The sequence below is a fragment of the Castor canadensis genome, chromosome 4, assembly GCF_047511655.1.
Source record: "Castor canadensis chromosome 4, mCasCan1.hap1v2, whole genome shotgun sequence".
Classification (NCBI taxonomy): Eukaryota; Metazoa; Chordata; class Mammalia; order Rodentia; family Castoridae; genus Castor; species Castor canadensis.
In genome coordinates, this window is record NC_133389.1 from 140836414 (window position 1) to 140908502 (window position 72089).

The following is a 72089-nucleotide window of genomic DNA, read 5'->3' on the forward strand; positions in this document are numbered from 1 at the left end:
GCAAACATACTCTGTCACTAGTTGCTCTCTTCCTTGAACCTATTCTAATCAAGGTTTTTGTCCCCCAACATTCCAGGGTAACAGTCTTTTCCAAGAGCACCAATGATCTATACATTTCAAAATCCAATGGTCAGTTCAGTTCTCCATCTCATTTCACTTTTTACCCATATTTGGCACACTTGATTGCTACCTACTACTTAACATTTCTTTCACTTGACGTGCAACATGTCACACTGTCCAGTTTATCTCCTGCTTCATGGGACTCTTCTTCCTTATCGTCTTCTGCTGATTGTTTCTCAACTTCCTCACATTTCAATGCTCAGGTCGCCTTGACCCAATTCTCCTCTCTAATTCACTTATTCTCTGAGAAATCTCATCTAATCTTTCGGCTTTATGGGGCATTAATGTGCCAAAAGCCACAAATTCATGCCCATTGCCTAGACCTGGAATGTTCAGTCATCCCAGTTTGCCTGGACCCTTCTTGCTCCCAGGCAAACCAGAACAGACTACCTTAACTTTTCCTTAACCTACCCTAATGTCTCCTCCAAATTCCGGATTCACGAATCTAGCTATCTGTACTCTGACTCCACTTGGCATGTAACAGGCATAGCCAGACTGACCCCCAACTTTTTCTCCCAAATATGATTTTCTCAGAATGGACTTGCCTATATCAATAAATGGAGACTCCATTTCTCTCATTACTCACAGTCTGAACCTTGATGTGATCCTTGATTTTTTTCCTTTCTCTTGAAACACATACTCCATCTGTCAAAAAGGCATTCCTTCAAAAATAGCTAGAATCTGATCACTTCTACTGTTACCACTCTGATCAAACCACCACAATGTCTTGCCTAGATTAGTTCCTGCTATATCCACACGTAGTTAATTCTTCACTCAGCAGCTACCGTAATCCCTTAAAAACAAGATAAATCACATCCATTGCTTACATTGAACAACTATTTCCTACTTTTTTCTCTGACTGAAAAACCAAAGCTCGAACATTGACCAGGCCCCTCTTTCTGATCTCATCTCTTGTGATTTTCCTTACCATTTACTCTGTATCGACCATGCTGGCCTTCTGGTTGCTCTTCAAAGATAGGGAATACACTTCTATCTCAGGGCTTTTGCCCTTAGTCTTACCTCTGGGGCAGTCTTCCAACATGTATTTGCTTTGTTCACCCTCTGATCTAGTTCAAATGTTACCTTATCAGTTTTTCCCCTATTAAAAATAGCATGCATCAGCTGGGCATGATGGCTCACACCCGTAATTCTAACTACTTTGGAGGCTAAGAATGGTAAGATCATGGTTAGAGGTCAGCCTCAGTAAATAATTCACAAGACTCCATCTCTAAAGTAACCAGAGCAAAATGGACTGGAGGCATGGCTCAAGCAATAGAATGCCTGTTGTAACTGTGTGCTCTGAGTTCAATTTCAGTCCCATCAAAAAAAAAAAAAAAGCATATACTTACATACATACCCAGGCACTTCCTATCCTCTTCCCCAATATATTTTTCTCTGCAGCACTTATCACCAATGGGCTCAGTATATATTTTATTTGTTTGTTTGATTTTTATCTATTTCCTTCATTGTTGATCCTTAAAAAGAAACTTTTATGATTCAACTCAGCACTATATCCCCAGTACTTAAAAGAGAGCCTGGCACATAAATGTTCAGCAAATATTTGTTATTCAAAGCAGTAAAGGAATTAGAAATTGAGATGAGAGCACCAAAGGAAAGGGACAGAAACACTTAAGTGTCTGGTGAGTGAAGAAGGGCTGCCTCCGGAAGTGCCAATTTAATAGAGATCTGAAGTATGGGTGTACATTAACCAGATGAACAGGAGAAAAGAGCATTTCAGAAAGAAGGAACAACATAAGCAAAGGCTCTGTGTTGGGAAACTCCACAGTGTTCAAGGAACTGAAGGAAAGCCCATAGACTGGAGTACAGAGAAGAAGAGACAGATTGCTAAGAGACAAGGCTGGAAAAAAGTACTAAGACATCACTTTGATTTATATGTGAGGAGAACGGAAAGACATTGGAGAAATGTAATGTGGGGGTGGATGTGTGGTATAAGACAATCAAATTTGTGTTTTGAAAATAACACTCATTGAGATATTATGAACTTATGTATAAAAATGGGAAAATGAGATCTGTCGAAACTATTCCAGTAATGGGGGGAGAGGGAATAAAGGAGAATGATGGGATAAATTCAGCTATGATATATTGTAAGAACTTTTGTAAATGTCACAATGTACTCCCAGTGCAACAATTAAAAAATAAATAAAAATAAATTTTAAAAAATAAAATAACACTCAGGCTGGTATATTAAATGGGTTGGAGAGGGCCAAAATAGAAATATTGAGATAAGTTAGACCATGAAAATAATGCAGGTGAAAAATACTGTTCCCATTGGCTACTAAGATAGTAATGGAGATGAAAGAGTCACAAATTCTGAAATTCTAGGAGTCAGAATGGACAGGATGTGGAGAAGTTAGAGATGATGGTAGAGAGGAAAGGGATAAGGAGGTTTCAATAATGTGTCCTAAATTTACTAGCATAACAGATGGAATCAACTTGGAAGAGGTGATTTCCAAGTCTAATCTTGGGCATGTCAAGTTAAGGAAACTTTGAGACATCTTACTCTGAGAAGATGACTTGGTTGACCTGTCAGATTGAAGCTATGAATCAAGGTCTGGGCTGGAGACATATATTTGGAAGCTGTTATGGTAAAGGTGAAATGAAGCCCTGAGACTGATGCGACAGTCAGATTTTTGAATGAATTCCTGCTAAGCCATACCTTTGAAATTCTGTCATTGCACAGATAACTTTTCAGACAAAAGTATGTGATTATAATTTCATTCTTATTTACTTTCATCTTGTTAGTCAAGTGGTCATTGTCATCTGATGACTTTTTTTGAATTCCCATTCTCATCTACATTCATTCTCATCTTTCTAGCCTTGTAAATTCTGGGGGTGGAGTGTTGATCAGCTTGGCATCATCCTACTCTGACTGATCCATTAACAATGGCATGGAACTAACCAAGATAGAAAACGTGTCCTTAATAACCCACTTGGAATCACTGTCTAGAGTGGCATTGATAGAAGCTACCCATTTTAGGTTAGTTACAGCAACAGTTAAAAGTTCATCCAACTCTGGAGCTGGAGAACATCATCCCGAGCAAGGTTACCCAGGCTCAGAAGACCAAAAATCATATGTTCTCTCTATATGCGGACTTTAGATCTAGGGCAAACACAGCAATGTTGTTGGACTTGGGTCACATGCTAAGGGGAGAGCACATACAGGAGGAATAGGGATAGGCAGGAAACCCAAAACTTGAAAGTGTTTGATGTCCCCAGTGCAGAGGAGCTAATACAGTAATCTTAAAATGACAGAGGTCAATATGGGAAGGTGACTGGGAAGTAGTGAAGAGGTCAGGTAGAGATGAATCAATTCAGATTGTAATACACTCATGCATGGAAGCAACACTAGGAATCTCTCTGTATAGCTACCCTTATCTCAACTAGCAAAAACACTATGTCTTTCTTATTATGCTTATGTATACTCTTCAACAAAATTGAAGAAAAGGGCAGAATGGGTTCTGCCTGGAAGCGAGGCAGGTGGGGGGAGAAGAAAGGGGCAGGGGGCAGGGGGAAGAAATGGCCCAAACAGTGTATGCACATATGAATAAATGAATAAAAAAAAGTTCATCCAACTTTACCATTCAACAGTCCATCTTGTCTCCTAAGGATAGCATAAGAGAATCTGTAAAATTACTTATGTTAGGCAACCTCAGAATCATGGAAAGTGTACTTAAGCTTAGTGTTCAAATCACAGTTCTATTACTTCTCTGCTTTGTGGCCTTGGGCAAGTTGCTCAAACTTTCTGGGATATAGTTTCCATTTGTAAAATAGTGACCTCAATATCTGCCCCTTAAATTTGTAGAGGATTAAATGACACGAAGCATGCAAAACATCTAGCACATGGTAAGTGTGCAAAACAAGAGCTAGTTTATTTTCGGTTTTCCAAAATCTATGTGCACTTATTTGCTACCAAAGTTTATTTTTTTTGACAGTAGTGAACAGGGAAACATTTCCTCATTCCAGCAGAGAATAGCAATAGAAGTAACCACATGTATGTAAAATTGATATAAGACAGACCAAAATAGTTGTTCAGGGCCAAAATATGAGGAATATTTTTAATTGTAACATAAGACAATATGAAGAATATTGTTGGTTGAGAGTTAACATAATGAAACTTTATAAGGTTTACTTTCATTCCTATATTGGTAAATTAATAAACAAGTACCTTTACTATTAATTTGATGCTGAAATAGCTACAAAACCAAGCACCTAAAAACCTTAGGCACCTAGAAAAATTTGGAACTTACAGGAATTTGCAGCACAGAAAATATTGACAAGAAACTTCTAATGAAATTTTACTAAAATCTGATCTTTTTCTAAGAAAACATGCACTGAGAAAACCAAGGGATGAGGAAGAAAGACAGTTTTTAGAGTCAGAAAGACCTAAGTTGAAAATCTAGCTTTCCACTTAAAAACTAGGTTGCCTTTAGCAAGTTTCATCAAGTCTAATCTTCAATTTCCACAACTACCCAATGTGAAAATTAATGCCAGTTTCATAAGGTTGTTGAGCAGGTTAAGTGACCTACCATATGCAAAGTACTTTATAGAAAACAAGCTTTCACTAAATGTTAGCTCCACTTTCTAGACACTGCTGGCTAAGCACAGGTAAACAGTAGGGGAAACGGAAGCATTATTTTGCTCAATGCAAAAGGAAGTGCACTGAATCTGAAAACACACTCGACAAACTTCTTTCCATCTTTCACTTCTAGCATAGACTTTCACAAACATATTATTTTGATCTCACCATTTACTAGAGCAAAGAGAAGATACTGAAATGATACCCATTTTTTATACACTTACTAAAAGATGTAGAAAGGAAAATCCATTTCTAATGATTTCATGCCTTATAACACTTGGTAGATAAAAAATGAGTCTCATCTTTTGATTGTTACTGTTCTTAGAAGTGATTTAATTTAAAAAGATATGTATTAATCAATATGCACGTGGTAACAAAGCAAATGTACTTATCTGAAAAGCAAATGTGACACTCTCATCCTTCTCTTCTCACCTTCAGTCCTGCATCCCAGAGACAAACTCTTTCACTTGTTTCTGTTTTCACTCTTGGTGACTACCTCCCTAAATCTAGATGTTATGATTTTATGTGGATTTTGATTTACCATGTATAGACAATATCTAGTGAATTCCTTATGTTAGCCATTACAATTTAGGTCACTTATTCACCTCTACTCTTTTCAGTGCATATTGTTATTAGTTTTATTTGCTATTTTTATATCTTTAAGTAATATACTTAAACCTGTATTTCTTATTCCATCAGTTCTTGGAATAACTCTTGGTGCCTTACTTGCTAATGATATGACATAAGCTCCATGAAGTTAAGGAGTTTTGTCTGTTTTTCCTTCCTCTGACTGCCAAGAGTCTAGAACAACACCTATACCCAGTGGGTGCTCAATAAGTATTTGTTGAGTGCGTGAAAGAATGTCTACATTATTGGTATCAGAGTGTTAGCATTCCTACTCTTTCCTCTACATGTTCTGTTCCTCCTAACAGATATACTTATACTTTTTCACAATGTAAAGGTTTTCATAGTTGCATATTGTCCTGAAAACACAACAAATCTATGTCTGTCCATAGGTGATATGGGGCTAGAAGCCTTTGCTTTGCACAAACGTTCAGTTTTAAAAAGGAGCTAGTAGGTGTTTTGGCCTAACATACCTTGTTTGAGGAAGAGGGATCAAGGTACCAGCTGCAGCAGGTCATTACAGAACCCAAGAAAATCTTTGATTCTAACTCCAGTTTTCATCCACTTGCTATTGACTCTAAGATCAGAGACTTTTGGGATTGTGCAGAGCAGAACAGATCCCATTGTCTTGTATCTTCTTTCCCTCTATAAAACTATGACTTTCTTCACCTTCCTCATTCACCAAGATATTCTTGTTCATTTTCAGTCCCCCAGAAGTTTATGAAAATCATTTGTTTGTCAATTCACCCCTAATTTTGTTTTCTTTAATGTTATTTATTTCTCTTTACATTTCTTTACTTTTACTTTAGTAGATGTTTAAATAAGAACTTGTACCTCATCTGCCATATTAAACCAGAAGTAGAAGTAATTATTAAGTGCTATTTAATGTGTATGTTTGTGCTGGAAATCTGTAGAACACATGATTTGTTACAGACAACTTCTTTTTGCCCATCTTCTTGCTAAGAATCTGATTTCTCACATTACTATAATATATTCAATATGTTGTTATTTTCTTTTCTTTCTCGTTTCTAGCTTAATTCTGATATTTATGTTAATTCTGTGGTGCATCCTTTAAGCCATATTTCATTTTTTAAACCAAAATTCAGTTAAAAATAACAAAATACATTTAAAGTTTTTACTTTTATTTAAAAATACCCCTCTCCTATACACTATGTGCGCACACACATGGTGGATGAACACATGAACACAGGACCTATCTCATAGAAAATGAAGAGAGAGGGGGCAGGAGGGGTAAACAGGCAGCTGTGATTGAGCTTCCTCCTTATATGGACACAGAGCCAATGTAATGATCAAGCCAATATGTTTTATCAAGGATAAGTGTAGAGAATTCTAGAAAAAAAGATATCCAAAAACTACATGTACTTATCATCATACTTCTGAAAAGAAGCAATTCTTTTACCAATATACCTAATGAACATTATTCAGAAGAAAAAAATGTGATATTTAATGATTATGCCATGTCCTAACTCTTCCACCTATGTCACATTTGCTGATCGTTACAACAAACCTAAGAAGTTGGTATTACAATGGACTCTTATAATTTGAAGACTCAACATAGGAGATTATGACTATTTTCCCCTAACCCCAAAAGTACAGGACTTGTAATTTTCTAAAGCATTTTTCTGAAGCTTATGTCAATTTGGAAGCTTCAGTAATGGAGAAGGGCATTAACCAGTGAGCAAGATGGAATCTCTATTTCAACTTGTTTGCTCTTCTCACTTTCTTCTCTGTTGTAGCTCTCCAGAAGTGCTCCACTTACATTTAAGGATTACCATGATGAAGATTAACTTTTAAATATTTCAAGGGTCTAATATAACCAAGAGATAAAGAAATATAACAACATTCAACTGGAAAAAATGGCAAACTAGGATTCAAGATTATTTTTCTAGGCTCAAAAACTTATGCCTTCTTAGTTCACCTCCTGAGTTTCCTCTTACACTAGAGGTAGAACTGCAAAGAAAACTGTTGTCCACAATCTGAGATCATAAGGAAGGTTGTCTCTTCCAGCAGCAGACAGTGCTTCAGGGAATTGGTGATACCTCCAAATTTAGCCTGGCAACGAGACTTAATTACCAAGCCAAGTCCTCCTGATAACCAGTAGGATAAGATGAACAAATACAATCACTCAATTAAATCAATCAAATGACCAATTTAATAACAGGACCAGAAGAGAATATGCATTACTTGTGAAAAACTGACAAAGAAGCCAGGTTGTGATGGCTCATGCCTGTAATCCTAGCCAATCAGGAGACAGCGATCAGGAGGAGCACGGTTTGAAGCTAGCCCAGGCAAATAGGTCACAAGACCCTATCTCAAAACAATCCATCACGAAAAAAGGGCTGGTAGAGTGGCTCAAGGTGTAGGCCCTTTTCAAGCCCCAGTACCATGGAAAAAAAGAAAAAAAAAACTGACAAAGAAACCAAAATTGAGTTAAGAAACAATGACCTATAGCTACTCTGGAGGCTGAGGCAGAACGATCATGAGTTCAAGTTGAGCCCAAACCAATTTAGCAAAATTCATTCAGAAAAAACAAAACTCAAAACACTGGCTAGAGGAGTGGCTCAATCCTGGGTTCAATCCAAGGTATGGAAAAAAAACAAAAACAAAAGAACAACCAAACCAACTAAACAAACAAAACATCCAGTTATCTAAGTTTTGCCAAACTCAAAGAAGCCAAGTTCACCAGAGTTCATAAACTAGAGGAGTTTTCCACACTCTATTGTCCTGATTCTTATTAGGTAAAACTTGAAATGTTCCAATTGTTTTCAGCACTCAGTGAACCATACCTTTTTCCATGAACAGCATTTGCTCTATGACCAAGTCTGCTTTTCCCTACAAGGTGTCTCAGAAACCTATTTCCAACAAAGCCAATTAATTCTGCTTTAATATGGGAGTTTCTTCATATTTTTTTAAACCACCAACGTACTTTTTAAAAACTGCTGGTTGAAACTCCAGCAGACACTTTTGAGCTTTTTCCATTCTGATCAGCAAGGGAGTTTTGACCTGTTCTGTTTCCCACTTGGGCTGGTTCACCCCTCCTTAGGCATCCTGGTGGTCCCAGGAGGTCCCCATATTGATGCTCAACTTAGTGAGGACAGCCGATCAGCATAGCACACTGCAGCCCAGAACTCCTGGACCCAAGTGATCCTCCTGCCTCAGCCTCCCAAGTAGCTAGGACTACAGGTGTGCACCACCATGCTGGGAGGAGCTTCCTCCATCCTGTATCACATACTCTGTATGATATGAATGTAGATTTAGTTCTGTTCTTTGTTCCAGGAAAAATTCAAAACAATTTTTTAAAAACTTCTGCTGGGCCCTATGCACCTTAGCCCTCAATAAAAATTATAATCATTTAGAAGGCACCTAGACCAGAGAATTAATGAGATGATATGTTAGTGTTTTCTTCTAAAGAAAACTGTACACAGAAAAAAGAAAAATCTAATTCAAGTCATATATAATAAAAGCTCATTACATTTACATGACACTTCAAAGTTACAGAATTCCCTCACCCATTACTTTATTTGGTCCTTTGAAAGATAGACATTATACTCTTATTTAACAAATTGAGTAACTTGCCTGAGGTAGACCCAGATGTGGTATGACTAAAACCATGTATGAACAAACTCTATTTATTTTTCCTTCACTGAGGCTAACCAGGTGCCCACACTAAGTGAGGTGCTAGGGTTACAATTAAAATAAGACAATGTCTTTCTCCCACTGTGTTTGCAATGCATGTACACATACTCTCAGTAGAATGTCTAACATTTGTTGGAAACAAACTAGAAAACAGTCTTCTTTCCAGCAGACAAGAAAACTCCATCCAGGCATGACTTCAGTTCAACCTACCTGAACTGCTTCAGCTTTGACCTGGACAGATTATCAATCATGGTAAAAAGATTGCTTGGTCATTGTACCAATTATCTCTTTGCCAGATCCACAAAACTTGCCAACAAAGCTGAAACGCAACCTGATCCATCAGCTTGTTGTTATGAGGGCACCTAAGGTCACATTTATTGTGCCAGGTTGCAACGTGCCCAAGCTCCTCTTGGGAAAAAGCAAGGACTGCCCTTGAAGTCACAATAACTAAGAGGAAACTATGACCCAAAAGAGATCACATACAACCACAAATCAGTTAGACATGAATGAAAAATCATTTTCCTGAAATATGAAATGGAGCATAAGAACATGAATTAGTATTTATTTTATGTCCCTAAATACTGTTAAAAAATGTAAAACATTCAAAATATTTGGCCAAAGGCAAAAGCAAGTGGTCTGATTAGCAGGAGAGTTTTCCCTGTAGTCATGTACAACATTACAAATAACCTGGCAGCTTTGTCTCCCTACCCCTTCTACCTGCCTATCTATCTGCTTGAGAAACCTCCCTCTTGTACATATAGGAACTTTGTGCCTTATGTGCTCCTCCCACACCTTTGAAATCCCACGTGGCTCACCTTGTAACTGGGAATTTTCTAGAACATGTAGTCATAGTCCTCTTTGATGGAGGTTGGGAGGCTATACTGTTTTACTCAGGTGGGCTTAATGTAATCACAGAAGTCTTCCTATAGAGAAGAAGGAAGCAGGAAAGTCACAAAAGCAGATGTGAATGAGGAAGCAGAGGGTCAGAGAAATTGGAAAATGCTATGCTGCTATCTTTGAAGGTAGAGGTAGAGGTCACAATGCAGGCAGCCTCTAGAAAGAAGAAAAGGAAAGGAGTTGATTCTCCTCTAGAGCTTCTGAAGGCAGCTCAGCCCTGTCAACACCCTGATTTCAACTCAGTTCAAATCCAGCACAAATTTCTGACCTCTGGAACCAGAATATCTTAGATTTGCATTGCCTAAACCATTGTCTGATAATTTGTAATAGCAGCAATATAAAACTGATAGTTCCCAACATTGAAAAGTCTGAATATTTGACTTAAAAATAAAACTAATTTTCTGGCCTCTCTTGGAAAGTTGGGGAATGTGTCCATGATGACCCATTTTCGATGGCAGAAATTGACTGATTAATAGCTGCCTCTTTTAGAAGAACAGGTCTACAGTTTCCCAGAATTCCTTCCTTCCTTCCCTGTGGTCTCAAATTCTCAGGGCTGAGAGCCGGATATGAATTATTAGCAATAGGGCTATTGTGATTTATGGCTGGCCGGCTTCACTCAATACTCTCCCATCACCAGTGGTCATGCCATTTTCCCCTACCCTCTGACAAACTTGAACAACTGCCTAAATGGACAGCCATTTGATGTCAAAAGCCCTGGCAGTCAAAGGCTACTGCTTTTTACTACACCTCCAAAAAGTACTGAACTGAGAACTGGAATGAACCAGGGAGAAACGGTAAGTGGGAAGAATGGACAGGACCGTGTATCACCACTGCAGCCCTTGCACTCGGACAATTTACTTTGGCAGTATTATTTCATAGGCTATTTGTAGTAATCACTACTACACACATGAGAATTCTGAAGATTGTGATCAGTTGAGAGTACTGATTTTTGGTTTTTGTTCTGTTTTACTTTGAGGGAAGAGGAGCCTAAATCTATTTGGTTAGTAATAAATCCTTATTATGTTTCACAAAATTATGTTTTAAATTCCGTGGATGTTAGGCAGGATCTGGGTTGTTTTGCCTGGGAAGAAAAGCTTTGGCCATGGAAAAGCTCTTAAATGTCTATTTACATAATGCTAAATACACTTAAAGGGTGTCCAAAGTAAAGAATTTCTGCCATGGAACCCACCCACTCACCAACCTGACTATTGGAAAAATGTTTCCACTGTATAGACAGATTATTTGCCAAGCCAGGAACACCAATGCTGAGCTGTAAATGTCAGTTATACAAAAAGCCACTTTATAAAATGGTGGCTGGTATTTTTCCAATAACACTAAATATCAAAGACAGCACTAAGTACATTTCCAGAAATTGTCATCATTTCCACAGTTAAATATACATATTCAGAGTCTTCTCTTGTTAACAGGCAGCTTCACCCGGCTTTATTTTTTATAAAACCCCTTGATGATTCAGCTGTGCAACTGACTGATCATTGTGGATGGGCCAGTTCTATAATTAGATTGGTTTAGAAAAGTAAGCAGTCCAGGATAGTGGCAGATTTATCCTGACACACCATCTCAATGTATGCTCTAGTCAAAGTACTGGTTTCTCCAGGAAATGAAGTAGATTTGAAAAAATGAGTCAGTTTTAAACTGCTTATTATATATTTTTTAAAGAGTGACTCTTTAAGTCACTATTCTTTCTGTGGTATGTGAGTTTCCATTTGTATCACCTGGGGAAACACATTGGGAAACTACCCATTTTGGGATATTAATTTATGAGGGTGCCATAACAAAGTACCACAAGCTGGTTGGCTTAGAAAACAGAAATTTATTGTCTCTCAGTTCTGGGGACTAGTTGTCCAGGATTGAGCTGTCAGCAGGTTTGGTTTCTTCTGAGGTCTGTTAGAGAAAATGTATTTACATGTTTCTTTTAGCTACTTTGCAGGCAATCTTGGGCATTCCCTGACTTCACCCCAGTCTCTGCCTCCATCTTCATATGTTGGCCTCCTTGTGTATATCTAGTCTAAGTGTCCCATTTCTATAGGGAGACAGTTGTATTGCACTAGAAGTCCACTGTACTCCTGTATCCTCATATTAACTAATTGTATCTGTAACAACTTTTTCCAAATTAGATTACATCTAAGGGGTTAGAACCACAACATATGAATAGGGGTGCACAATTCAGCTCATAATATGACCAAATCTATATTTGGTACCAATTGGACTAATTTTCTAGAAAAAACAGATTATAAGAAAAAGAAAAGCTGAAAATTAATGTTTCTATTTATTTTTATTTATTTATTTATTTCTGCAGTACTGGGGCTTGAACTCAGAGCCTACTTGAGCCACTCCACAAGCTCCCCCCTTTTTAATGGATTTTTTTGAGATAGGGTCTCACCAACTATTTGTCCGAGTTGGCTTTGAACCAGGATCCTTCTGATCTCTGCCTCTTGAGAAGCTAGGATTGCAGGAGTGAGCCACTGGCACCCAGCTAATGTTTCTCTTTAATCAATGCATATTTTGTCCTTTCTCTTCTTGGAATTTGGAGGAAGGATGCATATGAATAATTGGTCTTTATCAGGGTAAAAACTATGGAAATTTTTTGTGCAATCTTAGATTTTACAATATAGATTTTAATAGCAACAATTTTCCAAGAATTTGAAATGGGTAATGAAATATTGTAGGGCTTTAGTTTAAGAGCTAAAATAAAAGAATGGGAATACATACAGGTAACATAGTTAATATTTCTTAAAATGAAGAAAATTTGACTTGGGCATGGTGTTTTGTACGACAGCTGGTGAGATCTCCCCATCACCTGGTAATCTTTGCTGGTTACCTCCTTCAAATGATCAGTTTTCTTCCTTCAAATGCTTTGATTCCCATGCCTAATTCTCTATTTGTTATTCTTCTACAGCCTTAGTCTCACTTTTTGTCCTCTTCAGAGTATGGCACTTCTCTTTCCAGCCACTAAATGTCAAGCTTCCTGCAACTTACACTCCAGTCATACCCTCTTTTCCTTCTCTGTTCCAGGGACAGCTGATTCTAAGTTGCTATTTCTAGCTTTGACTTATCTACCTAGTTACAAACTGATGTCTTCAATTGTTTGTCCTGAGCTTCAATAAAACTGAAAGTATTTCATTCCTTCCCAAGCCATTTTTTCTGTCTTACACTGTTTCTGTTAACTTCTTATTTTTCACTCAACCAGGCTTGGAGCCTTATTGTCATCACATGTGTCTTTTATCTTGTTCACTTAACCTCCAGTCTTTCTACAGATCCCATTGTCTCTACTTCTGATAGTAAAATTGTCTTTCTCTGATTTCTCCTAATGTAAACCTCTCATTTGTTTTCACCTGGGTAGTTTAAATTGCTTTCTGTTATCTCAATTTCTCTCTACTCCATTCTGAACGACACCTACACTTTAACCTTCCAAAACTTAAGCTGAAAAACAGCTGGATCCCCCACTCTCTGTAAATGTTAGGCTGAAACATACATTTAAAACTGGTGTTGTGACCTTTATATCATGGATAGAATAGAGTCTTAGCTCTCCTTATTTCCTGCCAATGCTGTACTGGTATCCTCTTCTTTGACCAACCTAGACTGCTTGTTTCCCTCCCTCCCTCAAAGGATTTAACAGAAATGAATTCTTCCAAACTATGCATTTAAAAAAATTTTTATTAGTATATTTTAGTTATATAGGAGTGTCTCATGGTGACATTTCCATGTATGCTTCCAATGTACCTTGGTTAGCTTCATCTCACCCATCATTTCCCCTCATCCTCCACCCCTCTACTTAACACAATTCCAATAGAATTCATGGTTCTATTTTCATACAAGTATATAAAGTACATTGACCGTATTCTTTCTCCTTCAACTTCTCTGCTCACCCTTCCCCTTCCACTATTATTCACTCTCTAATAGGACCTGTTTTACATTCCTGTCCTTTATTTTTTAAGTGTATAGTCATTGCTCAAAGGGCTTTCACCATGGTATTTCACCCACAAATATACTGAACTTTAATAAGATTAACCCTCTCTGTTATTCTCCTTACCCTTTCCCCGTACATTCTATTGTTCAACAGATTTCAGTGCATTTCATTATGCCATCTTCCTGTACAGTCACAATATATTCAATATTCATTCTCTATCATTCTCGTTTCCTCTCTCTTCCTCCCTAGTCCCCTCAAACAATCCCACTAATACAGACATGTGTGTATACATGCACACACATATATGAATATATATATATATAATTATGTTTGTATTTGTTTATCTTTAGGGTCTATTTTTCACATATGAGAGAAAACATACAACCTTTGTCTTCCTGAACCTGGAATACTTTACTTAACATGATGAGCTCCAGTTCCATCCATTTACCTACAAACAATATAATTTCATTCTTCTTTGTGGCTGAATAATACTCCATTATATATATATATACCACATTTGCTTAATCCATTAATCAGTTGTAAGGCATCTGGGCTGTTTCCAAAGTCTGGCTACTGAGAACAGTGCTGCAATAAACATGGGTGTGCCGGTGTCTCTATTGTCTCCTGACTTACATTCCTTCAGATATATGCCCAGGAGTGGCATCACTGATTGTACAGTAGGTCTATTTTTAGTTTTTGCAGGACCTTCATGTTGCTTTCCATGGTGGTTGTGCTAATTTGCATTTCCACCTACAGGGTATAAGGATTCATTTTCCAGGCATGTAGGCCAATGTTTGTTGTTGTTTGTATTATTCATGATGGCCATTCTGACTGGAGTGAGGTGAAATCAATGTTATTTTGATTTGCATTTTCTTTATGGCCAATGATATTAAGCATTTCATCATGTATTTATTGTCCATTTGGACTTCTTCCTTTGAAAATTGACCTATTCACTTCATTTGCCTATTTATTCACTGCGTTGTTGATCCTTTGGGAGTTTAATTTTTGAACTCCCTGTATATTTTGGTTATTAATCTCTTGCCAGATGCAAAGATTTTTCTCCCATTCTGTAGGCTTTCTAGTCAGTCTAGTGACTGTTCAAACTATGCATTCTTTAAGAACAAAGACTCATCTATTTCCTACTCTCCATACAGCCACTTTCTGATGAACCAACAGGATCTGTGACAATTAGCATTTTATTAGCTCTACTTTTATTCCACGTTAACACAAACTCTAATTAAGTGACAGGCTCATAGTATACGCTCAAGAAATGTGTTGACTGCCTTTCTAGTAAGATTGTTTTAGAGTTATTTGGCATATTTTGTTTTGTTTTGTTTTTCAAATTGAAAGCTCCTAAAAAGTGACATATCGAGCTGGAATTAGTGGCAAATGCTTGTAATACCAGCACTTCGGGGTCAAAGGCAGGAGGTTTGTGAGCTCAAGGCCTCCTGGGCTACATAGCAAGTACTGTAGTTTCTATTTTACTCATTTCTCTATACCCTTCCAATGTTTTGTTTGGTGCCCTGAGTAGACAACTAAGCAAAGACAATTAATTTAAGCTAACAATGATACTGGAAAATCTACTTGACACACCAAGAAATTGTGCGATAAACTTTCAAGATAACATATGAGCAGAAAGTTAGAATGATTAGTTGATCTTAAATATATATTGTTAAGTTTATATTAATCACTAGATTACATAACCTTGCTCTTACAATATTCCAAGGGGTGAGGATTTGGAGGAGAGGGACAGAAAACAGTAGAAGGAAACTTCATGCACCATGAGCTTTCATGAAAATGAAGGGGAATAAATAATCTCAAATTTTAATCTCAAGAACATTCTCATAAACAAAATTTGCTTATTTCTATTGCTCATTAGTACACAATTTCGTGCCAGAGACAAAGTCTTAGTTCTGCCTCCTAATTATTTTAACTGAACAGTCAATAATACTTGGTCCTCTTAGACTTCCTCACAAACTGACAATGAGTCCTCCCAGTAGTCCCCCCCTCCTCTGTGGGTCCCCCATCTCCTCCAGCATATCTTTGACTTTCCCTCAGTTGGCAGGTTGCATTTTCAGTGATAATGATGCTGCAATTTCAAAAAACCCACAAAAACTTGCCACTAGCAGTTTTCAGAGCATCTTGCTTTTAACAAGTGCAATTTAGATAGGTTTATGGATATGAAAATATTCACCTTTTTATGTAGGGGCCATATGCTTCCACAGTAAGCTTCTTTATCCCTGGATACTTTAAAATGTAGTTCAAATAGCAAAATATGATAGATATTATTTTCAGAAAATGTCTATTATAGATTATTGAGAATCTATTATTTGTAAATAACTATTTTGTGAATCCTGTTGTATAAAATTAAGCCACAACTAGTTGAAAGAACTTGCCTGACTCTTTGGAGATGATGCTGACCCTCAGATAATTGCTGATTTTAATGAAGAGCACTCAAAACCAAGCCAGTTCTGGGTGCTTAGACAAGCTCAGCGTCTCAGAGGTTGAAGTCTGGAGGCAGATAGCCAGACTCAAACCCCAACTACATCCCCTACCAACTGAATAGCTTATCAAAGGTGTTTAACCTCTTTTAGACTCACATTTTCATCTGTGAAACAAAGATAGTACCATTTCCTTCCTCATAAATTTACTGAGAACATCAAATAAGACTATACATAAAATTCCCACCCCAAAGGCACCACGCAGGCTACCTTAACTGCTATTCAGAGCAGTTACTTCGTCAAATTTAGCTTATCATTGTGCTTTTTTTTCCAGTAGGTTATTTGGATTTCTATGGCTAAAAACACTTTTATTGTGATATAATTCATATACCATATATTTCACCCATTTAAAAGTATAAGGTTTCATGGCTTTTAGCATTTTCAAGAGCCCTACACCATCATCACAGTGTAATCCTAGAACAATTTAATTTTGCATAACAAGCTTGTCTTTTAAAAAATTGTATATTCTACTTGCCTTTTAGAGTTCTTCCTACAGGCCCTGGAAGGCTATGCTGAACAATATAACTTTCATTACTAGAACTGCTGTCTTTGTGAAGTTGGAGAAGTGCATAAAATTTAGTTAACATGAGGACAATATTAGATGACCTTTGTCTTCCTGGCTCACAGAATGTCTGATATCAAGCAGGCTAGCAGAACAGATGAAAAAACAATGGCCTAATTATTGTTTTATATATATATATATATATATATATATATTTAGAGGGCTTAGGGGAGGAGTAGGTACAACTCTGTATTTCTAGGTAGGCCAGAAAAAAGTAGTAATAAAAATGACAGTTATCACAAATGTCTTTAAAATCCCGAGATCTGAAGGAGAGCTCCGGATAAAAAGTACATTAAAGTACATTCGGTGAGAAGGAGTATATGCATGTTTGTTTGTTTCTTTTTAACCACTGGTAAGCACAGATCACCTAAAATCAGCTATTCATGACATGACATTTGAGGGAGAGGGCTCTGTTTAGTGTTAGCTTAGACAGGGCACAGAGTGTGAACACCTGGGCAGGAAATTAAACCCTATCAGTGGAATTCCAAGGCCACACAGTCCTGAGTTGAAATGGGATGGGTTGCAAGTAAGACCAAATGACAAAGGAAAGAAATTAGAATTACTCCACAAACTTGCTAACGTTCAAAATCCCCACAAACGTGTCTATACAAATTGAGCTGCTTTGGTTTATATATGCAAATTGAGAAGATATCAGACTTTGGATTTTTCTTAAGTGAATAGGTTCATAACAAACTAAACAAGCATGTTGTAAACAGTCACCAGAAGTTTCTTTGGACTAGTGTAAGCAACAGCTGCATAAATATTTCTAACATTGGCTGCCTGCCCCACTCTACTTTGCAGGAAAGGCTACGTTATTTTTTTTCCAATTTAGTTCACTCCTTATATCTCATGTGGATTGGCTGAAAAACATGACTTCTAAAACTAGGAATGTTCCAACTATAACTATGACTACTGGCAACTAAACAGACACTGCTAAACTATTTTTCTCCTGTCTGGCTTATTTCTGTTCACCTTTCAAGATTTAACTCAGAATATTAAATATCCACTTCATACTCATTAGGACGGCTACTATTAAAAAAAAAACAGAAAACAGAAAATGTTGGCAAGGATATGGAAAATTGGAACCCTTCTGTACTGCTTTTGATGTAAAATGGTGTGGTTGCTGTGCAAAACAGTGTGTTGATTCCTCAAAAAAAAAAAAAGTAACAGTTACCATATGACTCAGCAATTCCACTTCTGGTATGTACACAAAAGAATTAAACATCAGTTCAAACATAATTGCATGCTGTGTTCAAAGCATCATTATTCGTATTAGCCAAAAAGTGAAAACAACACAAGTGTTCCTTGATTGATGATTGGATAAACAAAATGGTTGTGGTGTGTTCATACAATGGAATATTATTCACCCTTAAAAGAGAAAGAAATTCTGACCTATGCTAAACACGGGTGAACCTTGAAGACATGCTAAGTAAAAGAAGCAAGTTATAAAATGACAAATATTGCATAATTCCACTTCTCTGAGGTGCTTCTAGTAGTCAATTCATAGAGACAGAAACTAATATGGTAATTACCAGGGTCTAGGAGTTGGAGGAAAATAGAGTGTTAGTATTAAATGAATACAAAGTTTCAATTTGGGAAAATGAAAACTTTTGGAGATGGATGATAGTGATAGTTGGATTACACAGGCCACTGAACTGTGTACTTAAAACATGGTAATTTTATGTCATATATATTTTTTGCTACAACAAAAATATTTCTTAGATTAAAAAGAATATTCAGTATTAAGAAATGAGGACCTATTAACAGTAAAACCCTAAGCTAATGAGTAACACAAAGAAGACTTGAATAAATGGAAAAACATTTTATGTAATAGAAAGGAGAAATTTCAAAGCCAATTTTTCCTAATAGGATCTATTCTGGATGATGCCAATAAAAATCTCAATGAGCGTGTTAGAAATTGACAAAGTGGCAAAAGAAGGGAACATCTAGAAAAATTAAAATGCTAGAAGCATAAGTATTTCTTATGTTCCACGTGTGTTACAAAGCTAGAACTCTTACTGACCTATGGATTTCTAGACTTTGGTGAGTGCAACAGAATGATATCTAGAAGCAAATTCTAGATGTGAATTTCACACATGAATTTGGTATCCAATTACGGCTACTACTTATCAAGCTGTTATTCTAAGCCCTATATGTACATTAACCTACAAGTCCTGAAAACAAGTCCAAGAGGTAGATACTAATTATCCCTATTTTACATATGGAAAAACAGCTTTATCTAGTTGGTAAGCAATGGAGCCAGAATTTGGACCCAGGAAGCCTAACTGCAAGACCTAGTCTCTTAATCATTTATAGTATTTTAAATTAGCAAAGGAACAAGTGTGACTTAACAGAAACCCTACCTTACTTTATATAGCATAGCTAATTCTAGATAGCTTAAGTAATATGAATAAAATATAAAAGTACCCGAGGAAAATATGGACCTCAAAAACACCTTGATGTGGTAAAGACTCATTACAACCCCACAAAAGTCAAAAATCAAAATCAAAAGACTGACAGACCTGACTCATAAGCATTTTAAAACTAAAATTAAACTCAAATAAGCAAAGAGATAAAATAATAATGATAGTGCATATGACAGACCTTATTATTCCCAGTTTACAAAGACATAAATCAGCCAGATGATAAACACGCAAATGAAAAGCATGCACAAGTTATTCATAAAAATGAGAAATATAGGCAAAATTTTTAAAAAGATGTTTAAACTTGTTATGAATTAAAGAAATGCATACTTGAATGAAAAATAAATTTCTGTCTTGGAATTTGACAAAATTCCAAAAGCAGTTTGGCATTTATTAATCAAAATTTCAAATGTGTGCAATATGATCCAGAAATGCGTACTTGAATGAAAAATAAATTTCTGTCTTGGAATTTGACAAAATTCCAAAAGCAGTTTGGCATTTATTAATCAAAATTTCAAATGTGTGCAATATGATCCAGAAATTCTTCCAGGACTTATCTTTGAAATCATTGCAAAGTACTCAAATCTATCTATATAATGATGTCAGTCACAGCATTATTTAAAATGATAAAATAATTGTAAACAACCTATCTTTTGATAAGGACTAAGAAAGGTCCAAAATATAGTACAATGTTATGTGACCATGAAAAATTGTGATATAATTTTAAATTCATTGACTTGGAATGATATCTAGTTTATGTTGTCCAATGAAAAATAATCAAAATATCGAATAGCATGCAGAGTATTGGTCATGTTTGTATAAAATTGTATAAACAAACAGGGATAGTTTCCACGATGTCCACTTATGCCTTCCATAAATGCCTGGCTTAGAATTTCTTAATGAGCAAGTAAGTTCTACTAAACATACACACACACACACACACACACACACACACACACACACACACACACACACAGAACGGACACAACTGGAGCACTGTCTTTTCTGGGAAGTCTTTCCTAATTCCAGGTTGGCGTAAGTGTTGCCATTTGATGTCCCATAATACTCTCTGTACAACTCAACCACAGCAAATCTGCATGACAATGTCAAGAAATTTCCTAGTATGTTTTGCCTCTTCCCATTAAATATGAGCGAACATCCCTGACACCTGTTTGTTTTCCTTTTCCAAGCTCAGTGACTGGTATATGACAGGCACCCAGTGGCTCAAACCATGTGGGAGTGCCACATAAACTCATCTACCGTGGCGTACTGCTTTGCAGGGGGCAGTACATGTGAGTTTTATAAGGTTAAGATGTATTTGTTTCCAAGGTTTTAATGAGGTAAATTGTGGAGAAAAGCAAAGTAATGACCTTTTTACATATCTATCTACCTTCAAGCATGATACAGGATCTCAATAAACTGATAGCCATTAGACAGTAGTGAGTACTGTGTAAATCTAGTCTTGACTGTTACAGGTAACCTATAACCTACTTTTCTGAAACTCTTACTTCCTACATGTATAAACTAGCAGTGAGAATATTAGCCTTGCAGTAGGATCTACCTCCACTGACTGGTGATGAAGAACAGTTTAAACTAATGTCTACCAAAGGGCTCTCTTCTAGGCGTATTTCAGTTCCACTCCAAATTTCCCAGTGAAGTCTATATTTTCACATTGGAAAACAAAGTTTCATACTGAGCTATACTTAAGAGTATTTCACAATTGGCTCCTCTTATCAGTTCATTAACTTTAACATATGATGTTTTCCTCTATTTAGCCAGTTCACAAATTGCCTTTTGAACCATAGTAACAGATATGAATTACATGTAGAAATCGTCTATAGTTAGTAACTGCTAACACAAAATACATGAAAAAGGAATTCCATAACATGTCAGGTACTCAGAAGCTAGAAAGGATCCCTGAAAGGAAATTATTAAAAAGCTGAAAGACCTAACCTCCATACCCAAATTGTTACTATACTAAGGAACATTTGAGGAGACAGTACTAGTGTGTGGTGTTGATGGTTCTGTCACTTTTTAAAAAATTCAAATAGGACACAATGCTATTAAATGTTATAGCTTTGCCCCTCCTTCTAGCAAATAGAGAAAATTACTTGGCATCGGATCTGTTCCAGGCTTTCCAGTCATTGCCTCATCTTTATTTAGCTTGTCTCGGTGTTCAGTTGGGTGTGGTTTTCACATGCTCCTCTAGCCAAGGAAAGCACCAGCTCTTAATGATCACGTGGAATCTGTGATTCTTATTCCATAAGTGCTGTCTCTGACAGGTCACTTTGTGTCTTTCTGAGTGTTTATTTAGTTAATCTCTTGGAAATGAAGCTTAAAATTTCTACAGTGTGTTTTATTCAACACGTCACTATTTCAAACTTAACATATTTCATAAAATTGTTCTAATGCTAAATACTAGTGGTTCACACCTGTAATCCTAATTATTTGGGAGGCTGAGAACAGGAAAATTGCTGCTTGAGGCCAGTCCAAGCAAAAAGTTTTCAAGACCTCATGTCAACAAAGTTAGGACTGGTGGCCTGTGCCTATCATCCCAGTTACTGCAGGAAGCATAAGTAGGATTGCAATCCAGACCAGCCCAGGCAAAAAGTGAGATTCTATCTCAAAAAAATTTTTAAAAAACAGAGCAAAAAGGGCTGGAGGTGTGGATCAAGTGATACAGTGCTTGTCTAGAAAGCACAAAGCTTTGAGTTCAAATTCCAGTACTGCCACAAAAAAAGACCCAAAACAAATTAAGAGAAACTGTTTCTAAGACTTGTGACCATTGCCAAGCATTTATTTGCTAAAAAAAAAAAAAAAAAGCACCCAAGGCTGATGAAATGGCTTAAGTGATAGCGTGCCTGCCTAACAAGCATTAGGCTCTGAGTTCAAGAGCCCCACTACTGCCAAACACAAGGAAAGAAAGAAAACACATAAAGGCCCAAAAGTTTTAAGAAATGTAAAACACCAGAGAATATGAATGAAATAAATGCTGCCAATACAGAAAGAAAATGAAGAATGATTAGAATTGAGAAGAGCATAGAAGATGCACCAGATGCAAATAGCCTACAAATTATAGTCAACACATTTGCATATGATGAAAATAGTGTAACGTAATTTATAATATCTCATGAGACATTACACATTTATATTATGTTTCAACTTGCATGTAATTCTAAAATCATACAATCTTTTCCTTCCTCTTTATGCAAATGCCTTTCACTTATCCTAAGAATAGACTTTGCAAAAGACTGCTCATACCTTCCTAAATCTCTGTTGTTCCAAATGGAAAATATAGGTTGTTCTCTCAATAATTGAATGGTTGAGTTTATTAACAATCATACTTGAGATGAGCTTGTTAATAAATGGATAGAAAAAAACAGGTAAGTGTTAGTAGCCACTATTGTTGCTGATGGTCAACCCACTACATCTAATTCTCTGTTCTGCTGATGTATTTCTATTTCTTGATTTAGCCGTTTAAGACGCTCTCTCTCAATGGCCCAGTGAAACAAGTCAGTAATTCATCACAACTACTTCCCTATACCTTTTTCCAGGTTTCATTGGTTACTTTTTAGTCTCTTTATCATCTTTCATAATTTTAAATAATAAACCTAAATTCTCTTTTTCATTAATTTTAGACAATGCCTCAATTTTCTGTCCATAAATGAGGAAATAAGAACTCTACCTTACCCTTCACCTCCAACTCTCAGGTTTTGTCAATTATACCGTGACTTTTACTAGTTTTAACTGTTATTGTTGTACTGGGGGTACAATGTGACATTTACAAAAGTTTTTACATTATATCATAGTTGAATTCACCCTCTCCATCATTCTTTATCCTCCCTCCCTCCATTTCTGGAATAGTTTCAACAGGTTTCATTTTTCCATTTATGTACATGTGTACACAGTATTACCACTATATTCACCCTCCCCTCCCTTGCCCTTTCCCTACCTCCTCCCCCATTCCACTCATACAACTACCCACAGCACCCATTTTGCCTTCCTGTTCTCCATTTTTGTAAAAAGAAAAAAAATGACATTTTTGTTTATTTAAGATAGCTACACAGGGTTTTTTCATTGTGACATTCATATATATATGTTATAACCCAAATTGGTTCATCCCTTCTACTTTTCTCCGTTCTACCTTAGGCCCCTTCTTACAGTGATTTCAACAGGTTTAAAAATTTTGTAAACATTCTTATAAGGAAGTAAATCAACTGTATTCGCCTTCTTAACTTCCTTCTTTTACCCTCCTTCTCTCATATGTGACCTCCTCTTTTTTTCATAATATTGCTGTATTTGTATTAGGTCTTATTGGAAGAGGGACTCATATTTTAATTTCTAATAATTTCCTGTTGTCTTTTTACATAAACCCTTTTACTTAATGTATAGATGCTGTTCCTTCAGTCTCTGACTATAGTAGCCAGAACTTTTTAAAATTAATTGTCCTCTGTGAATTACTTGTATTCTTTGGCCCCTCACTTTATCTTAGTCCTACTCTCTGGTGCTATTGTTTTTCCCCAGATAGCTGACCGTCATTGGTTCATATTCATGGAAGAAAGGCTAGGTTGATGACTTCAAGTAGCCCAGGTAAATTTCCACTGCAGTTGAGAAGATTGTCTTTTCTAAAAAAACAAATACCATGGGGTGGCGGGGAGGGGTGCTGTGTAAGTGAGCAAGTTATCTCCATGGGTACTTTAAGGTAGTGAGCAGAAAGCACACTAGTATCAGAACAGGTCCTCCTCCAGAGGAGCACAGCCTCACTAGGAGTATTAGCTACTTCCAGAATAACTATTCACTTTCTTTAGTCATCTGTTTGCAAATGTCGCCATGTCAGTTGCATTGCACACATGCTCTGAGTGTGTGGATAGGAGCACTGTTTTGTGTGTAATACTTCTGCCTACTTCTTGCCAATCCAAGCTACTTCAGGAAGGGTGGTTTACACCTGTGCTGCAGACTCTTGTACTAGGGTTTGTAAGTAAATATCCTCTCATCCTTTTTCAAATATGGCACACTTGCATAAGAATAAATCAGGAAACAACAAATTACACTGGAACAAAGAATATTCTAAATTCTACATCATGAATTTAAGAAATACTGTCAGAGCTATATATCAGGTACTGGGCTAGAAATGCTAATCCCCATTAAAATAGATGTAGATATTCCCATTTTGTACATGAAGAACAGAAATTTAGGGATGTTAAACAAGTTGCCTAAAAGCACAACAGCTAATAATTGTCAAGGACAAAATTTGAACTCAGTTTTCTCTGCCATTGCTAACCATTTCCCTACACTACCTCATATAGGTATTAGGAAAGCCCCAAAATAGATTAAGTGTTGCACAGGAACCAAATGAGACATTTAAAACAGATATAGCAGTCATAAATATTGGAAAAACTTTAGTTCCATGGAAACACAATGAATCCTCATGTTCAGAGCCAGTTAACAAAGTTAAACCCATTTTACAGTGTAAATACATTTACCAGAAACTAATAGGCAACTCAAGAACAGTAAGGATTTTCACATAAGAAGGGACAAAGGCAGAAAGGAGAAAAATAGAGGGGATGACCAATACAGGTTATAATACATACATACATGAAAATGTCACAATGAAACTCCCTGCATAGCTGTCTTAAACAAAAATGTCTTTTTTCAACAACAGAGGACAGAAAGGTAAAACGGGTCCTGTCTTGAGGGGGAGGGTTGGTACCAGTGGGAGGGGGAAATACATAAGAAAAGGGCATAGGAGGTTGAATATAGTGGAAATATTATGCACTCATGTATGAAAATGGAAAAATAAGACCTGTTGATTCTATTCCAGGAATGGGGCAGGAACTATAAAGGACAATGATGGAGGGGGTGAATTCAACTATGCTATAGTGTAAGAACTTTTATAAATGTCACAATGTATCCCCAGTACAATAATAAATAAATAAATAGAATACTAAGGATTTTATGACACTTACCGTTAGAAAAAAACTCATGGGGGCTGATGGAATGGCTCAAGCAGTGGAGCACCTGTCTAGTAAGTGTGAATCCCTGAGTTCTAAGCCCAGTACCACAAAAAAGAAAGAAACAAAAGGAAAAGAAAGAAAGAAAAGAAATAGAAAAAAGCTCATGGTAGTTTTTTGTGGTATGAAGGAAAGAAGGCTTTGGAGACAGATGGAAATTTACATTCTACCCTGGCTCTTGCTAGCTGTACAATTGGAGGACATTCATTCTGAGTCAGGTTCTCCTCTATAAAGCACAGGTAATATGTTCTTCTCTGAGTTATGATAAGGAATAAATGAATAAAATGCTAGCCAGGTATGGTGGTGCATGCCTGTAATCCTAGCTATGAGGGAGGCAGAGATCAAGGCCTAAGGTCAGTCCAGGTAAAAAAAAGTTAACAAGATCCAATCTCAAAAACCAAGCTGGGCATGGTAGTACAGGCCTGCAATCCCAGGTATACAGGAGATGGAGACCGAATGATCACAATCCAAGGCTGACCCCAGGCAAAAGCACAACACCCTATTGAGCTGAGGGTGTAGCCTAAGCGTAGAGTGTTGCCTAGCAAGTGCAAGGCCCTGAATTCAAACCCTATTGCTGGCCACCCCTCCCCACCCAAAAATACTGAAAAATAATTGTTCAAATATTAATTCCTTCTACTGTAATATCTTTTACTTTAATACCTTAGAATTAACAAATAAGAAAATGTCTCCCAGACATGGTGGCAAGTCCCTGGGATTCCAGCTACTAGCAAGGTAGAAATTGGGAGAGTTGTGATTTGAGCCAGCCCTGGCAAAAAAGTTAGTGAGATCCATCTAAACAATTAAAGTGGGCTGGTGATTCATGTCTGTAATCCCAGAGATGAGTGAGAGGCCATAAGTAGGAAGATCCTGGGACAAGGCCAACCCCAGGCAAAAACATGAGATCGTATCCAAAAAAAGTAACTAAAGCAAAAAGGGCTGGAGTGTTGCTCCACTGGTTGACTATCTGCTTAGCAAGCACAATGACCTGAGTTTGAATCCCAGAAATGCAAAAAACCAAAAAAAAGTATATCTATTTGGTAAACACATAATACTAAATAAAACATTAAATCTGTTATTGTACAGTCATTCTATCTAGAATATGTACATATTCAACTATTCCCTTAGGTATGAATTAAGTGCAACATCACTATTAGGGATGACTTATTATAGGGGCTTTAACAATTAGTTCTCCAAAATATGGATTTCTCCAAGTATTTTAGTAACTATAAAACTTTCATTCTTTCACATCTTCAGTCTACAAATTAATCAACTTTGGTATCATCACTACAACTGCATATGTGAATGCATGACAACCACATTTTGAACATAATTACTTTGAGAACTTTGCAGTGCACTTTTCCACTTTCCTCCTAGCAAAACTCAGTAAGGAAATTGTTCAAATAGAAAAAGATATGCTAACTCACATGGAGGCCTGGTGAAGAATGTGAACAAAGCACTCAGCTGTACTTTGCTCTCCCATTTCTCCATTCTTTAGATAAAATACTTGCTCCCTTTTTGGACCTGGAAAATGTAAGCAAGTCTCCACATAAGGAAAAAGATCATTTAACTTTTAAAGTGTGACTAAATGTAGCCAGTTCAGACTTGCGATGAATGTCTGTGTTGTCACAAGATTCTAACATTTCAACTCTATTCTTGAATTGCTATCTTGTAAAACCAAAATGTTCTGATAGCAAAGATTATTCTGAGAGGTGGATCAAGAAGAAGAAAGAAGACATTACGAATGTTTAACTGATGCTATTATGAATGTTTAACTGAAGGAAGGATCATTTGAAGGGGAAGGTAAAACTTTTTGTCTCGGCTGGGAAGAATCTTAGGCTAAATTTCTTTCTTTTGTGAGGATGGGCTTTACTGGGGTCTGAACTTAGAACCCTGCACTTATAGGCAGGCATTCTACCACTTAAGCCATACTGCTATCCCTCTAAATGTATTTCTTAATCACGGTAAACATATTAGACAATTTGTATACCTACTTTCCTCTATTACATATCTTTAAACTTTTTGATGAATATACAAATGTACTAGACGTAAACATGACCAATATTCTTCCTTAGAATTTTGTATATAGATAGATCAATAGAGATATAATCTTGAACAAACAAAATGATATAAAAAAAGTATTCTTAAAAACCTCATAAAAAGGAATTATATCAATAAGCCCAAAGTGTTCTTGGAAATCGGGGAGTGAGATGTGAAGATGGCACTTTGACTCTTTAAAATGCTACAACACTTTTCTTTTCTAAAACAGAGAGCACTATCTTTATAATTCAGGCAAACTCTGAAAGTTTTTAAATCATCATTATTCTATAACCCAACAGTGCTAACAACACATGGAATAAAGGAATGATGGGAAACCTCCTGGCACGAATATGGCAGGTAATAAATGCATAGATTATCTGACCTTAAGTGATCTCCAAAACGGATACCTAATAGTTTGAAATGTTTCATCGCAAAAGTTTGCCCAGTTCTTTCTTGAACTCCTGGCTTTGCAATTCTTGTGGATATATATATATATATATCCTCTCTTCCTAAATTTACTAGCTTTATCCAGACACCATCCTCTTGCTTACTACCCCATTAGAGAAAATCTAAAAAAAAAAAAAAAAAAAAAAACCCACGGGTGGCTCATAGGTAGTTCACAGATGTAGTTTGTTTGACTAGCAAATTATTTTTATCATCAAGAAATCAGAGATTTCCCACAAAATTCCAGATTCCCAGCTTCTCTCGAAAGATCAGTCTGGCAATACAAGCCTTACATTCATCTATGACAACGCAGGTCACACACAACTGAGAGCACCATCTGCAGTTCACCAGAGCCCTGACCACACCTTTTACCTTCCCGACAAGACTTCCACCGCCAGGTACCATCAGTATTCCTCCTGCACTGTTTTTGCTTTAAGTATACAGAAAAGTAACTTCTTAACTTATACGCAGGGTGGTGGACAATGAAATGAATACTGAGCAAGTCAGATGTTTCGGGAAAAAGTTAAGGTAGGCATATTTCTTTGAAAAAAAGCAAAATAAGCCAGACCCAGAAAGATGAGTATCACATGTTCTTTCATTTGTGGAATCTAGGAGTGAAATAAAAGGCACAAAAGTAGTAGGGGAGAGGAAGAGGATGGGGGTGGGGTGCGGTGGTTAAGAGGGCAGTGAGGAGTGGATATGATCAAAATATATGTATGAAATGTCACAGTGCAACTCATTTTTTGCAGTTAATATGCACTAATATAGAGAATGAAGATTATTTCCCTATGCTTAATCTGCAAATAAAAACAGTCTATGCTGAAAGAACCAACTTAAAAACCACAATAAGAAGCCTGCACAGAAAAGAATATTAAAGAAGTAATTAATTTGTTTTTAAGTGGAACAAAATAAATGATACTTTTGAAAATGCAATTACATACTAAGTAAAAGAATATTTTCCTATTTCTAATCCACTTCATTCATTTATATTGCACTTCATTGAACCTGTAGGGTTGTCTCCCTATCTAGAAGCACACCAGAGACTGTCCCCCACCCCCATGCACAGTCATCGATCCCTGCCCTATTTGTAAAGCTTGGGGCAGTAAACAGTAAAGGCTGTCCAGGCCTGCAGTGATTCCCCTCCACTTCCCTCTTCCTGCTTTGAGCAGTAGTCTGCAAAGATAAGGACAGCCACAGTAAAAATTCCTATTCATTTGCCAACTCCATGCTCTTTCCTCCCACAGGGCCTCTCCCTGTAGGCCCATAGTCAGGCAAAATGCCCATATTCAGAACAGGGATCTTTCCTTGCTAATCTTGCTAATATAGTTCTCTTCATTTACAAGGTCATGACCTTCAGTTACAGCTGCAAACACTCAGGACAGATCTGTAACCTCAGCTCAACCCTCCTGGGATGGAGCAAGGGGCCTACTTAAGACCACAGCCAGACCTAACAGAGGTATCTGCCACCTGGGCAAGTAACTGGCACAAATCAGTAGCTGCATGGTGATGCCAACCCAAATTTCCAATTTTAGGGGCGAGGAAAATTACCGATCACATCTGAGTCAAATCTGCATTGCCAGGATGTCTGGGGCATAGATCAAGTCTTCAAGAAATGTCTGCTGAATACAGCCTGTGGTTGAACTCTTTCTGGAGTATCAGTCTCCTCCTTATTACTTAGGACCACCTCTGGTAATAATACCACCTTGACCCACAGCTCACAAAGTACTCCAGGTGGCCTCTCTTATTAGATTCAATCCAGGAAGTTGTGAGATAGGTAAGACTCTTTTTGTAGTCATCTCCAATTTACAGAAGGAAAAACAGAATTTGAGAGCTTAGTGTGACTTATTCAAGGTCAAAGAATGCCTGCACGGCTCAATGTTTACTGCATTTTTACCCGGCCCACCATAAAATAGAAATATGAATTACGAAACTGTAGACCTCTATGAAGAAAAACAATTCATCCAAAACAGATGTTTTGCAACAAAAACAACATTAAATAATTGGAGAACACAATCCAGTAAAAAATTAAGATTTAAAAAACATTTTTATGTAGAAATATTTTACAAAGATTTTACATCACAAATCATTCTGTCATACTGTAGAAAGATGAAGAAAAAGATTAAACCTCAAGAATAAAGAAAGTGCAAATAGCAACATATTGCAGTCTCCGTGAAAGTGCATAAAAGTTAGGGCAAAGTACCATGTTGGTACTAGCATGTTGCAAAATGGCTTGTAAAACAGTTTTGAAAAACATATACAAACATTTTTTCTTTGTTTTTTCAAAGATATTTGAAAATGAAACTTTTATGAACATCCTTGTTCTAAACAATGTAGGGAATCCTTAGGCAAAACAGTAAAAGTGTTCTACCTGAGTGTGTTAAAAGTAACTCAAATGATTTATAAAACAAAACCTTTCCAATACTTTCCAAGTGTGGCTATCTTTCTACATGTAACCTACCAAAGTGAAGGCTTACTCTCTCATACTCCAAGATAGATGACATTAATGATAGAGGCATGAGTTAAATGAGGACCTCTCACCGGTGTCTAGCTTTCACCTTCTAGTTCTACAGCCAAACCACTGACATACTTAAGTCCTTATATGCTCACGCCTTATAAATCTACTTTGTGGCTTTGTTTCTACCTGCAGCTTACATGACAGCCATTTTATGAAGAGCAACATATACTTAATACAATATTTTTCCCTATCAGATAATAAAAATGCAAAAGTGGTCACTAAGGTTAAGCCACAAGCCTTATTAGAAAATTCTACTTAAGTATTTCATTTTTTCCATACATGTTAAATCCCTTAAGATCAATAGCATCGATAAGAATAATACTGGTTATCAAACTGTAATCTTCATATTTGGAGAACTTGTTTTTTAATATAACTGAGAATTCAGATACAAAAAAAATAAATTAGTCAGACTTGAGTGAGAGTGAGTTTGAGGGAAAGTGATTTATCTAAATTCTAGTACAGATAATAAATACCTGTGAAGGAATAACTTAATTCACACGATTAACCACTCTTATATGAAATTTTATCAACTCATAAGAGTAGAGAGATTTAGTTTTATCATTATAGTCTCCCTATTCTCAAACTGACTTTTTCTTCTCCTATTTTTTTTCCATGCCCAAATATAAGGGAAAATAACCAGCTCATTTCTGCTGACTTAGGTTTGCTAAATAGCTCATAGCCCTCAAGGCACAGCTGTGGAAAAACCAGAGAAACACCCAGGCATTTATTGGAATTCCGGAGTATAAAATAAGCACATGTACTCTACACAATTTAGTAACAGGGACAGAAACAGTTAAACTGTCTTAAACAACAGATGTATTAGCTTGATTTTCATCCGTAACTTCTTTCTCAACAGGACCACAAACAAACAGCTGGTTGCCCAGGGTTTTCTGGGCAAATCGGAAATACATAATGTGACCCATTGCCACAAAGGAGACTGAAATCAATACAAGCAAGCCAAAAGCTTCAGGATTCGGAGCCAGGATGACCATGATGAAATGCAGCAGATCAAGAAGATAGTTCATGGAGTTCTGTACACCGTTTATAATGCCTCTTTCAGATTCAATTACATTTTCTTGCAGCAGTTGTGTCACAGTTAAATCAAAGGACCAAAGACCTAGACAATAAAAGGTATTTTTAAAGATTAAATTTTAATTTTTAATCACTTATTTCAGATTATTCAGGTATCTGTTGACATATGCAAAATCCACATTTTAGCCCAGCTGCCTTTAAATCAACCTTGCCTTCAAGAATTTCTTTTCATTAATAAATATTGAGTTATTCATGGCTTTAAGAAATTTGTTTCAGACACTAGACAAAAACAAATCTAATCTACAACTGCCTTAGTTCTGTTTTTCTGTGATTATTTATATTATAAAAGCAAAACTCTGAAATCAGAGACATAGATCCCATAAGGTCCAGTATTTTTTAAATTTTAAATGTCCTAACACACTATTGTGACTAAAGCATAAGGAAACTTTTGAAGTCTGGGAGGTGTGGCTCAAGAGGCCTTGAGTTCAAACCCCATACCGCCTAAAAAAAAAAAAGAATAAAGAAACTTTAAATCACAGTTACCTTTACTGCTTGAGTTCTATAGCCCTTACAATAAAGCTGTCTTGCTTGAATATTAATGTCTTTGATAAACTAATGAATTGCTTTGTATCAAAGATAAATATGGTTTCATTTCAAGAATGAATTCAGAGATTATTCATCAGTAGTCTATTAATGATTACTTGGATTTGCTTTGTAAGAAGTCTTTGTTTCCTTCCAGAGCTATGAAATCCATTTGTGTGGCAAAGTATGAAATAAACACACATCAGCGAGAGGGGATGCTGGCAGGGTCGTTTACAACTACCATGTTTTAAAAAAAAAAACAAAAAACAAAAAACCCAACCTCTTTAATGCTATCCCATAGAAGCTTTCTCTAAATTACAGTTCCTTTGATAGAGTTACTAGATGGCAATATAAGTATCATAGCTAATATCTTTTAAAAATGAAATTACATTAAAAGAGTAAAATTCAAGGGCTGAGGATGAATCTTAGTGATAGAGCACTTGCTTAGCATGCAGAAGGCCCTGGGTTCAACCCCACTACCACCAAAAAAAAATAAAAAGAGTAATACTTAAGATATTCCTTTAAAGGGCTAGGGATCACATACATAAATATAAGTTTTAAAAATAAAGCAATCATGTTTAAAGACTGAATTATATACATACATAGTGGATTTTGCTTATATTATCATCCAAGAAATAGTTCAGATCATTTATTGATGAATACTCTATACAACTTTTCAAAAAGATACTTCAAATCATTGATATACAAAAAGGAAATTCTTACCGATTCTAGCAGCAATGACGCCTGCAAACAGCAGACTGACGGAGATGATGGGCACAGATTTAGTGCTCATCTCTAGGACAGTGTTAGCAGTATCAGACCCGTTTGACATGTGCATTTCAGTTGTAAAGATGGTTTCAGGTATTTTGGTAGTTGTAGACACTGGTTCTACTTGCATGAACCTAGAACGTATGTCTTCAAAAGGAGAAACAGACAAGTCCAAGGGGCTTCCAGGCATAAACACGGAGATCACACACAAGATCAAACAGGAGAGCTGTGCCAATCCTGAGATTAGACCAGTCCGAACCAGGCCACATTTTCGGCGTAGCCAAGTAAAAGCCACAGTTCCCATTATTCCAGTTATAGCTGATGCTCCCATCAAAATACTGAGGATGGAACCACTCAGCCCCTGGGTGTATGCGTACCCTGTGGTGATGCAGTCAAAGCCCAGGACAGTCATATAAAGGAAAGCAAGACCCATGCCAGCCAGAAACACCGGCTGGTTGTAGTATGAGACCCATCCATCTCGGAAGGTGCGAAAGGGCTCCGCTAACTGGGAGGCACAGGTGGGCTCTTGCTCACATTCAAGCTCATGAATCTTTGGCTCTTTTTCACCCATTAGATGAGTTCCCTCTGTGGATTTTGGCTCAGTATCTGTTAAGAAGAGGTATTGTTATTTTTAAGTGAGGCACAGGGAGGAAAAGCCAATTATTTTTTCATATTCTCCTCCATTATGAGTTCCCTTGGTTGGTTGCTACAATATATATTTTTCCTTTTATTAATAATCTAAGAATCTAATAATTCCAGCCACAGAACAATTTCCAAGTTGTTGAAAAACTATAAATTTCTTTCTTAGAAATTATATTCCCATTGAGGCATAGCAGGAAAACTCATCAGATAAAATATAAAAATTGGGAAAATGCAGTGTCTTATTTTTTAGAGCCCTGTTAAGACACCATTTACCAGAAGCCCAATTTCTTCTTCTCTTGGGAAATTCTTTTTTGTGTGTGTGCTACTGGGGTTTGAACTCAGGGCCTAAACCTTGAGTAACTCCACCAGCCCTTTTTGTGATGGGTTTTTTTGAGATAGGGTCTCAAGAACTATTTGCCAAGGCTGGCTTTGAACCAGGAACCTCCTGATCTCTGCCTCCTGAGTAGCTAGGATTATAGACGTGAGTCACTGGCACCCAGCTAGGAAATCCTTTCTTCATGTCCTTACTTTAATTCACTATTCTACAATGGCCATGCAACTCCCTTCTTCAGAAACTCCAAGGAATTCTCATTTTCTTTCTCCCACTGTCTTCCCATTTCTTTCTTTTTTTTTTTTTTAGTTTTTATTTTTTGTGGTACTAGGGCTTGAACTCAGGGCCTACACCTTGAGCAACTCCCCCAAGCCCTTTTTTGTGATGGGTTTTTCCCAGATAAGGTTTCACGAACTATTTACCCTATTCACCCAGGGTAAATCCTTCTGATCTCTGCCTCCTAAGTAGCTAGGATTATAGGCGTGAGCCATCAGGTGCCCAGCTGTCTTCCCAGCTCTGACTCCGTTTTCCCTTCTGTGCAACTCTGCACTAACTGTTCATGCCAAGAAAAAGAACCAAGGGTCCCATTCCAACCCCTTCAGGTTCAATCCAGAGTTGTTCCCCAGACCTCTGGTTTTGCCTCAACTACTTCACTGGAAATAAAACCTGGTATAAATCCAAACTAGTTTAGATCTTTACCAACATTTAAGGTCTGAACATCAGAATAAAGAAATGACCATTTTGTTCAGTTTACCTTTGTGTACATTCAGTTGTTTCAGTTCAGCTTCCTCTACTTTGAGAATGGCTTTCACAGCTAGAGCAGGGGTTTTCTGGTAAACCTTCCACAGTAGGAAGTATTCCACACACATAGACACTAAATTCCATCCGGAAATAAAACCACAGCCGATGACTGGGGAGCCAAATGTCATAATCTGGCCAACAGCCATGGGGGCCAAGATGTTGGTTAGCTGGTCAATCCTTCGAATGGTGGCATTCATATCTATGGCAGGAGGTGGAAGAGTCAGGTGAGAGTTCAAACCCATCAAAGAGAAACTCCCATGTACGAAAGAAACACAAAGGGGTAGACCACATCTCTAAATGCAATCTTTGAACAAACCATTTGCTAGAAAAACTGTTGTTTGGATTGAGTCACACTAAATTTGCCTCAAAAATTGTGATTACTTTGGAATTATAGAAATTAGTCTACCATGAGCTTTAAAATGAACAAAATGATGACTATACATTTTTTCAGCAAGTACTTATTAAATGCCTGTTACAAGATGAGCACCATTCTCAACATTCCCTGTCTTCATGAAGTTTACATTCTCTTAGGAAATGAAAGACAATAAATCAGCAAGCAAATACATAAAACAATTACATTTATATATAAAAGTGTATATATATATATATATATATAACAAGCAAATATATAAAAATATGAACATATATATAACATGTTCATTAAATACTATGGTTAGAAATTAGACAGAAAAGGGCATAGATGTCAGGGGACTCGGGGAAAAAAAAAAGGGTGATCACAGCAAAGAACTGAAATAGGAGGTACAAGAATGAGCATGTACCTCATTCATGTATCAGTAAAAAGAGAATTTCAGACTAAGGGAAATGCAAACATCCTAGGACAGAAGGGACAGGCCCAGACTGTTAGAGAACCATCAGGGCTGGAGCAGAAGAGATGAAGTCAGAGAGTGAGAGAAGACTGGCCCGGTCACGTAAGGTCTTGTGAACATTATATGGACTTCGACTTTTACTCTGAGTCAGGAATGCTTTGGAAGGTTTTGAAACACAAAGGTGGCATAATCTGGTATATTTTTAAAGGTTCATTTTGACTACTATATTACAAAATGACAGTAGAAGGGGGGTTAGGGAGGTGGTGGACAAGACCAGAGACAAAGAAGTAAGTAGCGGATGATAGTTCAGACAGAAAAGTAACAGTGAAAACGTGGAGAAACAGATACTGTTCATACTTTAAAGGTAGAATCAGGAGAACTTGCAACAGATTAGATATGGATGTGAAAGAGAAGAGGAATCAAGGATGACTCTAAATTTTTTGTTTTTGCTTTTGTGTTGTTTTTCCTGAGTTGCCATTTACTGACAAGCAGAAGACTTCAGAACAATCAGGTTTGACAGAAAAGAACAAGTGTTTGGTTTTGGAGATGTTGATTTTGATAGACCTATTGACATTTAGGAAGCTTCATCTAGAGGCAGATGATGAAATATATGAGGCTATAGTTTAGGAAAGCAGTATGAGCCAGATGGAAGTCATCAGTTGGTTACTTTTCAAAGCAATGAGACTAGATGGAATCACAAGGGAGTGTGTATAGATGTAGAAGAGACTGTGTCTGAGGACTTAGTGCTGGACACACCCACCATAATTAGAGGTTAGAAAAGTGAGTAATATCTATCAAAAAAGGATAACAATCAGGAGAGTGAAGTGTCTTAGAAATCAAGGTGACACTGTTCCAAAGGGGAGGGTAAAATCAACTGTGTCAAGTGCTGCTGACAGGTCAAGAAAAATGAGTACTCAGAAGAAACTCTTGTTTGGTCATATAAAAGATACTAGGGTTCTCAAATAGAGTAGAGCAGGAAGGGCAAATGCTTGATTAAAGTCGATTCAAGAGACTGGTGCTAACTCAAGGAGACACCATTTGTGTTATCATAAACTCTAAGTGACAGCACCAAGCAAGGTCATGTGGTTTTCTCCAGTCATGTCCTACTGTGGACAGTTGGGGTTAACCAGGGTCTTCGTGAATGGAAGTCACAAAAGGAGAAGGAGCCAATTGAGCAGAGCGAATGCCCTAGGATGTAAGCATATCAACATGACTAACATTGCAATCTAAACTGGGAAACTAGAGAGAAATCATGAGCAGTGAAAAGACAGTGGAATTAGTGATTTATAAGATGCCAACCAAGTGAAAGTGGAATCTGGAAAGACAGAAGGTGGTAATTCAAGATATGGATGACAAAGATTGATTGAGGTTACACAAGGGGAGTATTGAATGGTGGTCTAGAGTTTCACCATAAGATTGAATAGTTGTGTCAAAGTTGAGGACAAGATAAATAAAGCGGAGGAAGCTAAGAAAATGACCTACTTCCTCATTCCCTATCTCAAGAGCAGAATGAAAATTAATGAGATTAAGTCTTTAACAATCACTTGGGTCACTAAGGAAAAGCAGTATGTGACTAATAAATACATTAATGGAAAATTGCCTTTATTCCTTCTCTAATTCTTTCTGGTCTTTAATTATTTTCTGATTAGACCTATGAGTGTACAATGCTTACATGATAACGGGAGAACTTTGATATATTTCACCTTTCACTTGAAAGGCAAAGGCAGCATTCATTAATCTTCCATGTGACCATCTATGCAGAGGTTTCCCTAACTCCCATGTGCCCCACTGATAAGTTTCCAAAATATATGACAACAGAGAAGTGTGGAATTTATCCTAATAACTCAGCAATTTTAATCCAAAAAGCTAGTAACTAAAGAAATAGGTAGACCTGAAAGCCTCATTACAACAAAAAAATTAAAATTCTTTGTTATTCTTTTGCTACCTAAGTTTTCCGTGTTCACAGAGCTTCCCAAGATCACCAATTTCTATCTCTTATGTGATACTTAGGAAGTTAACAATGTTTTAACAATACAATATAGGGTCAATATAGGGTCAGAAAACAGCTTTCTGAAGCAGAGTGAATTAAGTTATTTTTTTACAAGACCTATCATTTTACTGGTAACAAACTAGAAAAGAATCAGTTTTCTGAGTGTGTAAGCATATGTTCTTTATAAGTTTAGTCTTATATAAACACACAAGTGTGTACTTATTTGGTTCCAATTTAACTATCTTTAGCTATAATTGTGGCAAAACATGATATTAAATAACTTCTTTTATTACAAAGGATATATTACATCTTATAGAGGAATAATTTTAAAAGTATTTGCTGAAAAAATAGTAGCTAGGTTTGTCTACCTCAAACATGAAATCAATTTTATTTTATTTTATTTTTTTAATTGTTTTATTATTCATATGTGCATACAAGGCTTGGGTCATTTCTCCCCCCTGCCCCCACCCCTTCCCTTACCACCCACTCTGCCCCCTTCCTCTGCCCCCCACCCCCTTGAAATCAATTTTAAATCAAGAGTTCAAACATGAAATTTATCTGTCATACTTGATCAAAGCTAGCCAGCAGATTTTTCTTTAGAATGGTTAACAAGTAAAACCTAGAAGATTGTAATAAAAAGCCATCAACTAAGGAAATAAAGCAATTGATGGATTAAAAAGTCTGGGCACAAGAAGTGAATTTCAAACAGGAAGGATAGGCACAAGAGAATGATTTCATAAGATACTAAATGAAGTACCTGAAAAGTACCTAACTTAGTTAACAGACAACTATCTATGTGAAAAAAATCCCTTTTCTAGAGATTTCTAAACTAGATGCTTTCTCCTGTTCTTTACCCTCAATGATAGAGCTTCCAATTTTAAAAGTGCCTTTGAAATCAAGAAATGCTTGGATAAAGGAATGGGAGCAATTAGCATCTACCTCACAATCTTTACTCTATTTGCACATCTGTTTATCTTACACACACACACACACACAAAACGAAGCCTTCTCAGCCTAGTTTTCTACCTGGTATTCGAACAGTCTTAGCCAACAACCTCAAAAATCAGCCTATATGTGACTCAAGTGGTATAGTGACTCCCTAGCAAGTATAAAGCCCAGAGTTAACCCCCAGTACTGCCAAAACAGCAACACCACCAAAATCAGCCTGCAAAAACATAAGTTATTCCTAACTGGAGTAGGTATGTCTGTATACAGATACAAACTCACAGGAACCCAAAGCAGCCCCTACAGTTCACTAAAAACTCTACCTCTTTCCCTTCTCTCTCCCATTTTTCCTTCATCTACCTCCTTTTTTCTCTGTTCTCCTTTAACTCTGCATTATAGCAGAAATAACACCCAAAATACACAGTTGGACATCTGCTGACCCTCTGAACTAAAGAAGTGCCTGTATCCTATTTTGAAACATGGTTTTTAATTAACACAAATGTTGAGCTTAAAGCTCCAAGAAAGAAAACATGCAGGTTTTTCTTCATTAGTCTACTAATCTTCACCGTTGTCTGGATGTGAAAGAGCACCACTTACTAAAAGTTAACTTAGAGCAGATAAGAAAGAGCTCAACAGCTTATTTCCCTTCTTAATCTTGAGAAACTCCAGAAGGTTAGAAAATAAACTGCTTGGCCTAGATTCTTCTACTCTCAATAATTCATAATATAAAGAGGAACAGCTGAGGAATGAAGTAGCATTTGTTGTTGTTGTTGTTCTAAGACTTCATTCCATAGTCAGAAAAACCCACATGGTTAGGTAAGATCTTTGTGTTTTTATTTATGTGTATGTATTAGGACCAGCAAAAGATTCTGAGTAACTTTCTCTTTAGCAAAGCTATTTTATGGAATAAAATAACCTTTTCATTTAATAGACTTTGTAGAATCTTCACTTAAGAAATGCAGATAAGTGAAAGAAAATTTCTTATAAGCCACTTTCCCCCTCAAATATATCTCAAGAAATACATTTGTGACCTATTTTCAAAATATATCCTTCAGTACCCTTTGAATTTTAAATCGTGGATGTTTAAAATAGTATGTTAAAAAGAGAAAGTAAACAAAAAAGAACAAAGCCTTATCTTCTCATTCAACATGACAAAAAAAAAAGCTGTGGAATCATTCCTTATCATGCATAATCACAGAAAAAGTCAATGAGAACTTCTTGCAGTGCAGTCACCCACCATACTCATCCTGCACATACACCCCCTCTAAACACCACTGTGGGTCTCTATCTAGATTGTAACACTGTTACCACAAGATAAGGATTCAAGCAAACTCTTCTTCTAGATCTTCCTTAGACTTTGTTCTCTTTCAATCCTCATCTCCTTTCTATCTTTTTTTTTTTCTGTTAACCACAAGGTCCAGTCAAACAAAGCTGCTTGCTAATTCCAGCACGTACTCTTGCCTTTTGTGTCCTAGGGTAAGCCACTTAAGTCATCAAGAATGGTGTTTGTGTCTGTCAGTATGGTTGGGCAATGTGTTTGTGATACTCATTATCTTAATGATGAGTAGAGTCAATTCAGCTGCTCTGACCAGTAGTTAGGTGTAACCTTCTTCCTTTATCCTGTGCAACTATCAATCCAATTCATATTTGTGTGTTATGGAAGGAGGGGAGAATATCAAGTGAGAGAGGGTATTCTGAGCCCAAGCAATATTGATGTAATAGGATATGTTGCTTTGTAATTCTATTACCTCTTATACGTGTAATAAAAGTTGTACATTCTAATTTTAAGGTAGAAGAAACTAACTACAAATATATTGTTTCCATTTGGAGAGGAAAATAAATAATATCCATAGTATGATCCGTAAGTACAAGTAATAATGTCCATAGGTATTACTGGTAAAATGCCATATCAGATTTTCACTGTTATAAACATTAAATAAGTATTTAGAAACAATTAATAGAATCTAAAAGTAAAAAAGAAAAGGAAAACTTCAAAAGAGCTGTTCTTCCATTTGCCAGAATAAAAGAATAGTTAGCTAACCTATAAATTAACTTCATAACCATTAGATAAGTCCTTGCACTAAGACTAACAACAATAAGGTAAAAAAAAAAAACTATGCTTTCAATTTATTGTTTTTAAAACATATCCAGAACAACAAAAAGCCTCCTTTAGTCCAATGATTTAAAATGACACCTAACATACCCAAATAGTTGAAAAAGTAAACCAAATTACCTGCTAATTTGCTTCTGTCTTCTCCTGCCACAACGACAATCCAGTCCCTTTGGATTGTGATTGCAGTAGCAGTACTGGCCAGATTTGCAATGTTTGCAATAGTGATGATCAGGATATAGCAGGAAGTCTAAAGAAAAATTTGAGTCAACACGTCTCAATTAAATTAAATTACCTCGCTATACAAGGTAATTTAAGATAGTCATGGGTGACAAAATTGTAAAAAAAAAAAAATTTACTTTTATTTATAAGAAATCATTTTACTTTGTACTCATAACACAACTGAGTACCACTGGTCAAGTTAAAGGGCATACTATTGACCTAATCTGTATCATCTGTAGCATATACAATGCAGACATTACAATAGTCATATGAACATTAATGTGACATAGTTATTAGAAAATGGTAATAAATATAGTGGTGGTTTTTAACATTTCTCCCACAAAACATGTCCATCGAAAAGATATCAAAGGAGAATCAAGAAGACCCGTCTTTAAGTTTCTGGTTGCATGATAATGAATAATCAGTCAACCATATTTTGTCTTAATATTGTTATTAACAAAATGAAGGGAACAGACATGAAGATTTCTAATATTCTATCTAGCTTTGAAATGCTACAACATGACTCCCAATAAACACGAAGATTCAAAAGTAACCCCAGATCCATTGTTTTCCATTGCATCCATCCCTCTCCTCTTTCCCATCAAACTATCTTGAAACCATACTGTAGAAACTTATACAACTGATATCCCCAAAGAGAAATAATAATTATTATTGGAGAAACACATTATTACTAATTAACACATAAATATGGAAAATAATTCTTATATAGTGTGAATAACTTACAGGACAAAAATAGAAAAAAGCTGAAAACCAACAACTGAATTTTTTCTTTTTTCAGTACTGGTGTTTGAACTCAGGGCCTTCACCTTGAGCTCTCCACCAGCCCTTTTTTGTGATGGGTTTTTTTGAGATAGGATCTCATGAAGTATTTGCCCGGCTAGCTTTGAACCGTGATTCTTCCTGATCTCTGTCTCTTGAATAGCTAGGATAATAGGCATGGGGCATCAGCACCTAGCAACAACTGAATTTTTAATAAACTCTCAGAAATAGCATTAAAAACCAATAGGATAAATTTAAATTAAAAAAACACTTAATGGTTGTCTATTATGGACAAAACAATACCAAAGTATAGAGGATATTGTAGACGTGGAAATCAATATCAAAAAGTCACATTTTAAAAAAAAAACAAAAAGACACTTTCTAGTTTTAAAGCGTCTTCATCTTTACCACTACCATCAAGAATCTTGTGGAGAACTTACAAGGACCCATCCATGGTACATGGTCAGCAGCTCTTTTTTATGTAAGAAAACCATCATCAGAATGATGCCACACAGGATGACCGAAACATTCTGGACCACCAGTGAAGTCTGGGCCACTGTACAGAGGAAAAAACATAAAGTTCTCTACTCCAACATGTGTAGTCACATCATTGGTCTACATTGATATATATATAATTACTAGAAGAAAAAACAACCTTCCCAAAGTAAATTTGCCTCAACTCTCCCCAGGATAACCTAGCAGGTCACAATAACCCAGTAAAATCTGCAAACAAAATGAAGTACCCACAATTTTTTTTCTGTTAGTTGAAGTCTTTCATAATAACTACATTTTCAAACTTGATCTCTTGAAAATTCTGTCACAAACAGAACTGTTACATAAATAAGATCCATCTCTCAGTCTTTTGTTGCTTAAGCTAAAGCAAGAACATGTAGGAGGTTAAGGAGCAAGTTGTAGAATCCATAACCTCCTACGTAGAAGGTTTAATCTGATAAAAGGGTGTGGATAAGTAGAGAAAACATGCAAAACTTTGTTAAAAAATAAAGCAGCAATGAACTCCTTTTGACATAGTAATGCTATTGGTCACTGCTACACCTTCCATCACAGAAAATGCCAAATCTCTTAGAGTGCGACTCTCCTACAGATAAAGTGCTAGAGGAAGGCCAGATAAGGTCACCTGGTAGTTTTTTCTCTGACACTCACTAGGTACATGATCTAGGGCAGGGTATGTAATGTCTCTTATGCCTGTGTCTAGAAAATGAGGATAGTAACATCTGCATTCCTTGCTTTATGGAATCATAATGATACTCAAATAAAATACTTATGAAAGCACTTTGAAAAAAGTAAGGTATAATTATACCTCTTGTCAGGTAGAATAGTAAAGCTCATTCTGACTTGGAAGGTCGTATCAAAGACTCAACACAAAACAAACTGCTCTCTGAAAGCAGTCTGAAATTAAATCCCAACATATAATTCACTTATTCATCCATTCTTTCATTGCACAATGATTAAATATCAATTAAATAAGGTTCTTAGCTTTCAGGACCCCAAAGACCAAAAAAAGGAAAGATATGTGAAGAGATAACAATACATGAAAAGCAAAGGTATAACAAAGCCTAGTGGAAGCACGGAGGAAGAAATGAACTCAGCCTACAGACAATGGGAAAGACTTTTCATGAAGGGTGACATATGAGTTGAGTATATAAGAGCGAGATTTGTACCCCACCACACTCTTCTTCTTCCAACTCAACATGCTCTCTTAACTTGTGCTTGCACTGTTCAACAATTATAAGCTTCAAAGGGTTCTGTGTATAATATTCCTATTTCCTAGGTAAAATGATATAAATAAGGATTTTTTTTTCTAGGATACAGAACTTTTCTTATATATGTGTTCTGGTCTATCCATTCTCAAAACAGAAAAATATTTATCTGGATCATCTTACGAGGAGGTTCAACTCCTGTAATTTGATAATTCTATTCCTCTATATCTAGGAGCACTGATTCTAAATTGAAAGAGACCATCCATACCTAATTTTTCCCCATCTAAGATGGACATGACCAGCTCTTGCGTTATCAACTGTGCTCAGTTGAGCCGCTGCTCAAGACATTTTTTACCCCAAATGATTATCCACGTTGCCCTTATATCTTAAAAACCTAAGTTGCTTAATTACTTTCTCTCTTTCCTGTATAAAACAGAATGATTTCAGTCTTAATGCTCTAGGATAAATGTCAATATATTACTATTTCTTCTTTTTGCCTGAAAAAATGTGACTCATCTACCTGTGATCCATGCTCAGCTACCCTCCCCTGAACCAATAGTTTTCAATTCCCTTACATGCCTTTATGTGAAACACAGTAATCCAGGGCACAGATATTAAAGCTGCCCCAGGACACCACACTAGAGGGACTCCAGTGCAATTCATGTTTAGAAAGGAAGCCAAAGCTAAGCAAACTTTTAATGTTTAACAAGATTCCCAGAAAATTGGCTACAGCATTAATCATTAACATTTGAAATTTATGAACTGACAAAAAGTAAAAAAAAAAAAAAAATCTATTAGGTCAATGTTCTGACATCCTCACTTGTGAAGGAGCCCCAGGATCCCAAAACCAGAAGAGCTGCCACCAAACCCATCCATCCAGTATGGTGGGCAAACACTCACTGGGTTAGGCACAGTGATGTCTCTTAGTCTGATGTTCTTTGTGTTACAGAGGAAATACAGGGGCTGGTCCCATGAATACAGGGGCTTAGTTATGTAAGGGCACTTACCTTTCAGTCTGGCATTCTTATCCACCCAATCACCGATGATTGCTCCCAGGACCAGAACAGACCCTGCTACCACCAGCCCATATACTGCAGTCAAGAGCAGGCTGTCTCCATAAAGCTCTACCAGAAACACAGACACCGCAAAGTGCCACATCCGATCTCCCTTGAATAAGAGAAAATGTTTCAATGAAATATTTTTAGTTTCTAGTCTGCTGTATGCAGGAAGTTATTTCCTTATCATGAGTACTATCTGGCTACATAAGAATACTTTCAAAGCTAATAATTCCGCTATGGATTGAACAGTGGTCAGATGTTAAAACTATTCATGCCAGCACAATGGAGAATATCCTAATTACTAAGTAAACTTGAAAAAAATCATGATATTAATGAATTATTATTCTAGAAAGTTTTCAAAACTTAAGGTGGATTTTTGAGACAAAACCTGTTATCTTGTGTGCCAGGTTTCTTCCCAGGTGTGGAATTTGCCTTTCTTAATTTGACAGTTATAAAGTAGTTTGTTATTGAACCAAAATTAAGTTACAGTATAGTTTATAAGCATTAATATACTATGAATATTAAAAAGAAGCCACCTTCTCAAATTGTAAAATGATAGAAAGGTTACATGATCTCTGAAGTTCTTTCACCTCTAAGATTCTAAAATATGTGCTCTGTTTCACAAGTAAATTTCACAGTTATAAAACAGCAGAGCAACCAGAAAGATGAAATCTTATTCCCTTTATTGGGTAAATTCTGGCACTGCATGAACAAAGATGTTGAAATAAATGTATAAGTAAATAGTTAAACATTTTAATACAGGTGAATTTTGAAAGGAAGAAAAAAATATTTCTTCATATAACTGCAGAGTATACAGGGAATTTTAGAGTTTGTTGTATACAGTGTGGTAGTAGCTTAACAGAAACTTTGAAATAAGTCAGGTAAATTAATATATAGGAAAACTATAATGGACTTTTAAGCCCCATCCCTGACTTTTGAAGTAAGCATAAATGACAATGTTCTCTCATTACCTGTCACTTAATTCCCAGGTTGAGTTCCTTACAGATTTGACCCTACGTGGAAGCACTTAAAACTCCTAGATCTTCCCAAAGTCTGTCAACATCCTCACGAATTTCACTTATTGGAGGCAAATTATTATTTTAAAAACAATTTTTTAAAATTTAATTAAGCCAAGACAACAATCTTAAATATTCAAAGCTTAAACGGATACACGTTAGCAACTATTTATAATAAACCTCATGGACACTATGAAAACCATATAGTTCTTAATCACCCTCCAGTGATCAGTTGCCAACGTCTGGAGTTCTTTGAGGTTATCACAACCGCAGGGAGGTAGAGGTAGTACCTCTACTGACATCTAAAATGTAAAGGAAAGAATTCTCTGTCCCAAAACATCAATAGAGCAGAGGTAGAGAAACTTTGGTAAAAAGGATTATGTAAGTTTGAACCCAAATTCAAAATTAATAAGATTAGGACCTTGAATTATGAGATAGAAATTGCTTGTTACCCCAGTTTCCAAAGGACTTGGACTTAAGAAGCAATAGTGTATGTTCACAAAATGACCAAGAACTGGGTAAAGTCTAAACAAACATTGATCAAGTATCCACCCACTGCTTCCGTGATTCTGTTTTCTGCCCTCCTGTGTGTTCTCCCCAAATTTTGATGATGTGTTTACATGGACCTGTGGTCATTAATTCACTCAATAAGTATCTATGGAGTGGGTGCTATGTACTCAAAGCTAGCACTACAGCAATACACAAAAATCACAGTCTCTGCTTTCACACAGCTCACAACCCTGTGCACGGAGGCCAAAGACAAATCTAGCCTAAGCTGGGTGATGGTAAGTGCTATGAGGAAAAATAATGTAGGAAAGGGCTGAAGGTTGTCATTTTACATGAAGTAGTGACAGAGGTCTCTCTCAGCAGAGAATAGAGGCCTGCAGAAAGTGAGAACTGGAAAAATACAGACCACCTAGGGCTAAATGGAGACAGACCATAGGATAATGAGATAAAATGCAAGCAACTGGCTCCTCTTTTTCATTGCCTTACACTGCTATTTTTATAAAGCCCATACTAAATTATATTATAACCTCCTTAACAAAAGGATCCATTTCTTAAACTATTTTGTATTTGAATACTACAGAATAAACATATTGCTCCACTGGCAGATAGAAATGAAGTAAGAAATAAAAAAGCATTCAACCCCATCCCAACCTAACCTGAGATCATCTTACACCCTAAAGCCCCAATATTAAATGTTTAGAAAATCGTGACTTGGCAAGGGAATAGAAAAATAGATATTCATACATGTCTACATAAACACATATTTTGGTATAATAAAATCAGACAGAGTGTCACACAAGAGACAAAGGGCAAAAATAGGATTACCTAGAGTTAGAAAGCATTCCTCTTTTGTGTTCCTTTGCAATGAGAAAAATAAAAGTATACTAAGCCTTAGATGGTTGTAGTTTCTGTTGTTTTGTCAATTCAACTTTCTCACAAGGTCTTCCTTTGCTCACTGTACGGTTAGGTTGGGACAGGTATCTGTTACCCTTCTTGTGGATTTTTTTAAATCCTCTTCAACATAAAAAAAATCCTTAACAGAAAATCTTCCTGAGACAACCATAGCTCCATTTGTGTTTTGGGGTAATCTGACACCTGGTCTACCAACCGAAGGTCACATAACCTTAAACTTAATTAGTGTTTGGCAATAAGAAACCTTGGTTCTATGTCTAGGCCACAAACTGAGCATATTAGGCACTATTTCCATTATCTGCTATTGTTCTCCTTTTACTTAATACTTACTGAGTTAAACTGGAAGAACTAGCTATTGATTTAGACTCATCAAGGGTTGTTTCATTAGGTTTTTACTTAGACGCATTGGCTATTGGAATTGAAACAAACTCATGCCAACTCCACTTTGTTCACATGTATTTGCAAAGTCATCCCTGTGTAAGCATTTGGGAAGATAGATACTTGCTTTTCTAAAAAGTCATCTCTGGACTGCTATTTCTTTGAGAGCCAATAACCTAACTTAATAATTTCCTAAGGGCGTAGGGTAAAAATTTCCTCATATAATTGTTTCCATAAATGTCTGAAGGATGATCCAACAGAAATTTCCAATTTAAAAAGAAATCAACATTAAAAATTTTACTCTCAGAATTCTTTCTTACCTACCTATATTCTTTTCAACTAAACCTCATCTATGAGGCATGCACAGAATATACTAAGATTTATAGCTTTTCAGCAATAAAAACAGTTGCTTAATTTTAAGGATTCTAATCATCATTAAACACATACTCATCACCCTTCTAGGATTATTTTGGGGAGGTGGTTGATGAAGGAACCCAGGCCAACAGAAACACTGGGATTCTTCCAAATCCACATAGGTAGTTGGAGGTAGAAACTGTGAATCAGTTGCTAATTTTCATTGGACAATGGTTTTTAAGATAGCTCATTATGTATATATATTATGTATCCACATACAATATTTTTTGAAGACCAGAATTTTTATCATTCAGATATTTGATCTTGGTGTCATATAGTTTAGTCTTAGAATGCTATTATAACCCTAAGTCTGTCACTGTACCATTCTACCATATTGTCATAGTGCTGCAGGCTGCAACTAAGTTTTAACAAAAGAAGAAAACAATAATATCTTAAAATGTGAAAGAATACAAGGAATATGAGACATCCTTTCCATTCTTAGAAGCAGATATTAACATTTACAACTTATAAACAACACAAGCATTCCTGTCCTTGTTAAACCTGTCTTTGGATAGTTGTCAATGTATACACAGTTCCATAACTTGATAATTAAATAGCATTTACTAACACCACAAGAAATAACTTTGATGAAAATAACTTTTTAATTAAAGCACATGTCTTTGAATGATTTATTTCTTAACAGCATGACAAAACTGGAAGTTGGCTCAATAGAACTGGCACCAATGAAAGTAAACAAGAAAGTGTACAACTATATTGTAATGATTTGCACATTGTCACTTACCCAAGTAGAGAGGGAATGGCCAAGGTAGAGAAGGAATTTTGCAGATGTCAGGTAGTTTGTAAAGGATCCTGAAAAGACACACAAGGAGGAAGATTTTTTTTTTTTTAAAAAAAGCGCATTTAGTCACTGAATGAGCTGAGGTTTGAATACTCATCTATGTGCTTTTATTAAAACATGATTATTTGTGTAAGATAAACCATGTACCTTTCATCAAATCACCTATGAACTGATGAGTTTAGTTTACTTAATACCATGCAGTTAAATTCATTATGACCTATTATTGGTCAATAACTGCATAACTTCACACAAAGTGGAGAAACCCTTGTTTCAACATTCTTTAGCTTCATTTTTTTTCACAAGGCAATCCAAACCACCCAACCTACTCCATCCTTGCCTATGTGCAAGGGCTTTTACTCATAGTTTGAACTTATTTTCTCCCTTAACCCCGTCAAACCAGAATTCAAAGGTGCTTTTACAAAGGACTCTAGTTAACCGCATTCCTCCAAACCCCTCAAGGAGTTGTTTGGCCTCCAGCACCCGACTTGTTTCCCCCACATGCATTGGGTCACACAACTCACCACAGCATCCTTCCTGCCGGGTTTGATCCCTTGCCCTGGTCATGACACCAGGCGCTGTCCCTCTGCTCGGTGGTCAGCTGCTGTTTGGGACCGCTGCTCTTGCAGAGGAGCTGTTTAGCAGGAGAGCTGGGACCTGCAGAGAGCACCGCTGAAAAGACAACAGCCTGTGTGTAAAGAGACCCCAACGGCTACTATGGCAGGAAAAACCAAAGACAAACTGCCCGGGGGTCTTCTTTTCGTCTTCTTTCCAAACTTAGCTAACACTGTAGCTGAAGTTGGAAAGCAAAGCCTTATGCAAGCGGTGGGAAGCTCCGCAGGCCGCCGGAGACCCTGAGCCAGCTCCTGCGCCGCCGCCGCCGCCGCCGCCGCCGCCGCCGTGGGCCGGGCCCCGCACTTATACCGCGCCGGGGGCGGAGCTCCCGCCGCCGCCTCCTCCCCTCGGGGACACCGGGCGTCCCCGCGTCCTGCGCGCGCTTCCCAGGAGGGGTCGCCCGCGTGGGCGCCAGCTTCCACCCGGCCCTGCGCCTCGGCGATCGCCACTCGCCAGCGTTTCTCGCTGTCCCTGAAGCCCCGGGAGGGCATCCGACTGGCCAGCGAGACAAAGTGCGTGGACACGTTTTGTGCAAAAAACCAAGCGGCAGTGGTAGAGATAAGCGCTCCGCGCTGGCTACCTGGCTGACCCTGGTGGGGAAGGCTGCAGGACCAGCAATGTGCAAAGCTCCAGTCCCAGCTGGCGGGGGAAAGGGGTCCTCTTTAACTAAAATAATTTTTTAATGTAAGCATCTAAATAAATATAGCTCATGTCACAGTGGCTGCCTTCCTAGCCTTCCCTTCCGGCCCGCCTAGCAGAGAATGTTTTTCCTTCTTCCCAGGACTGCAGAGCTGGGCTTCCCTCAAAGCACCAGAATCAAAGGCAGGAAGGGGGCTCAAAGATCAGAGTCCAACCTTCTTCCCAGGACTAACGGAGGCTAGCTTGCAAAGGCGAAGTCCCGCAGCGAGTTACCATGCAACCCCAGGCCAGAGCTCAGGTCTCCAAATCTGTCCTGGAGACAGGGTAAGGAGGGAGCAGGCCACACAACCTTTCACCATCTCTTCTGTCTCTGAGCCTCTCACCCTGCCGCCCCCGTGCGTCCCTTTCCCGCCTCTCTTCCATATATGCCTGGGGTCTGACAGGCATACCAGGAATACCGGTTATCCCAGTTGGGTTCCTGGGTCTGGCCCAGTCCAGATAAAGCCATTCGGTGGCCTCCAGGAGAGGTGGGTTGAATGCCGCTAAAGAATACCAGGTGCAAGCAAGCCTCTGATGACTTCTTTTCTCCCTCTGTGCAGAAAGCCCTAGAGTATACCTGCTCCCTTTGGCCAGCCAGTTGATTGCATTACCTTAATCAATCTCGCCGAAACCTCAGAAGTGGTCCTGCACATTGAAACGCCACCCGGGCCCCACACCTCGAGCACAGGCCGGACTGACACGTAGTGAGGAAGGGAGCCACTCATGAACACGTGCCTGTATCTGGACTCTCAATCAGAAGCCCCAAAGGTCTACGGGCGGGGTGCCACTGGATTCGGTTGGGACACGGTCTGGAGAGTAGAGATAGGGGATTTACAGTTTGCTGCTGTCAACTGCTTTTTGTCCTTTTCATGCCTTCTTTTTTTTCCCCTTTCGAACAATACTTTCAAGTTTTTTTCTCTTTTCTGAGAGGTTTGAGTAGGTCTGCTGCAGTTGGAGAAGAGGGTCATACATCCACAGGTCCTTGAGACATGAACAAAGTACACTTGGATGAGGGTTAAGGAAGCAGGGACTGGTAAATTAGTCTCTTTCACATTATGGTGATTTCTTATTAAAAACGAATTTTGTTTATAGGTCCTTAAGCAGGGCACAAAAGATATTGATACTTTGCACATTTGCCTTGTGCAAAGTGCCATAAGAAGTGTTAAGCTGTCCCCAATTTCCAGATGTTTTAAAGGAAGTTCAGTTGATTAAAGAAAAAAAAAAAACCTTACTACCTCAACACTGAGAGTATCTGTAGAAACAGTGGTAGTACTGCACATGAGTGGACTGGCAGAGTGGCTCAGGTGGCAGAGCACTTGCCTAGCAAACACCAGGCCTTGGGTTCAAACCCCAGTACTGCCAAAGGAGTCCCCAGAAGTCAAAACTAAGAGCATGGTGAGAAGAGATGGGAGATGCAAATAGCAAAGTTAATGTGGGAAGAAAATAAGCAAGATCTAAGACTGGTGAGATGTTTGAGCTTTGGTGCAGGAATCCTAAATCCTAACTAATACAAATGATCAAAATATATTAGCAGGAGCTCATGAAATGAAAAGGAGTGGAAAATGGCATAAAAATCCTCAAAACACGTGCAAAATGTGAAGTGACATTTTGACGTTCTTGATTACAAAGCACTGCTTAAATCACGAGACTCTACTGTCTCTTCCTTCTTCCAAAAAACATTTGAGTAGTTGAAAAATGAAGAGCTCTTCCCAAATTATTTTTCCCAGAATACAGACTATACAACCTGTTAATGTAGTTAAAACTTAGAAGGCCAAGCAAGCTCTAAATCATATTACAAAAAAAAAAAAAAAGCCAAAAAGATCATTTTCTAGTTTCATTTTCAACATTTTATTTATGAGACAAAATCTCACCACGTAGCACAGGATGGCCTGGAACCCACAATCCTCTTGCCTCAGCCTTCAGAGTGCTGGGATTATAGGGACTTGCACCATCATGTGAACTCAGCCATTTTTAACATATTTTAAAGTTTCTGAACAGGTAACGAACATTTTAAATTTTCCAGGACAATAAAATATATATTCTAATTTAAATTGATAACAAGTATTTATACTTGGGAAATAAAAGGGGGGTTAATTATTTTATCTTTTAAATTGCATTCTTACTTACCCACCAGGATCCTCAGTTTCATCTGCTGTATCTGATGTGCTCACCAGGACAAATACAGAATAAAGGATGGTCACTACTGCACTGCCCTGAAAGAAAAATAAAAAACCTGAAAAAATAATAGGGTTATCACCAACTATTACAGGAAGAGCTCAGACTCAGGACAGAGCTCCTATTGGATGTAAACTTTTCACCCTAATTTAGGAACTATATTCAAACCTTTCTCAACACTATAGGCAAATTTTAAGAACTGTTGACAGTTCTATAACATAAGACTGACTAGACCCTTGAGAAATTCAAGTTCAGATGCTTACTGTAAGTCACAAACATTTAACTGAAAGATAAGAATCCTCCCAGGACTTTATTTTCTTTGAGCATTGCAAATAGATTTGATGTTGAAAAGTTTCTCATGAATGTTGACATTCATTGTGAGCAGTCTCCTCTCTCTCTTTCTCTCTCTCTCATACACACATACACACTAATGACAATTTAATGAGTACAAGGTTTCCTTTGGGGCAATGAAAATGTTCTGGGAGTAGATAGTGACAATGGTTTTACAGCATTGTTAATGTACTAAAAGTGACCACATTGAATTTTTAAGGATGAGTTAAATAGTGAATTTTATATTATGTGAATTTTACTTTAGTCTTCAAAAAGAAATGTATTCTTAAAAGGAAAGTTTGTCATTTTTTCAGTATTAGTATTGTTTGGGGTTAATGTAGGCTAGATGTGCAGAAAGAAGAAAAATAAAAATCAAATCTTGCCCATTACAGTGACTGGAAACTAAAACGTGGAACTAAGTTAACTGTTCAATTTTTTACATGTACAGACAGAAAAAACAGATTTAATTAATAAGCTTTTTGATCTCTGGATTTTTGCCATAGATCATTTCTTTTGCTGTCTAACCTAACTCTCTCATACTACAATGTAAAACCAATTCTCTTATATTCTGTTTTCAGGTAAGCTGAAGAGAGACATAGCATCACCACAATATCAGCTTCACACTCTGGAAATATTGCTCAGCCTTGCCTTTCTCAAGCTACATAAACTGGAGTGGATTTCTCAGGTCTTTAGTCATTTAGATAGATTTGCTTGGCACCATTTTCAGTTGTATGGTTGCTTCCATGTCCTTTACAGGACAGAACACGCAGATCTCAGGCAGGAGATGTAAAGAAAATATTAAAGAATGAAAAATATTGAAACAACTCATCTATATATGGATATAGTATAATGCACTGTACTGTATGTTGTTGAATATTAGGGGAGCATGGTGATAGAGAATGAGTAATTTAACAGGGGGAGGGTTAATTTGACTGAAGCATAATATTTACAGGCCTGAGGTACTAAGGCAACCTCCCTCTTGAACTATCAATATACACTTTAAAAAAAAATGAAGGGCAGGAGGAAAAAATAGGTTTTATCTGGGGATGAGTACCAGTAGGAGGCAGGTGGGCACAAGGAAAGGGGGAATGAGGGTGAATATGGTGGATGCATTTTGTATCATATATGAAAATAGAAGAATGAAATCTGTTGAAATTGTTTCTAAGAAGGAGGAGAGGGGAAAAGGGAGAACAATGGAGGGGGTAAATCCAACTAAGATATATTTTAAGTACATATGTAAATATCACAATGTATCCCCCTGTACAACTATTATATGTTAACAATTTTTTTTAAAGACCACATTCATCCAAGCAAAGAGTTCCAGTTACATGTTCCCTATACTCTGTCTCCTGTCACAGACACTCTATTGCATACCTGCTTCTAAGCAACACCTTGAAGGTAATTCCTATTAAGCTGGTCCTATGCTTATATACAGGAAGTTTGCATTCTGATAAATAGGGAAATATTTCCGAGTTCCTTAAGGTTCTGCTTGGGACATAGCCCATGTGTTCAATGCCAGAGTCTCTGTTTTCCAGCTCCCTCTCAAGCCCCTCTTTGTGGTATAATCATTGTACCTACTCTTCTGTTTTTGTTTGCTTTTCATTTCAGTAAATACTACTTCCATACTACTGATTAATTCTTTGCCAAGTCTCATAAAATGCCTAGATATCACAATATGTCAAAGATGAGTGCAAGATAATAAAAGATAATGGTGTTTCACAGAAATCCTCAGACAGCATACCTATACTTAGATCCTTGAATTTGTGCTCACACACAGAAGTATAATAAGGAAAACCCTAATACTATGAAGAAGATCTTTAAGAAAAAAAGACCTTATGTGACCTTGACATTGCACTCTTATCTGATACAATTTGAAAATACCAACTAGATTGGTTATTTCAATATTTAAAAAAATTAAAAATGCAATGTGAAGGTCTTTCCCAAGAATGTCTGTCAGAAGTATTTCACTACAGTGTTATCTGCAGTGAACCACATATGCAACAAAAGACACTACATATTTGGAGCACTATACAAGTAGCAGATATGAAACAAAGTACTCAGCAGATATTATCATATTTCCAGTGGCAGATATGAAACAAGGTGCTTATCAGATGCTATCTTATTTCATCTTCACAACACCCCTATGAAGTAATACTATTATTATTCTTATTGTACACAGACATTAAATAACTCAACTCAAGGTCACTCAGCTAGAGAGAGGTAGAGCTAGGATTGAAGCTAGGATTCGAGATTAGACTTGTCTGACTACAAAGCCCTTGATCATTCTGCTTTGTAATTCTACCTCCCACCAATCTCATGTGCGTGGGACAACACAGGTGATGCCCATTAGGCTAATGTGGCTTTACCTCCCTCTTGGCTAAAAATGACATGAACTCAGGCATCAGTGGGATCTTGGAAGTAACCTAGCATTGACAGTTGAGGTCTCTCAAAAAAACTAACTTGTGGGGTGGGGTACCACCACTCTTTGGTGAGGCAGAAACCACTTAATACTAAGAGGTGCTGGACAATTTCATTGTGGAGTCTGCTGACCAAGTCCAGGCGATAGTCCAGTCCTCCCCCATTTTATATCCCAATGTGATTATAACACGGATTAAATCACAATGAATACGTTGATGAAAAGCTCAATTTTATGTCTTTTTTATTTTTTCATCTTTTGTTGTATTGGGGTACATTGTGACATTTATAGAAGTTCTTAGAATGTATCATAGTTGGATTCACCTCCTCCATCATTCTCCTTAAGATATAAAAGGGAGAAATATTATGGGGTTTTTCCATTTTTATTTTTAGGCTGCTGTTGTGTTTTATAATCAGTATTAAAAGATTTGGGAGTTGGGGCTTAATAAAAATGTTTGGTTATCTCAAAAAACAGTCCAAAGAAATTTCTTGACACTGAGAGGGAAATAGAATTTTTAAAGGGAACATGATCCTTTAATACAATATTAAGGAGGGTATTTTTAAACTATTCATAAAATAATATTAGACTTATTAACTATAAGAAATGGGTTTTTCCACTGTACCAGGAGAAATGTAGCTCTGAAAATAATTTTTCATATTTAAACAATTCTACTGAGAAGAGTTTTGCATAGCTCTTTTCAGTGTTCAGTATGCGTTCAGGTTTTCCTGCTTAGTCCTCTAATTACTATACAAAGACCATCTTTGATCATGAACCTTGTACATCAGTTGAGTCCCAAAGTTCCATTGCCTGTGTATGCATTCACACATATACGTGTTTGTATGTGTATGTGTCGCTCGGCAGATAGGGAAGCTTTTTGTGATAGAGGTTGGTGATGAAGGGCTTTATGGGTTTAAAGAGAACTTAAGGGACTGAAGATTAACATGAGCAAAAGAGCAGAACAGTCAGCATGGTGTAGTCAAGGTTCACATTAGAAATCAGGAGACAGAGTTCTAACTTCATTGGTAAGCAGCTTTTGTGTCTTTGGGAATCTTAGTTTACCTTTATCTAAGGTCTAGTTTCTTATATGTGTATGAAGGCATAAGTTGAACTCTGAAATCAAACTTATTGAAATTTTCTGAGAGTCAATAACAGTAGTTGCAGTGATTTTTTATTTTTCTCTTAATATTCCCTGTATGATGAGCATGTATTACTATTATAATGAACAGATATTACCTATATACCTAGAAACAAAAAGATTAATTTAAACTTTTAAACCACAAAGAAAGCTTTCTTATATCAGTTTATGCTAACTCAACCTTTCAAATGGGCCTAACTGTAAATTTTCTTCAAGGACATCAACCTATAAAATACTAATTAAGCTAAACTTTAAAAATCTGAGTTGCAATAATAGTTTTGAGAGATATCTGATATAGCTTCCTACCATATCTGTACGTATTATTTCATTTAAGAGGAAAATGGATGATGGTTTTGCACCTTTGACTTTGCATTTGAATGTTTTCATTATTATACCTTGGGAAATTTTGAGGTACTCATTAAGACTCCTACGATTTTTGTTTATTTTCAGAGTACTTCATCTATCTACTGGATCTAAATATTCATAACCTGAAAAAATAATATATCCTAACACTATATCCTAATGAAAAATAAAGCAGTGTCCAAAACCATGGCAAGACAAAAATAATAATAATAATAATAATAATATTACCAAGAAAGAGAACTTGGTTTGGTAACTATTTTGTTGTTTTTGCATTTAAATTGTTTTGGAGTTGCTGAATCTGTCTGTTATCTTAAATGTAACAATGGATATTTGAAGTTTTGCTTCTTGAAGAGCATCCTATTTGCATATGAAAATTGCACCTATAGAATTGCCAAACAAACAAAATTTGCTGCTAAAATTGGTTTAAAAAAATTGGAGGATTATCAAATCTCAAAGAATGTGTCCATGAACTTTAGTTTTTTTTTTTTTATTTTGGAAGTCCACTTACATTTGGCTTTAACTTCTTCAAAGATTGTTTTCTTAGGTTTACCTGTTTCCCCCTCAGTTCTGACTGTGAGTTTCCCTTTTCCATCTACAGCCTTTCCTTCTGATGGACAGGAATGGCCAATTACTGTGCTATGACAGGCTTAGCATCTCATTTCTTATGGTCATGAGGTGTGCTTTTTGTATAATCTATTTTGTATTCTCCTCAGCATTGAGATAGATACATCCCTTGGAAAAGAAAACAATATTGCAATCCTAGGAAGTCACATTAGAAAACATTAATGTTTTGACTAATTTAAAACAGCAAATGAAAAACATGTAGACTATAATTTTCAGTTTATGAGGACGAAGGGTATTATTAAATGAGTTTAGTTGTTTCTTCTTAGTACCAATTACTTTAGACATGTTTAATTTGTTTTTCCTTTTTATGTGCAATGTATTGCCTTTAAAGTAAATGTGGGCTGGTGTAGAGTGATGATTAATTGTGTGTCAGCCTTTCTTAGGGTGGACCATCTAAGCTAAAGTTGAACACTAAGGTAAAATGGATTAGGAAAGGTTCACATTTGTGTCACAGGAGTTCCGTCTACAGTTCTTTTTTTAAAAAGTCTCATTTTACAAGCAGTTGACCAACTTAAACAAGAATGCAATCGTAGCAAATTATGTGTATTCATCTATGTATTGTGAGCTTAGAGTGAGCTAGTGATTGGACATTTAGGAAATAATCCCTTACTAAAACCTCACAAACTGCATCAAATTGGTTTCTATCTTTATTTGATCATGCTCTCTGCCCCCAGGGAAAATCTAGCACGTTTTCTTTTTCAAACAGTTCACATTTTTAAAAGCACAAGTAATGACAACTCTTGATTTCTCTTCCTCACATATTTCAGAGACTGCTTGGCTCATCAATGCCATTTGCCTCAAACTGTTTTGCAAACTGTAACACTAGGTAAAGGTACCAGGGTGCCTTCATGTAAATCAAAATAACTAACACTTCCAGGACTGGAGGTAGGGTTCAAGTGCCTGCTTTGCAAACTTGAAGCCCTGAGTTCCAGTCCCACCAAAAATAAAGCTTCTAATATAAAATTGCTTGCTGGGTGCCATTGGCTCACAACCGTAATTCTAGCTACTTGGAAGGCTGAGGTTTGGAGGATTGCAGTTTGAGGTCAGCCTAGGCAAATAGTTCATGACACTCTATCTAAAAAATACCCAACACAATAAAGGGCTAGTGAGTGGTTAAAGTGATAGAGCACCTGCCTCACAAACATGAAGCCCTGAGTTCAAACCCCAGTATCAAAAAATAATAATAGCTAACACTTCCAGTTCTCTGCCAAACATATCTATACAAAGATAGTTCAGCTACACAACTAAACCTAAAAATCCAGACATAGATATAAACTGTCAGCTCAACACACAAAGAAGGATATGTTTATAAAGACTACAGTCAAAACGTCTCTCTGAAAAACTTCCTTTTATGTTTATGTACAGGTTAACTCTGAGTTGTACATATTGTTCAAACTGCGTAACTCTGAGGCCCCTCACAGCAAAGGAAATATCTCCACTGGAATCCATGATTTTGAAATTAAAAGGGGTAAGAAGAGTTTTTATTAGTAAGTTTTTAATAGTTAGAATAGTATTGCATAGTTTTCAAATATATTGTTTTAGGTGATGGGAATCAAATATAAAAAATACTAAAATTGCCTGGATTATGTAATGGGGTCTCAGATGAAAATTCCTCCAAAAGAAAGATTTGTTCCTACCAGTTCTTTTATGAGTGTCTCATTATAACCTGCATAAAAGAGTTTTAAAAACACAATTTGACCATTCCCTGTAGAACTGTGCTTTTAAATGTATCTATATTTACATTTTATTAAAGAGATGCATGCACCAAAGTAAATATTGCTATCAAACATTTCTCCTTTTAAAAAATAACTAATACAAAACCAGGCACAGTGTGCATGCCTGTAGTCCCAGGTGCTTGAGAATCTGAGTCAGGAGAATTATTTGATCCCTGATGTTCAAGACCAGCCTGGGGGACATAGGAAGATCCCAACAAAAATACACACACAAAATAGCTAATACATTAAGTTAATTTACTTTTAGATGTTATGTCTTGTAAAATGTAACCACTAAAGATATCTTATTTATGAGTGGGTCATCTACATTTTTGAGAATTTGTGTTAGGTAATGTAACAAGTCATCATCACCAAAGAACTTGTTTTACTACTCTAGTAAGCATTAAGCATTTATTCAGATACAAAAGTGAAGTTTACAGGATGTAATATTTTCCTGGTAATATTGGAAGAATTCCACAGAATGCAGGATGGGTGTTACCCTCACCATTTCCTAGTTAATAGATTGTATAAAATATGAAGATTTTGCAAATTTGGGGGTTTATCACTTTTACCTATTCTCCCTCTTTTTTAGAACTTATTTTCTACATCACAGCTGATTGAGAGTTTCACCCTTGGACTCTGTGAGAGAATATTGCTACAAAATCTGTGCTCATGGATGAAGCCTGTTTCGACCAACTTGTCAAATGAGCATAGAAACCCTGACTGGCAGTGGGTTGTTTAATTGGTTAGTGGGGGTTCATTTGTTTACTTTTGATTACTGTTTTTATTTTTTTATATATTTTTTTAAAGACTCAGACCCAAAGGATAGGTCCTATTGTTTATTAAATGTTTTAAAATGTGATCTGAGGATCACAACTGTTATGAATTGAATGGTGTTACCTCAAAGTTCATGTGTTGACATTGCAACCTCCAACGCCTCAGAATGCGACCTTATTTGCAAAGAGAATCTATGCAGATGTAATTCGTTAAGAATGGGTCGTACTGAGGTAAGATAGGCCCTTTATCCAATGTGACTGATAGCCATATAAAAAGGGAAAATTTAAACACAGACACACACAGGAAGAAATCATGTGAAGACAAAGGTTTTATATATATATATATAGAGAGAGAGAGAGAGAGAGAGAGAGAGGGAGAGAGAGCAGCACTTGGATTTGTGTATATATATCTGTATATATATGTACATTTGTATATATATGTGTGTGTATGTATATATATATATATACATATATATACGTATGTATATATATATACATACACACACGTGTATATATATATATACACATACATACATACACATATGGAATGTCAAAGATTGCCAGTAAACCATTGATTACGTATGCCTAGTATTAGTGTCGATAGTGTCAGATACTGCAGAAAGAGCATTCTCATATTAAGTATACATAAATATTCTAGGAAAAATTATAGAATCCAATAATTTAATTACAATATTACAACCAGAGTACTGAGTCTTCTCATATGCAAAACAACATTAAAGCCTTTAAATCTAGAAGAAAAAGTATGATTTATTTTCAATAATAAGAAGAAATAGAGAACAATGGAACAAGAGCTAAAGTGATAAAAAGTGCGAGATGTGACTTAGCAGTCTGTGTGAATAGTTTTTATTCCCTATAAACCTTGAGGCAACCAAAGAGGTCAGAAGAAGAGAGAAGAGGGACTGGTGCTTACACAGAGGCTGGAACAGAATGGGGACCCTGCAAGAGTCTGAGCAGAGATAAGGCAGGGTGCATATTTGTTGCTTGTCAACATACATTTATGCATAAATGCAGTTACATAATTGTCTGATTGTCAAACATGAAGAATATCCAACTATAAGATAAATTCTTGATTAAGGAAGACCTTGCACACATGTTAACATGTTTGTTATTAGGAGCAATACAATTTTTTTTTTCTTCCCACATCCTCATGACATTATCTTCCTGCTTTTGCATCTTGAATCGTATACTTGCAGCCTAACAAAACTGAAGGAAAAGATTTTAATTACTTCTCTGTGGAGTAAAAATTTTAATTACCTTCCCAACAAACATGAGAGGAGGAAACCATCACCCAGATGGTGGTGCAGAAAGTCACCTTGCTTGGGTTGATGATTGTTTTGACCACATGAAGATGCTCGTCTTCCTCAACATGAGGCAGAGAACAAGGAGGAAATAAGCAAAAGCCCTGACCTGGAAAATAGGAAGCTTCTACATTTGTGTCTGAACATATATTAAGCGTCATTATTTTTTTTCTGAATTATCATAACTTTCCGATATGTCATATGCACATTAAGATGTAAGTTCAAAACACATTCCAAAAACACATGTAACCATACAATCATCTCTTAATTATCCCTGCTAATAGGGAATGGTGACAAGGACAACTCAAAATATCTTTTTGAAAATCATTTTAATGGGGCTTCAGATAGTCTACTATCAACATAGGATATGAATAGTTGGTAAGCAATAAAAAGTACTACCTCAGTATTTCTGTTCTTAGCTGTTACATTTATTCTTTTGAGAAGTTTATATTCAATGCTGTTGGAAACTGGAGCGATATGATGCATTCCCAAATAAGTTAGGATCTGAGAGAGTATGAAGTTGAGGAATATATAGCTCTAATTAAGAATATGTGTCTGGGGGACAAGGTAATCATTAGATTACCTATCTCACAGAAAAGGAAAAAAAGAGTTTCTAAGAACTTTTAATCTTCAAAGTCATAAACTTAGGAGAGAAAGCCAATTGGGGAGCATACCAGGTGGCAAGAATCATTTGTCTTGGACCCAACTGGCTCAAGAGCACTGGAACAGTTACTGTTTAAATTTTTTTTAAAAAGAAAAGAAAATTTAAAACAGATGCTACCACACTTTACCTGTTGATAATTTAACAGATAAAAGCTTCCATGCATTACTATGTATTCACATTAAAATTATCATAATCTCATTTAAATACATACACATATTTTTAGTGTGCGATAAAAAATAACCTAAGCAAATCTAGGTCTCAGATTTATCAGGTATATATCATGACAAATTTCCAGGTTGGAGACACGATAAAACCCAAGAGGCTGCTTCCCTTCCTAGAATTGAGCATGTGGGTAGCTGCCATGATTAGTTGAATGGCTATGAGCTGTTTTTGAAGACAGAAACTAGGTTCATTCATCTTTGGAAATCCAACATCTATTAACATTACTGAATACATAGTCACTTCTCAATAGAAGTGTATTAATTAATTAATGTCACAGATTAAAATTCAAATTATGTTGGTAACATGTTCTATAACCTTTTATGACTCAGTTCCTATCCATTTGGTCATCTTGGAAAGAAACTGCCTGTTGGGATGTTTAATGTATCCCATGTGCATTGAAGTCTTCTTATAAAAATTCCAAATTACTGTTATTAACTGAAGAACTTGCTCTTTATGTATTTACCAATGTGCCTTTCATCCTCATACTTGAAAGCACTTCCAATCATGGTGACTTACTCTTAAAATTTTTAAAAAACCTTAGCACATTTTAAGTTAAGGACTAAAAATGTATTTCTAACTATCATCTGCTATTTTACACAGTTTCTGATGGCTTCACTATAATTCTTAATCATAAAATCTTTGTCTAGTCTTCTACCTTTTTAGTGTTAATGAAATACTTACATTGAAAAGGTTATGAGGTAACGAGAAACAATGTAGTAGACCCTTAAGTTCAAGGTCAGTATGTCTTTAACTCAGCTCATTGAGCCCAGACTCATAAATATGAAGAAATCTTTTGGCATTATACAGAGAATTGTTAGGTCTGAGCCATCACTAGCCCTGAACATGGTTCAGTTCTAGGGCTTACATGAGCCATAATCCCCAGGGAACATCCATACTCAATGAAATAAACCTGAGTCTTCAGGAATTCTTGAAATGTTTTCCATTCTTGCAGACCCAAGAAGCCAACAGGGTTACCAATGGAACACACTGAAGGTTCCTTCTACTTCCTTCTTCTTCTTTTTTTTTTTTTTTGAAAATTGTAGTAACGATTTAATGAAAACACTACCTATTAAAGTCAAACTCAGTGTACTGATGCTTAATGAGGGCTTACAGAATCATCTTACCTCAATGTTCACCTGTGACAAATCCACAGCTCAGGAATACACTTTTAAGAATGAGCAACTAATAAAGACAATAGGTAAGTTTTATCACACTAATCTTCTTTTATGATGTGAATTTTCTAGAATAATACACATGAATTAATTTGCATGAATCTTTCCCACAATGTCTGCATTTATAGGATCTCTCCATTGGGAGTTAAATGAGTTTGAAGTTTCACATAGTGGGAGTTAAGTATCCCATGAGTATGTGATAAAATTGAAAACTTTCCACTGTTTTTTACTTTTATGGGATTTCTCAAGTTTTCTAAGAATGTGGAACATACGAGGCATTTCCACATTGCTTACACTTAGTAAGTTGATCTCCAGTGTGAGTTTGTTTGAGGTTTCCATGTATATTAACAACCGAGGATTTACATGTTGTTTACATGTATTTGATTTTCTTCCATGCATTCTCATGTGTCCTCAAGAAGTTGTGTGATAACTGAAGGCTCTTCCACATTGCTTATAGTCATAGCATTTCTCTCTAGTATGATTTATTCTGGTTTTCACTACTATAGAACTGAAAGTTTTTCCACATGTTTTATAGTCACAGGATTTCTCTCAGTAAGAGTCCTTTCATGCATTTAAAATCAACTGTTAGGACTGGTGGTTTTCCCAGTCATAAGGTTTCTCTCCAGTGTGTAGTCTCTCATGAATTTAAAATGGCAGAGACAATCAAAGACTTTCTCACAGTCTTTACAGGGCATTATCATGTCTTTGAAAGCTTCCTAAGGTTTCTCTTTTATATGAATTTTTTCATAATTTACTGAAAGGTTTGCCATTTTTCTACATTTATAGGGTTCTTCTCCAGTGTGAATTCTTTCGTGACTTCAAAAGGATGTGGCATAACTGAGGGATCTACATTGATAGGAGTTTTCTCCAGTGAGTCCTTTTGTGTATTTGAAAAGTTTGGTAGTACTTGTAAGCTTTTTGACATTGTTTGCAATCGTGCTTCTGTCCAGAGTGAGTCTTTTCATGGTTTGAAAATGAACCAAGATAACTGCAAGTTTTCCCACATTCTTTACATTTATATGGTTTCTCTCCTGGGTGCATTTTTAAGTATCCTTGAAAGATTGTGTGATAAATGAACTTTGTCACATTCCTTACACTCATAGGGCTTTTGTCCTTTAAGTTCTTTGTGCATTTGAAAAGAACTTAAAAACTAAATGTTTTTCCACAGTTCTTACATTCAATTGACTTCTCTCCATATTTGTGTCACTCGTGGTTTTCACTCTGTATAAGATTTCGCGTGCCTTTTAAGAGATGAAGGGCACATGCAGACTTTTCCACACATATTGCATTCATACAGTTTTAAATCTGGGAAAAGTTTTCTTGCTCTGTTTAAGATCTGGAACCTGGCTGAAGGTTTCTCCACATTGACCTTCATTCTTTCTATAGAATTTTGTCTCTGAAAGATATCTCCTGTGGATTTTGTGCTGATCTTCAAAGTTCTGGTCTTCCCAATTTTCCCCTATAGAAGGCAAGATAGTGAAGGTTTCCTGAGTCACATCTGTGTACAGCTTTTTCTGGAAAGGATCTAGCAAACCACGTTCTGTCTGAGTGAATTTCACAGCCACATCCTCAAAGGCTGCCAATCTATTTCCTGGCTTCCTCCTTATGCCTGTACAGGTTCCAGTTCTACCTCATGCCCACCAGCATTGACGAGATGTGATGTGGTCCCCCAAACTTCTGCTTAAATCCAGATCAGTCTTAGGTACTAGTATTTCAGCCATTTCTAGGTGTTCCTCGGAGGTCATTGTTACTATGGCACACTAAGGTCCAGCTCATCAGTGATGCAAAGTACTTGTCTTCACTGCTAAAAAAAGGGGGGTGGGGAATGATAAGAAAAAAAAAAAAACAAAGAAAGCAAGAGCCAATAATAGATCCAAAAAATGGTTGTGTCTGACAAGGTATTGCTTTCCCAGGTTCATACTTAACGTAAAATATGATCATTTTGAAATCTAAACATTAATGAATAAGCATATAACATTAGGAATTTAACAAAATGGGAAGAGACATTTATTGGAAATTTGAAAAGGACTAAATACATATCTTCATTTCATAACATTAAAAATATAGAATTGTATTATTGATGAAAACAAAAAATCAATCTCCCCATCTTTCTCTATTTTCTTTTATATTAGAATTAATAAGTTCCCAAAAAAGTATAATTCTAAAAGCAAACCATTCATAAAACTATATTTTGAGTTAGTTTCCAAAATACATATTTTATTGTTTAAAATCTTTTTGAAAAGCACACAGTTCTTACACAAATGTAATTTACTTAAATAACTTGTAGTGGAGTGATTTCTATAAGAGGTATATCAGCACCACAGAGATTACAAGGGAGACTAAAATGCAGGTTGTAACACACAACAGTTATTCCTGATTTACAGTCCACTTATTCTTTAAAATAGAGGCAAGAAAAGAAAATCACTTTCTCGGGGTCCACAGATAGAAGTGATCCTGGGACACAGTTTGGCCAGTGAGATGTAAGAAGTCTGCTGGAGTTATTTAGGAAATTTTTTGCTTTTGTGATAAGAACAGATTGGCTAGTGCCTGCCCCTTTCCCTTCTTCTTGTAATGGGTGCTGTCATCTTGCCATAATATGGGAAAGAACTAGACAGTCACAGTGATGCTGGTCCTGAGGACACTGAGCTGTTGATGCAATGTCCTCAGGACTTCTTACATTTTGTGTTCACTGAGAAAAATAAGACCCTATTCTTTTAAACCATCATCAGCTTTTTGTTGCTTGAAACCAAAAACATTTAGGAAACGCCTGAGAAAAAGAAGGAATTTGTGATGGGAATGGAAGATGGGTTATAGAAGCAGGGTGAATTTCAGGGAAACATTATTCTGTGAGGAAAACGTGAGGAAACTTTCACAAAGTTATTTTCCTCACAGGTTTTTTTAGGAAAATGTAAAAATTATTATTTTTATCATACCATCTTTCACAAAGTTATTTTCCTTACAGGTTTTTTTAGACTGATTTGATGAATACACTTACTACTACCAAACATTAATATATTATAATAGCTTTAATATCACAAAATAACTGATTTATTATTTGGAGATAAAATTCTCCTCACAAGCATAAATAATGAAACATTTTTATTTTCTTTTTTTAATGTAAAACATTTATTCATATGTGTATACATTGTTTGGGCCACCTCTCCCCCCTCTCCCCACCTCTCTCCCCCCTCCCCCTCCCCCCAAAACATTTTTCAATTTTCACCTTCATATAAAATTGTATTTTAAGTGATGTTTGACTAACATATTATTGGGGCTGTACTGTATTGTACACAGTGATGTGTTTCATTGTGACATTTTCATACGTGTATGTAGTGTACTTTGATCAGATTCACCCCCTATTACCCTACCTTGTTCCCACTTTCCCCAATACTTCCCCTCCCCTTCCCAATTAGTCCTCCTTCTATTTCATGTCTTTTTTTTTTTTCTTTAAATTTAGATTCTACACATGAGAGAAAACATGTGATATTTGTCTTTCTAAGTCTGGCTTTTTTGCTTAACATTATGATCTCCAGTTCCATTCATTTTCTTGCAAATGGCATATTTTCATTCTTCTTTATAGATGAATAAACCCCATTGTGTATATATACCACATTTTCTATATCTATCTGTTGACTGGCATCTAGGCTATTTCATTAACTTGACTATTGCTTCACTGTTTTTTAACTCTCAAAACAAAAACATCCTAAATCTCATTTAATCCTGACAAACTATTATTTATTAAAATAGCTAATGATTCATGTGTCCTTCAGAAACCTGATTATTATATGCAAACATTCTAAAAATAAATACAGTAATGAGCTCCTTGCTTCTGCATAGATATGGCATCAAAATTATAGGATTGTGCAGGCTTAAGGTCAAAAGAGTAAGTCAGAACTCTGATCCTAACCAGCACAGGACAAAGTCATTAATAAAAAACAAAACTCAATAATAATAACAAAAATTCTACCTCAGTACAAGGGACTGCATTGTGACTAATTATTTATGAGGTCCAAAATACCTTTCTCAGCACTGGTAAGTCCATAAAAGACACTAATGAATTGAAAGATGTTTCTAAAATGAAATTTCTCTAAAAGGAATTCAGATAGGAAAGGAAGAAGTCAGCCTATCCCTATCTGCAGATGACATGATCTTATACCTAAAAAGACCCATAAAACTCCACCAAAAAGCTCGTAGACACCATAAACAGCTTCAAAATTGTAGCAGAATACAGAATCAATTTACAGAAATCAGCAGCCTTTCTAGATAACAATAATTAACAGACTGAGAAAGAATATAGGAAAACAATTCCATTTACAAGAGCCTTAAAAAATACCTAGGAATAAACTTAACTTAAAAGGATGTGAAAGACCTCCACAATGAAGACTATAAACTACTGAAGAAAGAAACCAAAGAAGACTACAGAAGATGTAAAGATCTCCCATGCTCATGGACTGGTAGAATCAACATAGTAAAAATGGCTATATTACCAACAGCAATCTACATGTTCAATGCAATTCCCATTAAAATTCCAATGACATTCATCACAGAGATTGAAAAAAAAATCAACCCTAAAGTTCATTTGGAAGCACAAAAGACCATGAATAGCCAAAGCAGTACTGAGCAAAAAGAGCAATGCTGGAGGTATCACAATACCTGACTTCAAAATATACTGCAGAACCATAGCAATAAACACAGCATGGTATTGGCATGAAAACAGACATGAAGACCAGTGGAACAGAATGGAAGACCCAGCTATAAATCCATGCAGTTATACCCATCTTATTTTTGACAAAGGTGCCAAAAACACACAATGGAGAAAAAGACAGCTTCTTCAACAAATGTTGCTGGGAAAACTGGATATCTGCATGCAGGAAAACTAAAACTAAATCTATGTCTTTAACCCTGTATAGGTATCAATTCAAAGTTGATTAAAGACCTTAATATAAGACCTGAAACTTTGAAGCTTGTGCAGGAAAGAGCAGGGGATACACTGGAACAAATAGGCATACTCAATGAGTTCCTAAATAGAACACAAATGGCTCAGCAACTAAAAGAAAGGATTAACAAATGGGACCACATGAAACTAAAAAGCTTCTGCAAAATAAAAGAAATGGTCACCAGATTGAAGAGGCAGCCCACAGAATGGGAGAAAATCTTTGCCAGTTGTACATCTGACAAAGAATTAATAACCAGGATATACACAGAGGCTCAAAAAACTAAACTCCCCCCTAAAAATCAATGACCCAATGAAGAAATGGGCAAATGAACTGAACAGAGCTTTTTCAAAGGAGGAAGTCCAAATGGCTAAAAAAACACTTGAAGAAATGTTCAATGTCCCCGGTCATAAAGGAAATACAAATCAAAACTGTGGTTAAGATTCCACTTCACTCCTATTAGAATGGCTACCATCAAGAACACAAATAACAGTGAATATTGATGAGAATGTGAGGGACAAGGCACTCTCATACACTGATGAGGGGAATGTAAATCAGTACAACCACTGTGGAAAACAGTGTGGAGGTTCCTCAAAAAACTAAAAATAGAACTGTTGAATAACCATTCCTGGGGATATATCCAAAAGAATGTAAGTCAAAATACAATAAAGACACTTGCACACCAATATTTATTACAGTACTGTTCACAATTGTCAAGCTATGAAAACAATCCAAATGCCCTACAACTGATGAATGAATTAAGAAAATATGATACACACACACACACACACACACACAGAGTGGAGTTTTATTCAGTCATAAGTAAGAATGAAACCATGTGGCTTGAAGGTAAATGGATGCAACTGAAGGACATCATGGTAAGTAAAGTAATCCAGGCTCAGAAAGACATAGGTTGCATGTTTTCCCTCATATTGGGAGATAGATATGACACAAACATAAGAAATATTATGAAAAACAGGGCATGATAAGGGGAGGTCACTAAAGGGAGAGCAAAATAAGGAAGTTAAGAAGGTGAATATGGGTGATGTACTTTCTATAGAAGAATGAATATAGAATTTTTAAACCTGTTGAAATTAGCATAAGCAGAGGACTAAGGTAGAAAGGAGAAAAATAGAGGGAATGAACCAATTTATTATATATATATGGAAATATCACAAGAAAACTCCCTGTAAAGCTATCTTAAACAAACAAAAATGCCTTTTTTTCAAAAACAGAGAACAGGAAAGTAAAACATGACTGTTCCATACATACAATTCTCAACCTCCCCCATTCTATAACTACTACCATATACACCCTGTTTCTTTTTAATAAAACCATAGCTTTGCAAACAAAAGTTAATGGCTTATGTTCTACCGTGAAACCAGGGAACCTTTCAACAAGGCAATCAGTTGTAATAGTCTTCTCCCCGCAGAAGGAGATCTTCTATTCACCCTAGGCTGACAGGTGTAGGGAAAGCCAGGCAGAGTCAATAAAAAGTTGATCCAAATTCTGCATGCATATCTATGCAAGCATCTCTCTCTCTCTCTCTCTCTCTCTCTCTCTCTCTCTCTCTCTGTCTTCTCCCAGATGGCTATCAGGGTTTAGTAATTTGAGTCCATAAGGCAAAACTGATTTCAGTATAATTGAAGGAGAACCTACTAAATTAATAAATTCAACTTTCATTCTAAAGAATTTAGCTAAACCTTTCCAAGTTTTTCCTGGCTAATTGAAATAATTACTTTTTTGCTTAATTTCCCTCAACTCAAAGACTGATCTTTCATATACTATCACTTTTTAATCCCCATACCTATTGAAGTTATTTCCATTAATGAGGGATTTTTTATGAATATGTATTTTAAAAACTGATTCCTATAACCAAGTTGACTCATAAATTCTTTCAACTCCTGATGAGTTCACAAGTTTATTGGTAAGCAATAGTCTGCTTCCTAATGCCTTAACTTCTCTGACAGTTAACTGCCAGGCTCTGAATTTGCTTGACTGTTTGCCTTTGCTTTAGTTGATTTAGTTTATATTTGTTTTAAAGCAACTCAATAGAAACCACAAAATTGAAATAATATACTACTATATTAATCATTAATTTGAACTAAGTGACCAATTTTAATCAAATGCATTATAAGTTACCCAGGTTGAGAATTAAATTTACTCATAAATATGGAAATTCAGAAAGTGTAACTACATTTATGTATTGACTACATAAAGCAAAACATACATATTATTGGGAATGTGCCCTTATCAAACAAGAAGGTAGTGCTATAGGACATGTTTAAGTGTCCTGAAAATACAGTGTACTTTAAAAAACTTTGAATATATGGAACTATACAGAATAATATTTATGCTACTAAACAATGTGTAACAAGGTGTGGCTCTTGAGCACCACATCATAATTGTTATTTAGGTTTCTGAGCTTGTTCAGACATCTACCATCACTTAAAAGTATCAGGATAGAAGCCAGGCTGAGATCACAGTAGTCTGCTCTCCAGCCAACTGTCAAGTGGACTGAACTGTCTTCCAGAGCCCCCTTGCCATTGCTCAGCCTTCCGTAAGTGTAGCTCTGTGTCCTGCAAGTACACCCCATCTACTTCCTCCACTGCCGAGCCAGTCTCTCCTCCTCGGCAAAATCTGCTCCAGAAAATTAGGGAGTAGACTACCTTCATATATGCATAGTTGGGAATGCTTCATTTGTTAACATTCATTAGCTATTTAAATTTTAGTTAAATAAGTGGCTGATGCTATTTGAAACTACAACAGTAGTAATTACCATTGTTTGGACGACTACTAAAATCAAGACATTAATGTTAGTACAAGTAATGCAAATGTCAAAAGCATAATGTATATTGCATTTTTCCTGCCAAAGACTTTAGAGATGTTTTTGAAAGCATCAATAAATTGTTATATATACATTTGGAAAAGAGAAAAATAAATAATTTTAGTTAAGCAACAAATAAAAGCAAAGAATAAAGTATTTAATTTTCTAATTTCAGGATCCTGACAAATGACAAAATATTTTTTCAGGAAGGCAGGGGGAGAGGACACTCTGCCTAACACATGGGGTAGGAGAAGCCTAGTAATCTCAACTATTTTCAGAATTCCTGTTAATATTAATATGAACTTCAATCAGATGAAAAATTTCCACAAAAAGTACGATTGCTGATATCAAGTAGCTGAGCAGGAGTCTAATTTACAGCTTGATAACTTATACCATAATTACTTCAATTACAGAATTGAAGCAGCAATCAAGAGTCTCCCCAAAAAGAAAAGTCCAGGACCTGATGGATTCTCTGCTGAATTCTATCAAACCTTTAAAGAAGAACTGATACCAACCCTCCTTAAACTGTTCCATGAAATAGAAAGGGAAGGAAAACTGCCAAACACCTTTTATGAAGCCAGTATTATACTTATCCCAAAACCAGGCAAAGACACCTCCAAAAAGGAGAACTATAAGCCAATCTCCTTAAAGAACATTGATGCAAAAATCCTCAACAAAATAATGGCAAACTGAATTCAACAACACATCAAAAAGATTATTCACCACGACCAAGTAGGCTTCATCCCAGGGATGCAGGGGTGGATCAACATACGAAAATCAATAAACGTAATAAACCACATTAACAGAAGCAAAGACAAAAACCATTTGATCATCTCAATAGATGCAGAAAAAGCCTTTGATAAGATCCAACACCATTTCATGATAAAAGCTCTAAGAAAACTAGGAATAGAAGGAAAGTACCTCAACATTATAAAAGCCATATATGATAAACCTACAGCCAGCATTATACTTAACGGAGAAAAACTGAAACCATTCCCTCTAAAATCAGGAACCAGACAAGGATGCCCACTATCTCCACTCCTATTCAACATAGTACTGGAATTCCTAGCCAGAGCAATTAGGCAAGAAGAAGGAATAAAAGGAATACAAATAGGTAAAGAAACTGTCAAAATATCCCTATTTGCAGACGACATGATCCTATACCTTAAAGACCCAAAAAACTCTACTCAGAAGCTTCTAGACATCATCAATAGCTATAGCAAGGTAGCAGGATATAAAATCAACATAGAAAAATCACTAGCATTTCTATACACTAACAATGAGCAAACGGAATAAGAATGTATGCAAACAATTCCATTTACAATAGCCTCAAACAAAATCAAATACCTAGGTGTAAACCTAACAAAAGATGTGAAAGACCTCTACAAGGAAAACTATACACTTCTGAAGAAAGAGATTGAGGAAGACTATAGAAAGTGGAGAGATCTCCCATGCTCATGGATTGGTAGAATCAACATAGTAAAAATGTCGATACTCCCAAAAGTAATCTACATGTTTAATGCAATTCCCATCAAAATTCCAATGACATTCATTAAAGAGACTGAAAAATCTACTGTTAAATTTATATGGAAACACAAGAGGCCACGAATAGCCAAGGCAATACTCAGTCAAAAGAACAATGCAGGAGGTATCACAATACCTGACTTCAAACTATATTACAAAGCAATAACAATAAAAACAGCATGGTACTGGCACAAAAACAGACATGAAGACCAGTGGAACAGAATAGAGGATCCAGATATGAAGCCACACAACTATAACCAACTTGTCTTTGACAAAGGAGCTAAAAATATACGATGGAGAAATAGCAGCCTCTTCAACAAAAACTGCTGGGAAAACTGGTTAGCAGTCTGCAAAAAACTGAAACTAGATCCATGTATATCACCCTATACCAAGATTAACTCAAAATGGATCCAGGATCTTAATATCAGACCCCAAACTCTAAAGTTGATACAGGAAAG

General features: G+C 36.4%; 1 protein-coding gene across 1 annotated transcript; it reads right to left on the reverse strand.

Annotated features, from left to right (window-relative positions):
• Positions 1 to 29826: 29826 nt before the first annotated feature.
• Slc40a1 (solute carrier family 40 member 1) lies at positions 29827 to 49011 on the reverse strand. The gene is made up of 8 exons (XM_020172406.2): positions 48670 to 49011; positions 48092 to 48159; positions 44072 to 44231; positions 41787 to 41902; positions 40468 to 40594; positions 34426 to 34671; positions 32654 to 33304; positions 29827 to 31433 (listed from the first exon to the last, which is right to left on the reverse strand). Exons 1-8 carry the CDS (start codon positions 48710 to 48712, stop codon positions 31120 to 31122), a joined length of 1725 nt encoding a protein of 574 aa, XP_020027995.2. The 5' UTR covers positions 48713 to 49011; the 3' UTR covers positions 29827 to 31119.
• Between the last annotated feature and the right edge of the window lie 23078 nt (positions 49012 to 72089).

Excerpts from the sequence above, each read along its gene's own strand:
- Slc40a1 (XM_020172406.2), bottom strand. The coding sequence starts at position 48,712 with ATGACCAGGGCAAGGGATCAAACCCGGCAGGAAGGATGCTGTG. Across the intron at positions 44,232-48,091 it reads GCCATTCCCTCTCTACTTGG|GGAGATCGGATGTGGCACTT; the intron begins GTAAGTGACAAT and ends CTCTTATTCAAG. Across the intron at positions 40,595-41,786 it reads TGTACCATGGATGGGTCCTT|ACTTCCTGCTATATCCTGAT; the intron begins GTAAGTTCTCCA and ends ATTTTTCTTTAG.